General features: G+C 44.6%; 2 protein-coding genes across 2 annotated transcripts; both read right to left on the bottom strand.

Annotated features, from left to right (window-relative positions):
• Positions 1 to 5650: 5650 nt before the first annotated feature.
• LOC139434038 (E3 ubiquitin-protein ligase TRIM21-like) lies at positions 5651 to 10333 on the bottom strand. The gene is made up of 3 exons (XM_071203420.1): positions 10299 to 10333; positions 6994 to 7360; positions 5651 to 6837 (listed from the first exon to the last, which is right to left on the bottom strand). Exons 1-3 carry the CDS (start codon positions 10331 to 10333, stop codon positions 5707 to 5709), a joined length of 1533 nt encoding a protein of 510 aa, XP_071059521.1. The 3' UTR covers positions 5651 to 5706.
• A 13988-nt stretch (positions 10334 to 24321) lies between these two features.
• LOC117448373 (E3 ubiquitin-protein ligase TRIM21-like) lies at positions 24322 to 36743 on the bottom strand. Its single transcript, XM_034085659.2, has 2 exons — positions 36110 to 36743; positions 24322 to 25989 (listed from the first exon to the last, which is right to left on the bottom strand). Exons 1-2 carry the CDS (start codon positions 36704 to 36706, stop codon positions 24322 to 24324), a joined length of 2265 nt encoding a protein of 754 aa, XP_033941550.2. The 5' UTR covers positions 36707 to 36743.
• Between the last annotated feature and the right edge of the window lie 35346 nt (positions 36744 to 72089).

Here is a 72089-nt window from a genome sequence, read left to right as displayed (position 1 = left end):
TAGTGCGTAGTCATCTGATGGGTTAAAAGCAGCTGTGCAGTGACAATTCAATACAGGCCGCATAAGGGACATTAAAGAAGCGCACACAGGGGAAATGCTAGCAATTTTCTGAATTCCTGTTGTTGAGAAAACAGAAATCATGTTGAAATCTGGAAATGACCAACAATAAAGGTTGTCCTGCGATGATTGAATGAATTGGACAGCTTGATAGACTTTTCTGTCAGGAATAGTCAAAAACAATCCGTCTGGAGTGCAATGTATTGTTGCTTGTAATTTACAAAGCAAATCTCTGCCCATTAGATTAATAGGACTTCCATCTGAAATAATGAAAGAGTGTTGGACATGTGATCCTTCAATTGAAATATTAGTTCTCTCTGAAACGGGCTCTGACGTAGGAATGCCAGAAACTCCCATTGTTGTGACAAAATGATTGGTTGCTTCACACACTGCTGATAATGTTGCTCCGCTGTCAATCAAAATGTCTACCGTTTTTCCACTGAAATCAACGGGCATAATCGGATCTTCACGCGGGTTATTGGAAAGGCGAATTGTTGCTGCTTGAATGGGGAAATGCTGTGGATCTGACCCTATTTCTTCATGATGGCACCCCTATCTTCTGTTAAATTGACTTTGCTGACCGTTTTGCCCCTGCCTGTCGTAATGACTGTTAAGGGGGGGGGGAGGCAGTAATGCCGGGTGTTGGCGGGGGGGCTGGGGGAGAGCAGGCAAAGGTTGTGCGTCCTGCTGTGGTTGCCAGCGTCGCTCGCATTGTCCTGCCCAGTGATCCATTGCCCCACAGACGTGACACGGCGTCAACTTTCTGGGATTTTTATTCTGCTGCTGTCTGCCCTTGTCTTGGTAATTTTGTGATGTCCCTTGATTTTGATACTGCTGTGTGCGGTTTTGTCCCTGAAACTGCTGGGAGTTATCCGCACTCTGATAAGCCTGTGTATTTTGAGGCAACTTTTGCGCAATTCTGGGGGTTAGAAATATCTGATTTCTGTGCAACGCACGCATTATTGCGAGGGTTAATTTCCATGTTTTAATTTGCCAATCTGGGGTAGCCATCATATACGCCTGAGCTGTTTCAGGGATTAAATTATGCAACAAAGTCTGTATGGCGAACAAATCATTGCCCTCTCTTTTAATGCCCGCATTATTGTCCCACACTATCATGAACGCTGGAGAAATTCTGGGACAGTTTCTGTTGGGTTCTGTACGCAAGCCGTCACCAGCGAAAAATCTGTGTGAGTTTTGGCGCATGCTTTGATTGCAATAGCAGCTACAGTCTGGATCCACATATCACGCGTCTGTGTCGGAGGCCAGTAACCCGCAGCCGTACAGGCAGGGAATTTGAATTCCTCCCTACACGTGGGCCAATCTGCCTTGTATGTTAGGATTATCAGCTGTTTAACATCATGAACTAGACAGTTATAAACTGAGCAGACATTAGTCAACCACGACAGATACTCATCTGGGCTTTTAGTCGGACTGGGAGCGTGATTAGTGACATCCATGTCTTCAGCGGGTGTCCAAGGCTTATAAACTGGAATCTCTCCTATCAGTATTTTCGGTGCTGTCACAGCTTCAGCAGAATTATTATCCTGAGATGTTTGCAGTCTTGTGATAATTCTATGCGGGACATAGTTGTTAAAACTGGTGCCGTACGGCGTGTTTGGAGTGTGTAACATTTTCGTTGCGGAGCCAGAGGCCGGGGTGTGTAATGAGCTGCTATCTGGTATTTCGTCTCCACTGTCCGCTGCACTTTGTTCCTGCTGGTCACTTTCTCGTTGTCTATACTGTCCTGCCTGATATGTCAACCTATTTTTATTCATGATAGCTGCAGCTGACATTAATAAATCATCATCGGAGTTTCTTGCCCCGGAATTTGAGAGTCCTATCGCGGGAATTATTTGTGTGCAGAGAGATACAGCCTGCTTTTCCTCCAGCAGCCCAGCGTCTGTTAAAATGGAAATTAGCTGAGCTGTGCTGGGAGATGTGCCTTGTCTTTTCAGCCAATCGTACATAACTGATTTCGCAATGGCTGCGACGTCCTTTCCGTGTCTTTCTTTAATTCTGGACATGTTCTCTGATTTAACATCAAAAGCAGCCTCTAGGCTAAGCAAATGACAACTAGCTGCGCATTTAGAAACTCGATCAATCAGAGCTTTGAGTTCAATGGAGCCTCACTCGGTGTCAACTGAATTTTCATTTTTTCGCTCATCGTAACCTCTTTTTTCTGCAATAGTCATCCAAGCTTTAACGCAGTCCTTCATGTACGTTACATCCCAGGAGCAATTCGCCTCATGTTCAATTCATTTGAATGCCTGCCACAACACGGCCATGTCAAAAGTGCCCGTTAACGGCCAATCAAACAGAATCTGTCCTTTCTGACTATTCTGTTGTGAGTGCTCACAAAGTAACGATGTGAACGGCATAACTTTGGTCCAATCCAAGCTTCTTCCGACAATTCCTGACGGCATATTAGGGGAAAAAATTTGCGTGTAATGGCTGTCTGTAATAGGATTTTTTGTAAGTGTCTTGGTGCGTGAATCATTCTTCCTCTTACCAACGGACTCGTTTGCGGAGACAGTATTACCCATGTTTAACGATTAGTACAATAAAGCAAACACTGCAATTAGACAAACAAACATAAAAACTCTCAACAACTCAGCCTGACAAAAACTCTTCCAGCCTATTTGAATCCGAATTAGGGAGACTTTCAGAGGGGGTTTTAATTATGAGAGCCTTCTTTACTCATAATGTTGTGTTCAGCAAACACAACATTCATATAACATTCTCATACCACGCATTAACCACTTTCTTTAGTTCAAAAATGGTAATAGTCGCGGAAATAATGCCGTATGTTCCTCTCTCTGCATGCTGCTCTCCACAGGGGGCGGAGAATCAGCACCTCAGCAGAAATGCTGTTGATTTAGGCAATTTATCCTCTGAAAACTCCTAAATTCGGCGATTCGTTTAAATACAAATCTGCGACATTGCTTCTAATTCAGAAAATCCACTTTACTGGTGCTCCTTTTCAAAGTTTCTCCGAATATTTGCTGTGTGTAATTGCCTGGTGATTTAATTCCAAGAATCACACACAGAGGAAATCGATGAAATTCGATATTCCGAGGTTATTTATTAGCCCCAAATATTCTCATAGTTTTCACATGGGCCGTGCTTGCTCGTAGACACCTGTCCCAGCAACAATCACGGGGAAATTGGCCAGGACAACGTCCTCTTGACACCGATTCCCGAGGTTATGATTAGCCTCCAGATGTAAATGAGTAGAGAAACCCAAAAAAATTGCAGCAGCTCAGTTCTCTCAGGTAATTTTGTTACACCGTTGATCCCAAACGCTGGTAACACAATCTCAAAATAGAATTGTACTTACCAGCCTCTGAAGATCTTTTGGTATCCTGTTCGTGACGCCAATCTGTGAGAGAAACTTCTGCTCAGCAATGTTGATGGAAGAAATGGAAGCTGGAGTCCGCTTTATATCAAACACTGGGTTTATTGAGAGCCACGGCCGTGAGTGAGTACAAGGCATTTACACAACGTGCATTGAGAAATCCCGAGTCAACACTGAGAAATACACAGAAAACACAGGCCATTCTACCCAGAGAATCTAGGAGGAGCCTCTGTTCGCGCCCTTTCTAATCATAATTAAATAACACATGTTTCAGAGACAAAGAAAGTCTGTTAAAGTCATCTGCGCAGTTGGCCACACTTCCCCCACAGGAAGGCAGGACCTTTGACCTGTGCCCTGCTCTAAGTTACAAACAGGACACATAGGGAAAACACTAACATTTTCCCATGCACAGAATATTAATATTTCCTTCACACATATGCCTTTTTGCTGTAATATCATCTGTAGCTTGATGGTTCTTGTTAACATCACAATTGTGTACATGTGTAAGATCCTAAATACATTCAATAGAAAAGCATTAAATACACAATGTGTCCATCTCCATTACTGTCACATCATACATGTATTCATGTGATACAACTGCTACCATGCTGCTTATTTTGCTATTAGAGTCAAATTACATTTAAAGAAGGCTAAATGTTTTTAAATGCCACTTTAATATTCCTCTGTGTTGTGTTCAGGTGTCTTTCTGACACATTCAAAGACGTTGTCCTCGTGTGCACAGTATCTACAGTGTAGACATGGTAATGCAAAACTCAAGACCCAGGCTCCTCCCACAATGCAACATGAATATATATATAGAACATAAAACAATTAAATAAAATACAAATATTGAAAGAAATAACAGAATAGAAATTAAATAGTGCATACAACGGACTTTCATATTTTTCTGTATACTTTTATTGAGCATAGGAGTATCAATCAATCAATCAATCAATCAATCAATCAATCAATCAATCAATCAATCAATCAATCAATCAATGTTTATTTATATAGCCCAATATCACAAATGTTACATTTGTCTCAGTGGTCTTCACAGTGTGTACAGAATATCAGTATGACAATACGACACCCTCTGTCCTTAGACCCTCACATCGTACAAGGAAAAACTTCCAAAGAAAACCCAGTTTAAAGGGAAAAATGGGAGAAACCTCAGGGAGAGCAACAGAGGAGGGATCCCTCTCCCAGGACGGACAGACGTGCAATAGATGCCGTGTGTAAATTGAAAAGATAATACATTTGCAACATAGGTAGTCCAAATGTTTGGAAATGCATGTGTGTATAATAGGAAGACGAATCCACGAGGATATCCATCCAGGACCACAGCCACGACTCAAGATCCAGCGCTCGCGATCCAGGACACAGTAGTAGAGTAGGGGTTTAATTACATTCAAGATTATTTTCAACATGACACCAAACATGTACTTGCTCCAAAAATAATAAATGAACTAATACCAACAAGAAAGAAAATACATTCAAGAAAAGATCTTTGAAAAAACTAAAACAAATTAAATGTATCCTCAGATGTCCCTCATATCAAATCAAATCAGCTGTTCACACACACACACTCACACACACACACACACACACACACACACACACACACACACACACACACACACACACACACACACACACACACACACACACACACACTCACACACACACACACACACACACACACACACACACACACACACACACACACACACACACACACACACACACACACACACACACACACACACACACACACACACACACACACACACCCCAAAACCTTATAAACAACATTATGGCACACTTCCTATAAACTATCTCGACTGTGAAGAGGTATGTTCAGCTCATCGGAGAACAGCTCATGGTGTTCTTAATTATATTATTTGGTGCCTTTTTACTTTCTTTTCTTCTCATGTATCATTTCAATCTCAATTCTTCACTTTCTTCTTACACATTACAATTCAGCATAGTAATTCAGCATCAGCTTTTCAGCATAAAGCATTCCCACTTCTTCAGGAATTGCATTCTCTAGTTCAATATGTTTTTCTTCTATGATATTACAGTTTCAAAGGCAGGTAATAGAGTTTTTAGAATTCATCAGATTTGTTCAAACTGTGTAGTCAAATGGGTTTGCTGATGAAGCAGCAATGAAAACATTTACAGAAAATATGCATTGATCTCAATCTGATAATAAAGTGTATACAACGTGTATACAACACATTAATTTATAACATTACATGATACTGAACCTGATTTCAAATCAAAGGGTTGTTCTACTCGGTGTGATTGACAGGAGAGATGATCAGAGGGGCAGAGTTTTTACCACCATTGTTGTTACAAGGACTAAAATATGGGTAGAGTTTCTCTTTGAAGCAGCAGCCAGTGAAGGAGTAGATCAGAGCTGCAGCATCAACATCATAAAAGGAGACCAGACCCTCCTCATAATCCACAAACACCCCCACCTTCTCAGGCTGAGACTTCAGAGAGAGACGGACTGCAGGACCAGCACAAGCTTTGTACTTATTTTCATTCCTCAACACTACCACCCAGTAACCTTTCTGAGGAGACAGTGAGATGTTTCCCTTCCTGTTGATCGACTCTCTGGCCACTCCTAGATCCCAGTCAGTCTTCCCTTTAACCTGAACCTCGCAATAAAATCTTCCTGAAGAGAAACTCTGCTTTGCTAAAACATTGGGAGAAGAATTAAATCTCTCTGGATTGTCTGGGAGATTCTTCTTCACATCACCATCTTTCACTTGTTTTCCATCAACAGACAGGATGAGGTTGGAATGTGCTGTATCAGGATCAAGAGTCACCTCCACCTCAGACTGCTGGACCCTCTTCAGCTCGAGCAGCTTCTTCATCTGTTTCCTGAGCGTCTCCTCCAGCTGAGTCACAGCTCTCCTCACAGTCTCCTCATATGAAGGTGGACGGACCCTGACTTCTGTCCAGTTCTTGGTGGGGGGAGCAGCGTTCAGGGACGTGAAGCTTTGGAGGAGGTGGAGCTGGTCTTCAGAGCGTGAGAGCTGCTCCACCTCAGAGCTTCTCTTCTTCAGCTCAGATACTTCCTGTTCCAGCTCTTTGATTAAGCCTGCAGCCTGTTCCTCTGTCTCTCTCTGCTTCTCTTTGATGGTGTCCATGAGCTCGGCCTGGCTTCTCTCAACAGACTCCTTCAGAGCGGTGAAGACCTGAACACCATCTGCTATCTCTCTGTCTGCTCCTTCCTTACTGAGCTCCACTGAGCGATTCATCTCCTGGATCTTCAGTCGTCTCTTCTGGATCATCTGCTGAATTTTAGCGTCTGTCTTCCACAGCTCAGCCTTCTTTCCTTCACATCCTTCTTTCAGAGGAACAACATCATGTGTCTTGTGCTCTGAATAGGTGCAGAGCATGCAGACACACACCTGGTCGGTCTGACAGAACAGCTCCAGCAGTTTATTGTGCTTCACACACATCCTGCTTTCCAGGTTCTCCACAGGGTCGATCAGCTGATGTTTCTTCAGGCCTGCTCTTGTCAGGTGAGGCTCCAGGTGAGTCTCACAGTAGGACTCCAGACACACCAGGCAGGACTTCAGGGCCTTCAGTCTGGTTCCAGTGCAGGCGTCACAGGGAACTTCTCCTGGTTTGACAACGTGTTGCTCTGAGCTGCTGCTGCTGGCTTTCTGTTGAGCTGACTGTCTGAACTGAGCAGGCATCTCAGAGATGAACGTGTTGACCAGCAGTTCAGGTCTTGTGTGGAATAACTTTTTACAGTTAGGACACTGATAGGGGACTTTAGTGTCCCAGTGTTGAGAGATGCAGGCTTTACAGAAGTTGTGTCCACATGGTGTGCTGACTGGATCAGTGAACACATCCAGACAGATGGAGCACAGAAACTGATCTTCAGTCAGCAGACAGCTGGCAGCAGATATGTCTTCACTCTGAGGACTAAAAACATATATTTTTAATAATTTGTTTATTTGGAATCAAACTGAGTGAAAGTGAATTAGAGCCCAGATGTGCTGTGAAAGTAAGAGATACCATAGAGATCTTTTTCTCAACACTAATAAATGAATCAAATATGATATTAAATTGTTCAGACAAAATATTATTAGGAATAAATAACAAACATTAACTTACAAACATTAATTTGAGCCAACTAGAATATATAGTTAAAAAGCACACAGGACCATGACAGGGAGAGTAAAAAGGTGCATGTGTTCAGGTACTGTACTTGTGTACTGAGATATTTCCACTTTTCCATTTAAATCTTTATTTGTACTTTTCCACAAAAATATCAGCAGGACCTAATGCACTTTTCACTCCAATAAATGAATTGTTCACAGGTAGTTTGTTACTGCAGATAGTACAAAATAAATAGTGATTTAATAAAATTGCATCAATAATTATAAATCCAATAATATATTTGACTTTTAAAAAGGACATTATTTTTATTTATTTATGTTTTCAATTAATGATCGAGTACTTCCTACCCCGCTATAAATTGATGTACATGTATCCTCAATCATCATTATGATTATATATTTATATATATATCATTATTATTACAGCCAAACCACTTAATTTTTCGTTCTGTTAATAAAGTCAAAGGCCTATTTATTATTGGTATTGCTCCTAAACGACCTTGCATGTGGCTCCTGTAAATCCCTTCTGCACTCTGTCTGCAGCTGGTCTACCTGCCTGGGTCGCTGTCAGTGACACAGGAAGGTTAGAGGAGATAACATCAGAAGCACTTTAGACAGTCATGTAATGGATGCCTAAACGCCATTGTGTCAGACTCGTGACAAAGATGGTTAGTTATATTTGTTGTCTTTTCTTTGGCACTGACAACATGCTGCGTACATTTAACACTGCTTATTACACGGTTTCGTTGAATGCTTGATTCAGACAGGAAGTAAACACTAACAGGAACACTAACAGGAACACGGTATGGACCACAGACAGGAAGTGAACACTAACAGGAACACGGTACGGGCTACAGACAGGAAGTGAACACTAACAGGAACACGGTATGGACCACAGACAGGAAGTGAACACTAACAGGAACACGGTATGGACCACAGACAGGAAGTGAACACTAACAGGAACACGGTATGGACCACAGACAGGAAGTGAACACTAACAGGAACACTGTATGGACCACAGACAGGAAGTGAACACTAACAGGAACACGGTACGGGCTACAGACAGGAAGTAAACACTAACAGGAACACGGTACGGGCTACAGACAAGATGTAAACACTAACAGGAACACGGTATGGGCTACAGACAGGAAGTGAACACTAACAGGAACACGGTACGGGCTACGGACAGGAAGTGAACACTAACAGGAACACGGTATGGGCTACAGATAGGAAGTGCACACTAACAGGAACACGGTATGGACCACAGACAAGAAGTGAACACACTAACAGGAACACGGTAAGGGCTCTGTAGTAGGAGTGTAACGGTATTCGTCCCCTACCGTCACGGTTCGGCACACGCAGTCACACAACGAATACGCCTTTTGTTTACGAGTGGGAAAAAGGTCTGTCATTCAGGGAAGTATCCATTACACTATTTATAATCCAGGGGGCGTTATTGCGCCTAAAAGCTGTTTGCCAGCCGCCCTTAAACAACAAATGAAGAAGAAGAAGAAACACAACAACAAAACGAACAAAATACAAGAAGAAGAAAAGTTAGTATGGCGATTTCAGATAACACACAGGAGCTAGAACCCACCTGCTTCTTTTAAATCAGCTGTGTGGGAACATTTCGGGTTCCCTGTGGACTACAATAACGATGGAGTGCGAGTGGTGGATCGGACGAGGACGGTGTGTCGGCGTTGTTCGACAGCGGTGCGGTATGCTAATGGAACACACGCCAAACATGCTAAATCATATCAGAAGGCATCACCCAGATTTGCCAATCACCGGAGCCCGGCAAAAGACAACAGCAGTTCAACAGCTGATCCCCGCTGTTTTTAAGAAGCCAATAGACATGAAAGCCGTGAGACCAAAATAAATAACGGAAGCTTTTGGCATATATATTTCAACGGCTATGCGCTCTTGAAACACTTTCTTATTATTTATGATGTTGTGGTGACACGTTATTGGACATAATTCACCTCTCGTATTGTGTTGCCACACGGACCCTTTAGTGGGAACACCTGTAGCGTTAGCTTCCATTCCTGCTAGCTCGTCAAGCAGAGCAGTTCATGTGATAACCTCTGTTATTAATGGCTAATAAAGATTGGAACTCTGTTCTTAATACACCGCCTCCGACTCCCTTTTCCTGGCACTACACTGGTGACCTTGACTTTTCCGAGAAAGTTTCCGGGAAATTAACGAGCATGGCTGAACGCGATGTGTTCGTAAAGCTGCCGGAATTCCGGGAGCACGCCGCGGAGGCATGGTTTGCACATGTGGAGGCGCACTTCGCCTGCCGACAGGTCCGTGACGGGGACCTGAAATACTACCATGTGGTAGCAGCGCTGGGCAGCTCTGCGTCGTCCAGGTTGGTGGGATTCATCGCAGCCCCCCCACATCATGGCAAATATGAGGCGATTAAGGCCCTTCTCCTTAAGACATTTAGCTTATCTGCTAAGGAGAGGGCCCGCCAGATACTTGACATTCAAGGCCTAGGAGACAGCCAGCCATCCCAGCTAATGGAGAAAATGCTAAATCTGCTAGGGGGGGAAGATTCCCGGATTTTATTCACGGAGATTTTCCTGCGTCACTTGCCTCCCCGGGTCCAGACGGCGCTGGCCAACACGTCTGTCACGGAGCCCCGTGCTTTGGCTGAGGAAGCGGATCGTTTTTTCCTGGCTACACAACAGCCCGAGGCAGAGACGTTAGCCGCGACGCTCAGCGGCCCACCATTTTACCATGCACGTTTCGGGACAAGGGCGAAGAGATGCATCGCTCCGTGCAGCTACAAACCCCCGGGAAACAGAGGGGCCGGCGCTCAGTAGTGGCTCTGAGCGCTGGCGGCACGTGCAGCCTCCTCTTCATCAGCGACAGCATTTCGGGGAGCCTGTTTCTGTGTGACACGGGCGCTCAACGGAGCGTAGTTCCAGCGTCGAGTGAAGACGTCGCCCGTGGGGGGCACGGACCGCAATTGACGACGGCTAACGGCGGTCCCATTCGCACATACGGCCTGAGGCCTATGTGTTTGTGCATCGGAGGACAGCGTTTCATCTGGGATTTCGTGACAGCGGACATATCTTTTCCCCTCCTCGGAGCGGATTTTTTGTGCGCTCATGGACTCTTAATGGACGTTAAGAATAGGCGTTTGGTTGATGCCTTAACGTTTTCTTCCCTCGTGTGCACACTTGGCAGCGTAGCGTACGAAGGGCTGTCAGGCTCGCTGTCAGGGGCAGACACGTTTCTCAGACTGTTGGCCGAGTTTCCAGAGCTGTCGCTACCCACCTTCTCTGCGCTTACCACTAAGCATGGCGTGGAACACCACGTCACTACCGGGGGGCCTCCTGTCTACGCCAGGGCCCGGCGGTTGAACCCTTCTAAGCTGGCTGTAGCGAGGGCGGAGTTCGCAACCATGGAGCGCCTGGGCATTGTCCGCCGCTTCGACAGTCCTTGGGCTTCCCCCCTGCACGTCGTTCCCAAACCGAACGGCGGGTTCCGCCCGTGCGGGGAATACCGCCGACTCAACGGCGCCTGACCGCTATCCGGTGCAGCACATTCAGGACTTTTCGGCGCATCTGGCCGGTACGGGGGTGTTTTCCAAGGTGGACCTGGTGCGTGGATACCGCCAGGTGCCCATGCACCCCCTGGACATTCCCAAGACAGCAGTGATAACGCCTTTTGGACTTTTTGAGTTCCTGCGGATGCCTTTTGGACTCAAGAATGCCGCTCAGACGTTCCAGCGCCTGATGGATTCGGTGCTACAGGACCTTCCGTTTGTGTTTGTCTACCTCGACGACATACTCGTCGCCAGCGCTTCAGTGCAGGAGCACCTGTCCCGCCTCCGAGCCCTTTTCACACTGCTCAACGAACACGGATTAATCATCAATCCTGCAAAGTGCCAGTTCGGGGTGTCGGACATCGATTTCCTGGGGCACCGCGTCACCAAGGGCGGTGCGTCACCTCTGCCAGCGAAGGTGGAGGCTGTTGCGGCTTTTCCTCGCCCGCTCACAGCCCGGTCGCTTCGTGAGTTTCTGGGGATGGTGACTTTCTACCACCGTTTCATCGCCCGGGCCGCACACATCATGCGGCCGCTGTATGAAGCGTTGAAAGGCAAGACCCCCGTCCAGGAGATCGACTGGACAGCAGAGGCGGACGGCGCTTTTGCTGAGGTCAAGACCGCGTTGGCTCAGGCGGCTTTGCTGGCACACCCATCATCTACGTCTCCCATCACCACGGACGCGTCGGACTACGCGGTCGGCGCAGTGCACGAGTAGTGGGTGGAGGGCGCTTGGCAGCCGCTCGCCTTTTTCAGCCGCCAGCTGACGCCTAGAGAACGCAAATACAGTGCCTTTGACCGGGAGCTCCTCTGACTTTATTTGGCCGTGCGGCACTTCCGTTTAATGCTGGAAGGCCGTGAATTTACGGCGTTTGTCGACCACAAGCCGCTCACCTTCGCCATGTCAAAAGTGGCGGAGCCTTGGTCGGCACGTCAGCAGCGGCAGCTGTCCTACATATCGGAGTTCACTACGGACATTAAGCACGTGGCTGGCAAGTCGAACCTGGTTGCTGATTGCCTCTCCAGGGTCGTCATCGGTGCCGTCCAGTTGGGCCTGGACTATACTCGCATGGCGGCGTCCAGGCTCTGAAGGTGGCCACACGAAGGCCCCGTTGGAGCGTTTCCTGGTGCCTGAGAGGAGGTTTGATCACGTCAACATTGATTGGACCTGGTTGGTCCGTTGCCTTCCTCTCAGGGGTTTTCCTACCTCCTCACCATGGGGGACAGAACGACCCTTTGGCCGGAGGCGGTTCCACTCGTTTCGACATCAGCCGCAGACGTTGCCCGAGCCTTCATTGCAACGTGGGTTCGTCGTTTTGGCACCCCGTCAGACATTTCCTCAGACAGGGGCTCTCAGTTCACGTCCGAGCTCTGGAACGCTGTGGCAGGCGGTTTGGGGGTTAAGCTGCACAGGACTACCGCTTACCACTCTCATGCTAACGTCCTCTGTGAGCGGTACCATCGCTCCATGAAGGCGGTCCTCAAGGCCGGCCTTACGGACGGTAACTGGGTCGACAAGCTGCCCTGGGTGATGCTGGACCTGAGGACTGCACCTAAGGAAGATCTGCAGTGTTCTACAGCGGAGATGGTCTACGGTCAGCCGCTTAGAGTTCCGGGGGATTTCCTCCCAAATGCATCAGCTCCCTGGTCTGCCACGGCCCAGCGAGTTTTTCTGCGTGACGCGGCGGAGGCTTTCGCTCCAGTCCCGACTACTCAGCACGGTGCGCCAGGGTCTCAAGTTCCCGCGGAGCTACGCTCAGCTGGGCACGTCTTCATTCGTCACGACGCACACAGAGGCCCCCTGCAGCCCCCTTACGATGGACCTTTCCGGGTTTTGGAACACGGTGAAAGACACCTGGTGGTTGACATGGGCGGTAAGGTTGACCGGGTGAAGGCTGCTCACTTGGACGTGGACCGGCCGGTGGTGCTGGCTCGGCCGCACCTGTCAGGGAGTGTGGACCTGTTGTTCCGGTCCCTCCTCTGTCAGGGGCCGCACGGGTGGAGGTCGCTGTACCGACTCCGGTGCGCAGGTCTCGTGGGGGCAGGCGGATTGTTCCTCCTCGTCATACAGATTTTGTTTACATGTGATTTCTGGGTGTGGTGACACGTTATTGGACATAATTCACCTCTCGTATTGTGTTGCCACACGGACCCTTTAGTGGGAACACCTGTAGCGTTAGCTTCCATTCCTGCTAGCTCGTCAAGCAGAGCAGTTCATGTGATAACCTCTGTTATTAATGGCTAATAAAGATTGGAACTCTGTTCTTAATACACCGCCTCCGACTCCCTTTTCCTGGCACTACAATGTAATATTTTCAAGACATTCTTTTTAGTTTTACAGCTTGATGAAACCTTTTTGTTTGACATCAGCCATTATAGATAATCTGGCCATCTGAGTGTGTGTGGTACTGTTTATGGTTTGTTTTTAACTGTTTAATGCAGTTAATTATTCAAAATGTCAGAGTTCCTTATTTTTAAACTGAAACTTGCACTACTGTTCAAACATAAATAACAACAAACCTGGAATTACGCATTTGGGACTTTTTTTTGCTTTTTCTTGTTGTACCGAACCGTGACCCCCAAACCGAGGTACGAACCGAACCGTAACTTCTGTGAACCGTTACACCCCTACTCTGTAGTGTTTAAGGACTTGTTTGTGGAAACTGTGAACAGACTTGGACACAGTGGTTGCGTTTAGACTTTTTCGTTGTCCGTCATTTTGACGGACAGGATCGTAACATTTCCGTCATAATCCATTATTACCCGTCATTTTATTTTTCATGTTTTAATGATGAGATGAGACATATTTCATATTTATATTTGGGTACTGAGCAGCAAATGCTCATTCATTCTTTTTTTAACGACTCATCCAGAACCTTTAAGGGCATGGAGAAAAAAAAAGATGAACAGAGACACCGACCGTGTGGTCACTTTTCATGTCAACACGAACATGAATGATTTATTTGTTCCTGACAGACAGCAGAGGGGGCAGAGGCTGCTAACAACACCGCGATCATTGTGCCTAAACAGGCAAATATGAACAATGCCATTGTTTAAAATGAGACAATTACAATCAGAATATGAACAAAACATTTACAAGAACAACTCTATTGACCTGCTGTAGCCTGAACGCTGATTTCTGCATCGTCGTGCCCCCTCGGACAAATCCGTTACTCATCTTAGCTTTTCTACAGGTGTCGCAGAACATTTTGCCGTCTTCCCTCCTCAGCCACTAAACTCTTGCTCCCACTGAACCCGGTACTCCCGCTTGAACTCCTTGCCACTTGCTTGCCCCTCTGCCGCTGGCTGAACGCTGTCAGTTTGAGTCTTACTGGCTTGTCCTTCATCCTCCACCGCATCAATCCCTCTTTTCACCTCGTTTATCCACACCATCACAATCACTGGGCTTATTCAAAAAGCTTCGGACGATCAGCTGCCTTGACATTTTGCGATTGCTAAAGCCGGTTAAACAACGAGGTCAAAAACAAGACTATACAATAGCTACTTAATATGCACACACTCGCCACCAACTGGACAGGGGTGTGAATGACTAAATAATAGTTACAGACTACAGTAGAGTAGATCGCCCTCAGTCGACCTGGCCCCTAAGGATGTAATATAATGTGGGCCGCTGGTGGACATGTTGGCGCTGTTCCGAGTTGTGTTCTAATCCGTCAAAATGACGGACTGCTTTCAGATTTTTCCGTCATTGTTAGAAAAAATCCGTCATTGACGGAAAATATTCGGTTAACGCGACCTCTGCTTGGACATAAACAATGGATCAGAGCTGCCTTCATTTTAAATTCACTTGTCTGAGGTCCAGACGTTGGTGCTCCGTGGAGCGGAGTTTACTTTCTTAGAGGAAGCTATACAATAATTTTCAAGTCAATAAAATCAGTTCGATTAATATTGGGGTTTAGTCGGTAGTTTGTTTTTTACGTTGACGTCACTAACTCCAACTTCCATACTGAGTGTACCTTTCATTTGTAAATAACTTTAATCTAACTCAGTTTATTATTTCTCATTTGGTGTGCATCTCTTTTTCTGGGGCCAACAAACTGGTTGCCATCTCAGAGTATTTCCAAAGATTAGACTGTGTTTTCTAATAGTATAAAATTTAATGGAGATGTTTTAAGACTAAACAAGAGTAGTTTGATCACTCCTATCTCTGTAGTTTCACATCGTTCATTAAGGCTGTCTGGCTGATCCCTGTCTGCTGAAAGTCACTTTAAAAACTAACGTTTGTATTTCAGCTGCTTGTTGGTTATCAAACTAATAGTAACAACGCATTTAGGCTAAACTTAACTAATCATATGCCTTTTTGCTGTGATATCATCTGGAGCTTGATGGTTCTTGTTAACATCACAATTGTGTACGTGTGTAAGGTCCTAAATACATTCAATAGAAAACCATTAAAAACACATGTGTCCATCTCCATTACTGTCACATCATACATGTATTCATGTGATAAAACTGCTACCATGCTGCTTATTCTGCCATTAGAGTCAAATTACATTTAAAGAAGGCTAAATGTTTTTAAATGCCACTTTAATATTCCTGCTGCGGCCCTGTGTGGCACTTCCTGTCTGGGCAGAGCTGAGCCTTTGAGTTCATACAGCCAACAGGTCTGGAAATGAGCTTAAGCTAATGCTAGCTGTGACTGTGTTCTCTCTAACCCTCGCTAGCCGAGTTCAGTCCCTGTGTTTGGTTTTACCTCTGCTTTGTACTCGAGGCTCAATGGACACACGTTTACCTTAAATGTTACATTTCTATGGCCTAAAACTTGATATCTGATAAAAACAGATCTACAACCCTCAGATTCTGATGAAACCAAACCGTGTTCAAATATGCAGTGAGTCTCTGTAGTGCACTCACCAGTGTTGCAGAGGTTCTGCTGTGTGGTTGAGGAGAAGCTGCTGGATTCAGTAGTTTCTTCAGAGAAACAGAGACGCTGTCTGGACCGCAGCTCTGCTCTCACTAACTTTACCTTTCCATTTCTGTGAAGTTATAACTCTGCTGTTTCAGTGTTGCTCCACCTCTCAGTGGCCCGTCGCCAAGAGGGAGTGGAGGAGGGAATATTCAAATAACTTCATGAAGCTCAGCTCAAGTTCAAGCGGGAAGACTGGGAATGCATGAATTTACTCCACAGCTGCATGTAGTCAGATCATTATGGGCATCATCTTTGAACCAATTCATGTTAATGTTATAGCTAGTAAACATGGAGTAACCACACTAAGTCAATACCCTTATATGTTAGTATGTATACAGAACATGACTAAAAATTATTCTAAGATGTAACGTTAACCCTTCATACCTCAGTCTACTTTTAAGACACTAAAATAACGTATTACATTTTCTACTTTGTTTTCGCGCGTGGAATTATACCGGCTCTCATTTCAGTACACATAACAACAGAACTGACAGGCAACCCTCTGAATCAGACTCCGATTGGCTGTGACTGCATCCACTCAGAGTGTCCGATTCAGAAACGTGACTCTTACACTCTTTACGTCACAAACAAAGATGGTGGATGAGAATAGATCTATAAAACGATAAGCAATGCGCCAGAATCAAGGTGAGACTATCCGCATCCTTTAAAACTCTACGCACATTCGTTTCACCTTAATAAATAAACGACTATTTGAGTGAGTTAAGGCATTAGTTTGCTTCATTAAAGGGTGTTAATGAGTGTTCTCCAGTGCCTTTTGTCCGCTTTAAGGTGTTATTAAGGTAGGGTTAAAGTTGCTCTCAAAGTGCACCAGATTGATGCTTTCAACTTCAATATTTAAAAAAAAAAAATCTTCCCGGGGGAGCATGCCCCCGGACCCCCCGAGAGGAGGAGACGACCCCCCTAAAGGATGTTCGGTCCACCCCCCACTTATAAAAAATAGCACTGTATCCCTGCACCCCCCCCCCCCCCCAACCCAACGACTCCTGGGCTAAGCCCCGGATCCCCTACAATCCTAAATCCGCCTCTGGTCTAGACCCCGGGGGGTAGCCAAAGACTATTAACATTTCTATAATTTCTTTAACCCAAAAAAGACTTTCCTGATTGAACTGAAGTAGAAGATCTAATACCACACTGAACATATTTCAGGACAAGTCAAAGTTCGGCACTATTAGTAAAATACACTTCATCACATCTAAAAGTAATTTATCGTGCAGTAAAATGTTGAGTCAGTGCTTTGCTGTTATAATCTGAAGAGTAACTCAAGCTAGTGGAGTAGAAGTATAAGGTTGCATAGAAAATGAAAAAGCAAGGTACAAGTAACTCAAATGTATACTTGAATAGCAATTGAGAAACAGTTCTTAGTTTAAATATTTCAACCACTGAAAAATACTCAATTACAAGTGAAGGTTCTGCATTTAAACTGTCACTTGAATAAAACCACTAGGATTACTACAGGATTGTATTTTTGGATAATTATACCTGATGTTATAATATTTAAGCGGTACTTTAATGTTGTTGTTAGTCACTGTGGGGCTGCTTAGCAACGTTCCACTGTTGAAAATAATCTCTCTTCAGGTGTCTGTCTGCCAGTCCTCTGTGTTGTGTTCAGGTGTCTGTCTGCCAGTCCTCTGTGTTGTGTTCAGGTGTCTGTCTGAGTCCTCTGTGTTGTGTTCAGGTGTCTGTCTGCCAGTCCTCTGTGTTGTGTTCAGGTGTCTGTCTGCCAGTCCTCTGTGTTGTGTTCAGGTGTCTGTCTGAGTCCTCTGTGTTGTGTTCAGGTGTCTGTCTGCCAGTCCTCTGTGTTGTGTTCAGGTGTCTTTCTGAGTCCTCTGTGTTGTGTTCAGGTGTCTGTCTGCCAGTCCTCTGTGTTGTGTTCAGGTGTCTGTCTGCCAGTCCTCTGTGTTGTGTTCAGGTGTCTGTCTGCCAGTCCTCTGTGTTGTGTTCAGGTGTCTGTCTGCCAGTCCTCTGTGTTGTGTTCAGGTAGTAATAATAAATTGTATTTGTAAAGCACCTTTCATTGCTAAAAGCAATCCTAAACTGCTACAAGAGGCGTAAAAGAAAGAAACAAAAGTTTAATCAAAGTTTTTTTTTAAAGAAAGGTTTTTAGGCCTTTTCTTAAAGGCTTCAGTGGTCTGTGGAGTCCTCAGGTGGTCTGGGAGTCCTTAGGTGGTCTGTGGAGTCCTCAGGTGGTCTGGGGAGTCCTCAGGTGGTCTGTGGAGTCCTCAGGTGGTCTGGGAGCTACAGACAGGAACTAAACACTAACAGGAACACGGTACGGGCTACAGACAGGAACTAAACACGAACGGGAACACGGTATGGGCTACAGACAGGAAGTGAACACTAACAGGAACACGGTATGGGCTACGGACAGGAAGTGAACACTAACAGGAACACGGTACGGGCTACAGACAGGAAGTGAACACTAACAGGAACACGGTATGGGCTACAGACAGGAAGTGAACACTAACAGGAACAAGGTTAGGGCTCTGTAGTGTTTAAGGACTTGTTTGTGGAAACTGTGAACAGACGTGGACATAAAAAATGGATCAGGGCTGCCTTCATTTTAAATTCACTTGTCGGAGGTCCAGACGTTGGTGCTCCGTGGAGCGGAGTTTACTTTCTTAGAGGAAGCTATACAATAATTTTCAAGTCAATAAAATCAGTTCGATTAATATTGGGGTTTAGTCGTTAGTTTGTTTTTTACGTTGACGTCACTAACTCCAACTTCCATACTGAGTGTACCTTTCATTTGTAAATAACTTTAATCTAGCTCAGTTTATTATTTCTCATTTGGTGTGCATCTCTTTTTCTGGGGCCAACAAACTGGTTGTCACCATGGTAACCAGCATTTAAATGTATCGCCCTATAAAAACATGTGGCTGAACAAGTCCGACTGGTCTGCAGCGTGAGCTTGTTGAACACAGATTAAAACAGCGTTCAGTTTTAAAGTACATCTGAAAGCTTTTCATTTAGTTTAGCAAGAGTCAACGAGCTCTGGGTTTCCTGTCAACACCACCATTTCTGAGTATTTCCAAAGATTAGACTGTGTTTTTTATTAGTATAAAGTTTAATAGAGATGTTTTAAGACTAAACAAGAGTAGTTTGATCACTCCTCTCTCTGCAGTTTCACATCGTTCATTAAGGCTGTCTGGCTGATCCCTGTCTGCTGAAAGTCACTTTAAAAACTAACGTCTGTATTTCAGCTGCTTGTTGGTTATCAAACTAATAGTAACAACGCATTTAGGCTAAACTTAACTAATCCTATGCCTTTTGGCTGTGATATCATCTGGAGCTTGATGGTTCTTGTTAACATCACAATTGTGTACGTGTGTAAGGTCCTAAATACATTCAATAGAAAACCATTAAAAACACAATGTGTCCATCTCCATTACTGTCACATCATACATGTATTCATGTGATAACACAGCTTCCATGCTGCTTATTCTGCTATTAGAGTCAAATTACATTTGAAGAAGGCTAAATGTTTTTAAATGCCACTTTAATATTCCTCTGTGTTGTGTTCAGGTGTCTTTCTGACACATTCAAAGACGTTATCCTCGTGTGCACAGTAGCTACAGTGTAGACATGGTAATGCAAAACTCAAAACCCGGGCTTCTCCCACAATGCAACATGAATATATATAGAACATAAAACAATTAAATAAAATACAAATATTGAAAGAAATAACAGAATAGAAATAAAATAGTGCATACAACGGACTTTCATATTTTTCTGTATACTTTTATTGAGCATAGGAGTAGGGGTTTAATTACATTCAAGATTATTTTCAACATGACACCAAACATGTACTTGCTCCACAAATAATTAAATGAACTAATACCAACAAGAAAGAAAACACACACACACACACACACACCCAAAACCTTATAAACAACATTATGGCACACTTCCTTTAAACTCAACTGTGAAGAGGTATGTTCAGCTCATCGGAGAACAGCTCATGGTGTTCTTAATTATATTATTTGGTGCCTTTTTACTTTCTTTTCTTCTCATGTATCATTTCAATCTCAATTCTTCACTTTCTTCTTACACATTACATTTCAGCATAAAGCATTCCCACTTCTTCAGGAATTGCATTCTCTAGTTCAATATGTTTTTCTTCTATGATATTACAGTTTCAAAGGCAGGTAATGGAGTTTTTAGAAATCATCAGATTTGTTCAAACTGTGTAGTCGAATGACTTTCTGAAGAACCAGCACCTTACCGTGGTAGAGAGGTTTGTGTGCCCTGATGAACCTGGGGGCTGTGTTGTCTGGAACCTTGTGTTCCTGGTAGGGTCTCCCATGGCAAATTGGTCTCAGGCAAGGGGCCAGACTAAGATTGGTTCAAAAGACCTCATGAAAGAAACAAGAACAAGAAGTGAGGATACCCGGCCCGGAGGAAGCCCGGGGTCCCCTTCTGGAGCCAGGCCCAGAAGGAGGACTCGTCGGCGAGCGTCTGGTGGGGGCCCAGCCCGAAAAGGCAACGTGGGCAACACCTCCGCTTCTCCGTCCCGCGGGCCCACCACCTACGGGAAACAACGATGGGGTCGGGTGCGCTGCCAGAAGGGTGGCAGTGAAAGCGGAGGGTCTCGACGGACCAGACCCGGGCGACAGAAGCTGGCTTTGGGGACGTGGAACGTCACCTCTCTGGGGGGGAAGGAGCCGGAGCTTGTGCGGGAGGTGGAGCGGTACCAGTTGGATCTGGTTGGGCTCACCTCTACGCACAGCGTCGGCTCTGGAACCTTACTTCTGGATAGGGGTTGGACTCTATTCTTCTCCGGAGTTGCTCAAGGTGTGAGGCGCCGGGCGGGTGTGGGGATACTCACAAGTCCCCGGTTAGGTGCTTCGTTGTTGGAGTTTACCCCAGTGGACGAGAGGGTCGCCTCCCTACGCCTGCGGGTTATGGGGGGGAAAACTCTGACTGTTGTGTGTGCTTATGCACCCAACAGCAGTTCAGAGTATACGGTCATCTGGATGGATGACCTGACATGGATCATCTGCTGAATTTCAGCCTCTGTCTTCCCCAGCTCAGCCTTCTTTCCTTCATATCCTTCTGTCAGAGGAACAACATCATGTGTCTTGTGGTCTAAAACAGTGCAGAGCATGCAGACACACATCTGGTCGGTCTTACAGAACAGCTCCATCAGTTTATCGTGCTTCACACACATCCTGCCTTCCAGGTTCTCCTCAGGGTCGATCAGCTGATGTTTCTTCAGGCCTGCTCTTGTCAGGTGAGGCTCCAGGTGAGTCTCACAGTAGGACTCCAGACACACCAGGCAGGACTTCAGGGCCTTCAGTCTGGTTCCAGTGCAGGCGTCACAGGGAACTTCTCCTGGTTTGACAACGTGTTGCTCTGAGCTGCTGCTGCTGGCTTTCTGTTGAGCTGACTGTCTGAACTCAGCAGCCATCTCAGAGATGAACGTGTTGACCAGCAGTTCAGGCCTTGAGAAGAATAACTTTTTACAGTTAGCACACTGATAGGGGACTTTAGTGTCCCAGTGTTGAGAGATGCAGGCTTTACAGAAGTTGTGTCCACATGGTGTGCTGACTGGATCAGTGAACACATCCAGACAGATGGAGCACATAAACTGATCTTCAGTCAGCAGACAGCTGGCAGCAGACATGTCTTCACTCTGAGGACTAAAAACATATATTTTTAGTAATTTGTTTATTTGGAATCAAACTGAGTGAAAGTGAATTAGAGCCCAGATTTTTTATTTATTTATTTTTTCCGGAAGTGAGGGACCGCTGGCAAGTTGCTGCTGCGCCTCCTGTTGTCTGTCGATTGTTTCGTGCTGTTTCTGTTGAATGTTGTCTTGTGCAACTGGACTCCAAATCCATCAGCTACAAACCGTGGAGCGGAGTTTACTTTCTTAGAGGAAGCTATACAATAATTTTCAAGTCAATAAAATCAGTTTGATTAATATTGGGGTTTAGTCGGTAGTTTGTTTTTTACGTTGACGTCACTAATTCCAACTTCCATACTGAGTGTACCTTTTATTTGTAAATAACTTTAATCTAGCTCAGTTTATTATTTCTCATTTGGTGTGCATCTCTTTTTCTGGGTCCAACAAACCGGTTGTCACCATGGTAACCAGCATTTAAATGTATCGCCCTATAAAAACATGTGGCTGAACAAGTCCGACTGGTCTGCAGTGTGAGCTTGTTGAACACAGATAAAAACTGCGTTCAGTTTTAAAGTACATCTGAAAGCTTTTCATTTAGTTTAGCAAGAGTCAACGAGCTCTGGGTTTCCTGTCAACGCCACCATTTCTGAGTATTTCCAAAGATTAGACTGTGTTTTTTAATAGTATAAAGTTTAATAGAGATGTTTTAAGACTAAACAAGAGTAGTTTGATCACTTCTCTCTCTGTAGTTTCACATCGTTCATTAAGGCTGTCTGACTGATCCCTGTCTGCTGAAAGTCACTTTAAAAACTAACGTTTGTATTTCAGCTGCTTGTTGGTTATTAAACTAATAGTAACAACGCATTTAGGCTAAACTTAACTAATCATATTGTGAGAGAAACTTCTGCTCAGCAATGTTGATGGAAGAAATGGAAGCTGGAGTCCGCTTTATATCAAACACTGGGTTTTTGAGAGCCACGGCCGTGAGTGAGTACAAGGCATTTACACAACGTGCATTGAGAAATCCCGAGTCAACACTGAGAAATACACAGAAAACACAGGCCATTCTACCCAGAGAATCTAGGAGGAGCCTCTGTTCACGCCGTTTCTAATCATAATTAAATAACACATGTTTCAGAGACAAAGAAAGTCTGTTAAAGTCATCTGCGCAGTTGGCCACCCTTCCCCCACAGGAAGGCAGGACCTTTGACCTGTGCCCTGCTCTAAGTTACAAACAGGACACATAGGGAAAACACTAACATTTTCCCATGCACAGAATATTAATATTTCCTTCACACATATGCCTTTTTGCTGTAATATCATCTGGAGCTTGATGTTTCTTGTTAACATCACAATTGTGTACATGTGTAAGATCCTAAATACATTCAATAGAAAACCATTAAAAACACAATGTGTCCATCTCCATTACTGTCACATCATCCATGTATTCATGTGATAAAACTGCTACCATGCTGCTTATTTTGCTATTAGAGTCAAATTATATTTAAAGAAGGCTAAATGTTTTTAAATGCCACTTTAATATTCCTCTGTGTTGTGTTCAGGTGTCTTTCTGACACATTCAAAGACGTTATCCTCGTGTACACAGTAGCTACAGTGTAGACATGGTAATGCAAAACTCAAGACCCAGGCTCCTCCCACAATGCAACATGAATATATATAGAACATAAAACAATTAAATAAAATACAAATATTGAAAGAAATAACAGAATAGAAATTAAATAGTGCACACAACGGACTTTCATATTTTTCTGTATACTTTTATTGAGCATAGGAGTAGGGGTTTAATTACATTACATTCAAGATTATTTTCAACATGACACCAAACATGTACTTGCTCCAAAAAATTATTAAATTAACTAATACCAACAAGAAAGAAAATACATTCAAGAAAAGATCTATGAAAAAACTAAAACAAATTAAATGTATCCTCAGATGTCCCTCATATCAAATCAGCTGTTCACTCACACACACACACACACACACACACACACACACACACACACACACACACACACACACACACACACACACACACACACACACACACACACACACACACACACACACACACACACACACACACACACACACACACACACACACACACACACACACACACACACCCCCCCCCCCCCAAAACCTTATAAACAACATTATGGCACACTTCCTAGAAACTATCTCGACTGTGAAGAGGTATGTTCAGCTCATCGGAGAACAGCTCATGGTGTTCTTAATTATATTATTTGGTGCCTTTTTACTTTCTTTTCTTCTCATGTATCATTTCAATCTCAATTCTTCACTTTCTTCTTACACATTACATTTCAGCATAAAGCATTCCCACTTCTTCAGGAATTGCATTCTCTAGTTCAATATGTTTTTCTTCTATGATATTACAGTTTCAAAGGCAGGTAATAGAGTTTTTAGAATTCATCAGATTTGTTCAAACTATCTAGTCAAATGGGTTTGCTGATGAAGCAGCAATGAAAACATTTACAGAAGAATATGCATTGATCTCAATCTGATAATAAAGTGTAAACAACGCCCATCCCCTAACACATTAATTTATAACATTACATGATATTGAACCTGATTTCAAATCAAAGGGTTGTTCTACTCAGTGTGATTGACAGGAGAGATGATCAGAGGGGCAGAGTTTTTACCACCATTGTTGTTACAGGGACAAAATAATGGGTAGAGTTTCTCTTTGAAGCAGCAGCCAGTGAAGGAGTAGATCAGAGCTGCAGCATCAACATCATAAAAGGAGACCAGACCCTCCTCATAATCCACAAACACCCCCACCTTCTCAGGCTGAGACTTCAGAGAGAGACGGACTGCAGGACCAGCACAAGCTTTGTACTTATTTTCATTCCTCAACACTATCACCCAGTAACCTTTCTGAGGAGACAGTGAGATGTTTCCCTTCCTGTTGATCGACTCTCTGGCCACTCCTAGATCCCAGTCAGTCTTCCCTTTAACCTGAACCTCGCAATAAAATCTTCCTGAAGAGAAACTCTGCTTTGCTAAAACATTGGGAGAAGAATTAAATCTCTCTGGATTGTCTGGGAGATTCTTCTTCACATCACCATCTTTCACTTGTTTTCCTTCAGCAGACAGGATGAGGTTGGGATGTGCTGTATCAGGATCAAGAGTCACCTCCACCTCATACTGCTGGACCCTCTTCAGTTCGAGCAGCTTCTTCATCTGTTTCCTGAGCGTCTCCTCCAGCTGAGTCACAGCTCTCCTCACAGTCCCCTCATATGAAGGTGGACGGACCCTGACTTCTGTCCAGTTCTTGGTGGGTGGAGCAGCGTTCAGGGACGTGAAGCTTTGGAGGAGGTGGAGCTGGTCTTCAGAGCGTGAGAGCTGCTCCACCTCAGAGCTTCTCTTCTTCAGCTCAGAGACTTCCTGTTCCAGCTCTTTGATGAAGCCTGCAGCCTGTTCCTCTGTCTCTCTCTGCTTCTCTTTGATGGTGTCCATGAGCTCGGCCTGGCTTCTCTCAACAGACTCCTTCAGAGTGGTGAAGACCTGAACACCATCTGCCATCTCTCTGTCTGCTCCTTCCTTACTGAGCTCCACTGAGCGATTCATCTCCTGGATCTTCAGTCGTCTCTTCTGGATCATCTGCTGAATTTTAGCGTCTGTCTTCCCCAGCTCAGCCTTCTTTCCTTCATATCCTTCTTTCAGAGGAACAACATCATGTGTCTTGTGCTCTGAATAGGTGCAGAGCATGCAGACACACACCTGGTCGGTCTTACAGAACAGCTCCAGCAGTTTATCGTGCTTCACACACATCCTGCTTTCCAGGTTCTCCACAGGGTCGATCAGCTGATGTTTCTTCAGGCCTGCTCTTGTCAGGTGAGGCTCCAGGTGAGTCTCACAGTAGGACTCCAGACACACCAGGCAGGACTTCAGGGCCTTCAGTCTGGTTCCAGTGCAGGCGTCACAGGGAACTTCTCCTGGTTTGACAACGTGTTGCTCTGAGCTGCTGCTGCTGGCTTTCCGTTGAGCTGACTGTCTGAACTGAGCAGGCATCTCAGAGATGAACGTGTTGACCAGCAGTTCAGGTCTTGTGTGGAATAACTTTTTACAGTTGGGACACTGATAGGGGACTTTAGTGTCCCAGTGTTGAGAGATGCAGGCTTTACAGAAGTTGTGTCCACATGGTGTGCTGACTGGATCAGTGAACACATCCAGACAGATGGAGCACAGACACTGATCTTCAGTCAGCAGACAGCTGGCAGCAGATATGTCTTCACTCTGAGGACTAAAAACATATATTTTTAATAATTTGTTTATTTGGAATCAAACTGAGTGAAAGTGAATTAGAGCCCAGATGTGCTGTGAAAGTAAGAGATACCATAGAGATCTTTTTCTCAACACTAATAAATGAATCAAATATGATATTAAATTGTTCAGACAAAATATTATTAGGAATAAATAACAAACATTAACTTACAAACATTAATTTGAGCCAACTAGAATATATAGTTAAAAAGCACACAGGACCATGACAGGGAGAGTAAAAAGGTGCATGTGTTCAGGTACTGTACTTGTGTACTGAGATATTTCCACTTTTCCATTTAAATCTTTATTTGTACTTTTCCACAAAAATATCAGCAGGACCTAATGCACTTTTCACTCCAATAAATGAATTGTTCACAGGTAGTTTGTTACTGCAGATAGTACAAAATAAATAGTGATTTAATAAAATTGCATCAATAATTATAAATCCAATAATATATTTGACTTTTAAAAAGGACATTATTTTTATTTATTTATGTTTTCAATTAATGATCGAGTACTTCCTACCCCGCTATAAATTGATGTACATGTATCCTCAATCATCATTGTGTTTATTATTACAGCCAAACCACTTAATTTTTCGTTCTGTTAATAAAGTCAAAGGCCTATTTATTATTGGTATTGCTCCTAAACGACCTTGCATGTGGCTCCTGTAAATCCCTTCTGCACTCTGTCTGCAGCTGGTCTACCTGCCTGGGTCGCTGTCAGTGACACAGGAAGGTTAGAGGAGATAACATCAGAAGCACTTTAGACAGTCATGTAATGGATGCCTAAACGCCATTGTGTCAGACTCGTGACAAAGATGGTTAGTTATATTTGTTGTCTTTTCTTTGGCACTGACAACATGCTGCGTACATTTAACACTGCTTATTACACGGTTTCGTTGAATGCTTGATTCTGATTGGTCAATTGGGAAATTTCAGAGGTCAATATGACAGTAGTACAGACCGATGTTAAGCACTATAAAGACTAAAGAGGATCAAGAGAGAGAAAGAGGTTAAAAGATGGAGTGCTGGACGTCGGATACCAGAATCAAACAGACAGGAAGTAAACACTAACAGGAACACTAACAGGAACACGGTATGGACCACAGACAGGAAGTGAACACTAACAGGAACACGGTACGGGCTACAGACAGGAAGTGAACACTAACAGGAACACGGTATGGACCACAGACAGGAAGTGAACACTAACAGGAACACGGTATGGACCACAGACAGGAAGTGAACACTAACAGGAACACGGTATGGACCACAGACAGGAAGTGAACACTAACAGGAACACTGTATGGACCACAGACAGGAAGTGAACACTAACAGGAACACGGTACGGGCTACAGACAGGAAGTAAACACTAACAGGAACACGGTACGGGCTACAGAGAGGAACTAAACACTAACAGGAAAACGGTACGGGCTACAGACAAGATGTAAACACTAACAGGAACACGGTATGGGCTACAGACAGGAAGTGAACACTAACAGGAACACGGTACGGGCTACAGACAGGAAGTGCACACTAACAGGAACACGGTATGGGCTACAGATATGAAGTGCACACTAACAGGAACACGGTATGGACCACAGACAAGAAGTGAACACACTAACAGGAACACGGTAAGGGCTCTGTAGTAGGAGTGTAACGGTATTCGTCCCGTACCGTCACGGTTCGGCACACGCAGTCACACAACGAATACGCCTTTTGTTTACGAGTGGGAAAAAGGTCTGTCATTCAGGGAAGTATCCATTACACTATTTATAATCCAGGGGGCGTTATTGCGCCTAAAAGCTGTTTGCCAGCCGCCCTTAAACAACAAATGAAGAAGAAGAAGAAACACAACAACAAAACGAACAAAATACAAGAAGAAGAAAAGTTAGTATGGCGATTTCAGATAACACACAGGAGCTAGAACCCACCTGCTTCTTTTAAATCAGCTGTGTGGGAACATTTCGGGTTCCCTGTGGACTACAATAACGATGGAGTGCGAGTGGTGGATCGGACGAGGACGGTGTGTCGGCGTTGTTCGACAGCGGTGCGGTATGCTAATGGAACACACGCCAAACATGCTAAATCATATCAGAAGGCATCACCCAGATTTGCCAATTACCGGAGCCCGGCAAAAGACAACAGCAGTTCAACAGCTGATCCCCGCTGTTTTTAAGAAGCCAATAGACATGAAAGCCGTGAGACCAAAATAAATAACGGAAGCTTTTGGCATATATATTTCAACGGCTATGCGCTCTTGAAACACTTTCTTATTATTTATGATGTTGTGGTGACACGTTATTGGACATAATTCACCTCTCGTATTGTTTTGCCACACGGACCCTTTAGTGGGAACACCTGTAGCGTTAGCTTCCATTCCTGCTAGCTCGTCAAGCAGAGCAGTTCATGTGATAACCTCTGTTATTAATGGCTAATAAAGATTGGAACTCTGTTCTTAATACACCGCCTCCGACTCCCTTTTCCTGGCACTACACCGGTGACCTTGACTTTTCCGAGAAAGTTTCCGGGAAATTAACGAGCATGGCTGAACGCGATGTGTTCGTAAAGCTGCCGGAATTCCGGGAGCACGCCACGGAGGCATGGTTTGCACATGTGGAGGCGCACTTCGCCTGCCGACAGGTCCGTGACGGGGACCTGAAATACTACCATGTGGTAGCAGCGCTGGGCAGCTCTGCGTCGTCCAGGTTGGTGGGATTCATCGCAGCCCCCCCACATCATGGCAAATATGAGGCGATTAAGGCCCTTCTCCTTAAGACATTTAGCTTATCTGCTAAGGAGAGGGCCCGCCAGATACTTGACATTCAAGGCCTAGGAGACAGCAAGCCATCCCAGCTAATGGAGAAAATGCTAATTCTGCTAGGGGGGGAAGATTCCCGGATTTTATTCACGGAGATTTTCCTGCGTCACTTGCCTCCCCGGGTCCAGACGGCGCTGGCCAACACGTCTGTCACGGAGCCCCGTGCTTTGGCTGAGGAAGCGGATCGTTTTTTCCTGGCTACACAACAGCCCGAGGCAGAGACGTTAGCCGCGACGCTCAGCGGCCCACCATTTTACCATGCACGTTTCGGGACAAGGGCGAAGAGATGCATCGCTCCGTGCAGCTACAAACCCCCGGGAAACAGAGGGGCCGGCGCTCAGTAGTGGCTCTGAGCGCTGGCGGCACGTGCAGCCTCCTCTTCATCAGCGACAGCATTTCGGGGAGCCTGTTTCTGTGTGACACGGGCGCTCAACGGAGCGTAGTTCCAGCGTCGAGTGAAGACGTCGCCCGTGGGGGGCACGGACCGCAATTGACGACGGCTAACGGCGGTCCCATTCGCACATACGGCCTGAGGCCTATGTGTTTGTGCATCGGAGGACAGCGTTTCATCTGGGATTTCGTGACAGCGGACATTTCTTTTCCCCTCCTCGGAGCGGATTTTTTGTGCGCTCATGGACTCTTAGTGGACGTTAAGAATAGGCGTTTGGTTGATGCCTTAACGTTTTCTTCCCTCGTGTGCACACTTGGCAGCGTAGCGTACGAAGGGCTGTCAGGCTCGCTGTCAGGGGCAGACACGTTTCTCAGACTGTTGGCCGAGTTTCCAGAGCTGTCGCTACCCACCTTCTCTGCGCTTACCACTAAGCATGGCGTGGAACACCACGTCACTACCGGGGGGCCTCCTGTCTACGCCAGGGCCCGGCGGTTGAACCCTTCTAAGCTGGCTGTAGCGAGGGCGGAGTTCGCAACCATGGAGCGCCTGGGCATTGTCCGCCGCTTCGACAGTCCTTGGGCTTCCCCCCTGCACGTCGTTCCCAAACCGAACGGCGGGTTCCGCCCGTGCGGGGAATACCGCCGACTCAACGGCGCCTGACCGCTATCCGGTGCAGCACATTCAGGACTTTTCGGCGCATCTGGCCGGTACGGGGGTGTTTTCCAAGGTGGACCTGGTGCGTGGATACCGCCAGGTGCCCATGCACCCCCTGGACATTCCCAAGACAGCAGTGATAACGCCTTTTGGACTTTTTGAGTTCCTGCGGATGCCTTTTGGACTCAAGAATACCGCTCAGACGTTCCAGCGCCTGATGGATTCGGTGCTACAGGACCTTCCGTTTGTGTTTGTCTACCTCGACGACATACTCGTCGCCAGCGCTTCAGTGCAGGAGCACCTGTCCCGCCTCCGAGCCCTTTTCACACTGCTCAACGAACACGGATTAATCATCAATCCTGCAAAGTGCCAGTTCGGGGTGTCGGACATCGATTTCCTGGGGCACCGCGTCACCAAGGGCGGTGCGACACCTCTGCCAGCGAAGGTGGAGGCTGTTGCGGCTTTTCCTCGCCCGCTCACAGCCCGGTCGCTTCGTGAGTTTCTGGGGATGGTGACTTTCTACCACCGTTTCATCGCCCGGGCCGCACACATCATGCGGCCGCTGTATGAAGCGTTGAAAGGCAAGACCCCCGTCCAGGAGATCGACTGGACAGCAGAGGCGGACGGCGCTTTTGCTGAGGTCAAGACCGCGTTGGCTCAGGCGGCTTTGCTGGCACACCCATCATCTACGTCTCCCATCACCACGGACGCGTCGGACTACGCGGTCGGCGCAGTGCACGAGTAGTGGGTGGAGGGCGCTTGGCAGCCGCTCGCCTTTTTCAGCCGCCAGCTGACGCCTAGAGAACGCAAATACAGTGCCTTTGACCGGGAGCTCCTCTGACTTTATTTGGCCGTGCGGCACTTCCGTTTAATGCTGGAAGGCCGTGAATTTACGGCGTTTGTCGACCACAAGCCGCTCACCTTCGCCATGTCAAAAGTGGCGGAGCCTTGGTCGGCACGTCAGCAGCGGCAGCTGTCCTACATATCGGAGTTCACTACGGACATTAAGCACGTGGCTGGCAAGTCGAACCTGGTTGCTGATTGCCTCTCCAGGGTCGTCATCGGTGCCGTCCAGTTGGGCCTGGACTATACTCGCATGGCGGCGTCCAGGCTCTGAAGGTGGCCACACGAAGGCCCCGTTGGAGCGTTTCCTGGTGCCTGAGAGGAGGTTTGATCACGTCAACATTGATTGGACCTGGTTGGTCCGTTGCCTTCCTCTCAGGGGTTTTCCTACCTCCTCACCATGGGGGACAGAACGACCCTTTGGCCGGAGGCGGTTCCACTCGTTTCGACATCAGCCGCAGACGTTGCCCGAGCCTTCATTGCAACGTGGGTTCGTCGTTTTGGCACCCCGTCAGACATTTCCTCAGACAGGGGCTCTCAGTTCACGTCCGAGCTCTGGAACGCTGTGGCAGGCGGTTTGGGGGTTAAGCTGCACAGGACTACCGCTTACCACTCTCATGCTAACTTCCTCTGTGAGCGGTACCATCGCTCCATGAAGGCGGTCCTCAAGGCCGGCCTTACGGACGGTAACTGGGTCGACAAGCTGCCCTGGGTGATGCTGGACCTGAGGACTGCACCTAAGGAAGATCTGCAGTGTTCTACAGCGGAGATGGTCTACGGTCAGCCGCTTAGAGTTCCGGGGGATTTCCTCCCAAATGCATCAGCTCCCTGGTCTGCCACGGCCCAGCGAGTTTTTCTGCGTGACGCGGCGGAGGCTTTCGCTCCAGTCCCGACTACTCGGCACGGTGCGCCAGGGTCTCAAGTTCCCGCGGAGCTACGCTCAGCTGGGCACGTCTTCATTCGTCACGACGCACACAGAGGCCCCCTGCAGCCCCCTTACGATGGACCTTTCCGGGTTTTGGAACACGGTGAAAAACACCTGGTGGTTGACATGTGCGGTAAGGTTGACCGGGTGAAGGCTGCTCACTTGGACGTGGACCGGCCGGTGGTGCTGGCTCGGCCGCACCTGTCAGGGAGTGTGGACCTGTTGTTCCGGTCCCTCCTCTGTCAGGGGCCGCACGGGTGGAGGTCGCTGTACCGACTCCGGTGCGCAGGTCTCGTGGGGGCAGGCGGATTGTTCCTCCCCGTCATACAGATTTTGTTTACATGTGATTTCTGGGTGTGGTGACACGTTATTGGACATAATTCACCTCTCGTATTGTGTTGCCACACGGACCCTTTAGTGGGAACACCTGTAGCGTTAGCTTCCATTCCTGCTAGCTCGTCAAGCAGAGCAGTTCATGTGATAACCTCTGTTATTAATGGCTAATAAAGATTGGAACTCTGTTCTTAATACACCGCCTCCGACTCCTTTTTCCTGGCACTACAATGTAATATTTTCAAGACATTCTTTTTAGTTTTACAGCTTGATGAAACCTTTTTGTTTGACATCAGCCATTATAGATAATCTGGCCATCTGAGTGTGTGTGGTACTGTTTATGGTTTGTTTTTAACTGTTTAATGCAGTTAATTATTCAAAATGTCAGAGTTCCTTATTTTTAAACTGAAACTTGCACTACTGTTCAAACATAAATAACAACAAACCTGGAATTACGCATTTGGGACTTTTTTTTGCTTTTTCTTGTTGTACCGAACCGTGACCCCCAAACCGAGGTACGAACCGAACCGTAACTTCTGTGAACCGTTACACCCCTACTCTGTAGTGTTTAAGGACTTGTTTGTGGAAACTGTGAACAGACTTGGACACAGTGGTTGCGTTTAGACTTTTTCGTTGTCCGTCATTTTGACGGACAGGATCGTAACATTTCCGTCATAATCCATTATTACCCGTCATTTTATTTTTCATGTTTTAATGATGAGATGAGACATATTTCATATTTATATTTGGGTACTGAGCAGCAAATGCTCATTCATTCTTTTTTTTAACGACTCATCCAGAACCTTTAAGGGCATGGAGAAAAAAAAAGATGAACAGAGACACCGACCGTGTGGTCACTTTTCATGTCAACACGAACATGAATGATTTATTTGTTCCTGACAGACAGCAGAAGGGGCAGAGGCTGCTAACAACACCGCGATCATTGTGCCTAAACAGGCAAATATGAACAATGCCATTGTTTAAAATGAGACAATTACAATCAGAATATGAACAAAACATTTACAAGAACAACTCTATTGACCTGCTGTAGCCTGAACGCTGATTTCTGCATCGTCGTGCCCCCTCGGACAAATCCGTTACTCATCTTAGCTTTTCTACAGGTGTCGCAGAACATTTTGCCGTCTTCCCTCCTCAGCCACTAAACTCTTGCTCCCACTGAACCCGGTACTCCCGCTTGAACTCCTTGCCACTTGCTTGCCCCTCTGCCGCTGGCTGAACGCTGTCAGTTTGAGTCTTACTGGCTTGTCCTTCATCCTCCACCGCATCAATCCCTCTTTTCACCTCGTTTATCCACACCATCACAATCACTGGGCTTATTAAAAAAGCTTCGGACGATCAGCTGCCTTGACATTTTGCGATTGCTAAAGCCGGTTAAACAACGAGGTCAAAAACAAGACTATACAATAGCTACTTAATATGCACACACTCGCCACCAACTGGACAGGGGTGTGAATGACTAAATAATAGTTACAGACTACAGTAGAGTAGATCGCCCTCAGTCGACCTGGCCCCTAAGGATGTAATATAATGTGGGCCGCTGGTGGACATGTTGGCGCTGTTCCGAGTTGTGTTCTAATCCGTCAAAATGACGGACTGCTTTCAGATTTTTCCGTCATTGTTAGAAAAAATCCGTCATTGACGGAAAATATTCGGTTAACGCGACCTCTGCTTGGACATAAACAATGGATCAGAGCTGCCTTCATTTTAAATTCACTTGTCTGAGGTCCAGACGTTGGTGCTCCGTGGAGCGGAGTTTACTTTCTTAGAGGAAGCTATACAATAATTTTCAAGTCAATAAAATCAGTTCGATTAATATTGGGGTTTAGTCGTTAGTATGTTTTTTACGTTGACGTCACTAACTCCAACTTCCATACTGAGTGTACCTTTCATTTGTAAATAACTTTAATCTAACTCAGTTCATTATTTCTCATTTGGTGTGCATCTCTTTTTCTGGGGCCAACAAACTGGTTGTCACCATGGTAACCAGCATTTAAATGTATCGCCCTATAAAAACATGTGGCTGAACAAGTCCGACTGGTCTGCAGCGTGAGCTTGTTGAACACAGATTAAAACAGCGTTCAGTTTTAAAGTACATCTGAAAGCTTTTCATTTAGTTTAGCAAGAGTCAACGAGCTCTGGGTTTCCTGTCAACACCACCATTTCTGAGTATTTCCAAAGATTAGACTGTGTTTTTTATTAGTATAAAGTTTAATAGAGATGTTTTAAGACTAAACAAGAGTAGTTTGATCACTCCTCTCTCTGCAGTTTCACATCGTTCATTAAGGCTGTCTGGCTGATCCCTGTCTGCTGAAAGTCACTTTAAAAACTAACGTCTGTATTTCAGCTGCTTGTTGGTTATCAAACTAATAGTAACAACGCATTTAGGCTAAACTTAACTAATCCTATGCCTTTTGGCTGTGATATCATCTGGAGCTTGATGGTTCTTGTTAACATCACAATTGTGTATGTGTGTAAGGTCCTAAATACATTCAATAGAAAACCATTAAAAACACAATGTGTCCATCTCCATTACTGTCACATCATCCATGTATTCATGTGATAAAACTGCTACCATGCTGCTTATTTTGCTATTAGAGTCAAATTACATTTGAAGAAGGCTAAATGTTTTTAAATGCCACTTTAATATTCCTCTGTGTTGTGTTCAGGTGTCTTTCTGACACATTCAAAGACGTTATCCTCGTGTGCACAGTAGCTACAGTGTAGACATGGTAATGCAAAACTCAAAACCCGGGCTTCTCCCACAATGCAACATGAATATATATATAGAACATAAAACAATTAAATAAAATACAAATATTGAAAGAAATAACAGAATAGAAATAAAATAGTGCATACAACGGACTTTCATATTTTTCTGTATACTTTTATTGAGCATAGGAGTAGGGGTTTAATTACATTCAAGATTATTTTCAACATGACACCAAACATGTACTTGCTCCACAAATAATTAAATGAACTCATACCAACAAGAAAGAAAACACACACACACCCAAAACCTTATAAACAACATTATGGCACACTTCCTATAAACTATCTCGACTGTGAAGAGGTATGTTCAGCTCATCGGAGAACAGCTCATGGTGTTCTTAATTATATTATTTGGTGCCTTTTTACTTTCTTTTCTTCTCATGTATCATTTCAATCTCAATTCTTCACTTTCTTCTTACACATTACATTTCAGCATAAAGCATTCCCACTTCTTCAGGAATTGCATTCTCTAGTTCAATATGTTTTTCTTCTATGATATTACAGTTTCAAAGGCAGGTAATGGAGTTTTTAGAATTCATCAGATTTGTTCAAACTGTGTAGTCGAATGACTTTCTGAAGAACCAGCACCTTACCGTGGTAGAGAGGTTTGTGTGCCCTGATGAACCTGGGGGCTGTGTTGTCTGGAACCTTGTGTTCCTGGTAGGGTCTCCCATGGCAAATTGGTCTCAGGCAAGGGGCCAGACTAAGATTGGTTCAAAAGACCTCATGAAAGAAACAAGAACAAGAAGTGAGGATACCCGGCCCGGAGGAAGCCCGGGGTCCCCTTCTGGAGCCAGGCCCAGAAGGAGGACTCGTCGGCGAGCGTCTGGTGGGGGCCCAGCCCGAAAAGGCAACGTGGGCAACACCTCCGCTTCTCCGTCCCGCGGGCCCACCACCTACGGGAAACAACGATGGGGTCGGGTGCGCTGCCAGAAGGGTGGCAGTGAAAGCGGAGGGTCTCGACGGACCAGACCCGGGCGACAGAAGCTGGCTTTGGGGACGTGGAACGTCACCTCTCTGGGGGGGAAGGAGCCGGAGCTTGTGCGGGAGGTGGAGCGGTACCAGTTGGATCTGGTTGGGCTCACCTCTACGCACAGCGTCGGCTCTGGAACCTTACTTCTGGATAGGGGTTGGACTCTATTCTTCTCCGGAGTTGCTCAAGGTGTGAGGCGCCGGGCGGGTGTGGGGATACTCACAAGTCCCCGGTTAGGTGCTTCGTTGTTGGAGTTTACCCCAGTGGACGAGAGGGTCGCCTCCCTACGCCTGCGGGTTATGGGGGGGAAAACTCTGACTGTTGTGTGTGCTTATGCACCCAACAGCAGTTCAGAGTATACGGTCATCTGGATGGATGACCTGACATGGATCATCTGCTGAATTTCAGCCTCTGTCTTCCCCAGCTCAGCCTTCTTTCCTTCATATCCTTCTGTCAGAGGAACAACATCATGTGTCTTGTGGTCTAAAACAGTGCAGAGCATGCAGACACACATCTGGTCGGTCTTACAGAACAGCTCCATCAGTTTATCGTGCTTCACACACATCCTGCCTTCCAGGTTCTCCTCAGGGTCGATCAGCTGATGTTTCTTCAGGCCTGCTCTTGTCAGGTGAGGCTCCAGGTGAGTCTCACAGTAGGACTCCAGACACACCAGGCAGGACTTCAGGGCCTTCAGTCTGGTTCCAGTGCAGGCGTCACAGGGAACTTCTCCTGGTTTGACAACGTGTTGCTCTGAGCTGCTGCTGCTGGCTTTCTGTTGAGCTGACTGTCTGAACTCAGCAGCCATCTCAGAGATGAACGTGTTGACCAGCAGTTCAGGCCTTGAGAAGAATAACTTTTTACAGTTAGCACACTGATAGGGGACTTTAGTGTCCCAGTGTTGAGAGATGCAGGCTTTACAGAAGTTGTGTCCACATGGTGTGCTGACTGGATCAGTGAACACATCCAGACAGATGGAGCACATAAACTGATCTTCAGTCAGCAGACAGCTGGCAGCAGACATGTCTTCACTCTGAGGACTAAAAACATATATTTTTAGTAATTTGTTTATTTGGAATCAAACTGAGTGAAAGTGAATTAGAGCCCAGATTTTTTATTTATTTATTTTTTCCGGAAGTGAGGGACCGCTGGCAAGTTGCTGCTGCGCCTCCTGTTGTCTGTCGATTGTTTCGTGCTGTTTCTGTTGAATGTTGTCTTGTGCAACTGGACTCCAAATCCATCAGCTACAAACCCGTCTGTCCCATCTAAGATTGTGACGATTAATTTAGCCATTTAACAATCCGTACACGTGCTAATGCTACTGTGCTGTCACTCGGTAGCTTGAAGCTAGCCGTGCCGGTACACGGCTCACCGTACTGGACTACTTGGGCCGTGCTCTATTTCACCTGATGGCCTGATCTGGTGCGCCCTGCAAAGCACACCTGTTCGGATCTGTCCGCTGCCATTCTGCCAGCTCTCCTGGGTGCACATATCCCCCTGTGGATTGCTGCCAACACGAAGGCCGCCCCACACAGGTTAGCTACTACTGGCTAACCTGTCACTCGTCCCCAGCGCCATACATCTGGTTTCTCCGCCTCGAGAGAAAACCTGCGGCTACAACGAACACGAATACTCGCCCGCCTCAGCAGTGCAGGTTTGTCGCTTCACTTCAACCAATTGGATCATCAAACCGCTGGATTACATTGTTTTTGTTTTTAACTCATCATGTGGATTTTTAAACTGCTCATATGGAGCGCTCTGTGTCTCACGGTAACGAGCACGTCTCTTCTGCTGCGTTACTCTGCAACGGAGCTGCTACGTCTCCGGTCTTACTCCAGGACCCCTCCAGCTCTGCTTGCCCAACACTCTACTATTCTCAAACGACCAAGATACATTCACCGTGGATGTGGACGAAACTTTGAGTACAGAAAACACAGCAATAACAAAACAACCGCTCTTTCTGGTCCACTGAGCCTCGCCCCCCTCGCATTGCCCATGCTCTCAATCACAGTGTGTTATCCCCCCTGTCTAAAGCATCCACATACGCACAACTTACCTGTCTGAAACTATGTCTGTTTAACATAAGATCCCTCACCAATAAGGCCCAGCTGGTTTCTGACTTCATTATGGACAAAAAGCTTGATTTGTTATGCCTCACTGAGACCTGGCAACAGTGTGATGACTTCTCCCATCTTAATGCAGCTGTCCCTCCGGGTTATGCTTTTATTAGTAAACCCCGTGCCACTGGGAGGGGGGGGGGCTTGCTGTGTTGCACCGTGAACACTTTAAAGTCATTGCTGTCACTGTCCCCCATCACTCCTCTTGTGAATGCTTAGTTGTAAAACTCACTGGCCCCAAACCCATCATCATTATTTCCATCTACAGACCGCCGAAGCCCTCTGCTGTTTTTCTCACTGAATTTTCATCATTACTAACATCTGTATGTGCAATGTCCCCTACTGTTATCCTCTTAGGCGACTTTAACATCCACATTGACGACGCATCCAATGTTTTTGTAAATGATTTCATCTCACTCCTGGACTGCCTCGATATCACACAACATGTCAACCTCCCAACACATAACAAAGGTCACATACTGGACTTACTCTGCTGCACTGGCATCACTCCCATTAACCTTGCTGTCATTGAATTCCCAATTTCTGACCATAAAGCTGTAATTTTTTATATCCATGCCCCCCTTTCCAAAACCAAAGAACAACGGTCCATCACCTTCAGAAACATTAAACACATTAACCCCACAGATCTCACCACTCTGATTAATTCCTACCCCAATCCTCCAACATCCACCCACCCTGCTGACCTGGTGAATCACTATAATAACTGTCTCTCCTCTTCCCTCACTGCCCTGGCTCCCCTGAAAACTCGCAAAGTTTCATTCACCCACTCCGCAGACCTGGGTCACCTCTGCGCTACGTCAGCTCAAAACAACTGGCCGCCGACTGGAGCGGCTGTGCAAGAGCACCGGACTCTCAGTTCACACGCAAATGTACTCGGATCACCTTCACCTGTACAAGAACGCGCTTTCCAATGCCAAGTCCTCATATTACTCCAACCTCATCAGCACTGGTAACAGCAGAGTTCTTTTCTCCACAGTCAGTCACCTACTTCAGGCTCCTCAAACCCTCCCTCCAGATATCTCCATTGACCAATGTACTGACTTTCTGCAATTTTTTCACTCCAAAATTAACACCATTCACCTAGAGCTGGCCTCAGCATGCACCTCCCCAAGTGATCCACCCTGGATGTCTACCACTGGTCCATCACTCATCAGCTCCCTCTCCATCTTCACCCCAGCATCGGAATACACCATCTCAGAGCTCATCCGTAAAGCTAAAACCACCACCTGTCAGCTTGATCCTCTTCCCACCACCCTGGTCAAGGCTGGTCTACCAGCCATATCACCCATGATCACTGACATAATTAACTCCTCCCTCACCTCTGGAATTGTACCCACCTCCCTCAAACTGGCTGCAATCACTCCCATCCTCAAAAAACCCGGTACTGACCCAGCCGATCTAAACCACTACAGGCCCATCTCCAACCTACCCTTCATTTCCAAGACCCTTGAGAGGGTGGTTGCCGCACAGCTTCAGTCCCATCTTGACACAAACAACCTCCATGAACCCTTCCAATCTGGTTTCCACCAAAAACACAGTACTGAAACAGCCCTGGTTAAAATCACCAACGACCTCCTCCGTGCAGCTGACTCCGGACTTCTCACCATCCTCATCCTCCTTGACCTCAGCGCTGCATTCGATACCATCTCTCACCCACTACTCCTGGACCGCCTGGCTGGCATTGGGATCACTGGTGTTGCACTATCCTGGTTCTCATCATACCTCACTGACAGACAACAGTTTGTACAACTCGGTAATCACAAGTCACAAGAAAGTGCTATTTCACTGGGTGTCCCCCAGGGGTCAGTACTGGGTCCACTCCTATTCATCATATATCTCCTCCCCCTGGGCAAAATCCTCCGTCACCATGAGGTTAATTTTCACTGCTACGCCGATGACACACAGGTCTACATTTCCTCCAAACCCACCACTGCCCTCCCCCCAACCTCCCTCACCACCTGCCTTGAGGACATCAGGAGCTGGATGAGCAGGAACCTCCTGAAGCTTAACGGTAGCAAAACTGAGGCCCTGCTCATCGGCTCCAAATCCACCCTCACCAATTCACATATCACCCCAGCATCAAACATTATCATCGACGGCTTCCCCATACCATTCGCTGCCCAAGTGAAAAGCATCTGTGTCATTCTGGACGGCTCCCTCTCATTCGCACCACACATAAAAAACATCACCCGCACCGCCTTCTTTCATCTTCGGAACATCTCCAGACTCCGCTCATCTCTGTCCCAACCCAGCACTGAAATCCTGGTCCACTCATTCGTCACATCCCGGATTGATTACTGCAATGCACTTCTGACTGGCCTTCCCATCAAGCTCCTCAATAGACTGCAAATAATCCAGAACTCTGCTGCCCGGATCATCACCCGCACCAACTCATCCGACCACATCACCCCCATTCTCACTCAGCTACACTGGCTTCCTGTACGCTACCGTATTGACTACAGACACATTCTACTCATATACAAAGCTGTCCATAACCTTGCCCCCATCTACATCTCTGACCTCCTTCAGGAGTACACCCCCTCCCGCACCCTCCGCTCTTCGTCCGTAGGACTTCTCACCGTCCCAAGCTATCGCCTCAAAACCATGGGTGCTCGAACTTTCAGCTGCTAGGCTGCCAGACTCTGGAGCTCCCTGCCACGACACATCCGACAGTCTGATTCCATAACACCATTCAAAACCCACCTGTTCAAACTGGCATTTTCTCTATAATCTGTACCCTGTGTCCTTTTGTAGTCAATTTCCTGTTGTTTGTCTTGTCTTACCACGGCTGATACTTCACTAAATCCATTGTTTTAATTTGTAAGGTAAAATTGTAAATGTAAACTGTAAATCTGTAACCCTGTAAGGTGTCCTTGGGTGTTATGAAAGGCGCCCCCCAAAATAAATGTATTATTATTATTATTATTATTATTAGATGTGCTGAGAAAGTAAGAGATACCATAGAGATCTTTTTCTCAACACTAATAAATGAATCAAATATGATATTAAATTGTTCAGACTAAATCTTATTAGGAATAAATAACAAACATTAACTTACAAACATTAATTTGAGCCAACTAGAATATATAGTTAAAAAGCACACAGGACCATGACAGGGAGAGTAAAAAGGTGCATGTGTTCAGGTACTGTACTTGTGTACTGAGATATTTCCACTTTTCCATTTAAATCTTTATTTGTACTTTTCCACAAAAATATCAGCAGGACCTAATGCACTTTTCACTCCAATAAATGAATTGTTCACAGGTAGTTTGTTACTGCAGATAGTACAAAATAAATTAATCAACTAAATAGTGATTTAATAAAATTGCATCAATAATTATAAATCCAATAATATATTTGACTTTTAAAAAGGACATTATTCTTATTTATTTATGTTTTCAATTAATGATCGAGTACTTCCTACCCCGCTTAATTTTTCGTTCTGTTAATAAAGTCAAAGGCCTATTTATTATTGTTATTGCTCCTAAACGACCTTGCATGTGGCTCCTGTAAATCCCTTCTGCACTCTGTCTGCAGCTGGTCTACCTGCCTGGGTCGCTGTCAGTGACACAGGAAGGTTAGAGGAGATAACATCAGTATGAGTGAAGCACTTCAGACAGTCATGTAATGGATGCCAAAACGCCATTGTGTCAGACTCGTGACAAAGATGGTTAGTTATATTTGTTGTCTTTTCTTTGGCACTGACAACATGCTGCGTACATTTAACACTGCTTATTACACGGTTTCGTTGAATGCTTGATTCTGATTGGTCAATTGGGACATTTCAGAGGTCAATATGACAGTAGTACAGACCGATGTTAAGCACTATAAAGACTAAAGAGGATCAAGAGAGAGAAAGAGGTTAAAAGATGGAGTGCTGGACGTCGGATACCAGAATCAAACAGACAGGAAGTAAACACTAACAGGAACACTAACAGGAACACGGTATGGACCACAGACAGGAAGTGAACACTAACAGGAACACGGTACGGGCTACAGACAGGAAGTGAACACTAACAGGAACACGGTATGGACCACAGACAGGAAGTGAACACTAACAGGAACACGGTATGGACCACAGACAGGAAGTGAACACTAACAGGAACACGGTATGGACCACAGACAGGAAGTGAACACTAACAGGAACACTGTATGGACCACAGACAGGAAGTGAACACTAACAGGAACACGGTACGGGCTACAGACAGGAAGTAAACACTAACAGGAACACGGTACGGGCTACAGAGAGGAACTAAACACTAACAGGAAAACGGTACGGGCTACAGACAAGATGTAAACACTAACAGGAACACGGTATGGGCTACAGACAGGAAGTGAACACTAACAGGAACACGGTACGGGCTACAGACAGGAAGTGCACACTAACAGGAACATGGTACGGGCTACAGACAGGAAGTGCACACTAACAGGAACACGGTATGGACCACAGACAAGAAGTGAACACACTAACAGGAACACGGTAAGGGCTCTGTAGTAGGAGTGTAACGGTATTCGTCCCGTACCGTCACGATTCGGACGTCATGGTTCGGCACACGCAGTCACACAACGAATACGCCTTTTGTTTACGAGTGGGAAAAAGGTCTGTCATTCAGGGAAGTATCCATTACACTATTTATAATCCAGGGGGCGGTATTGCGCCTAAAAGCTGTTTGCCAGCCGCCCTTAAACAATAAATGAAGAAGAAGAAGAAACACAACAACAAAACGAACAAAATACAAGAAGAAGAAAAGTTAGTATGGCGATTTCAGATAACACACAGGCGCTAGAACCCACCTGCTTCTTTTAAATCAGCTGTGTGGGAACATTTCGGGTTCCCTGTAGACTGCAATAACGATGGAGTGCGAGTGGTGGATCGGACGAGGACGGTGTGTCGGCGTTGTTTGACAGCGGTGCGGTATGCTAATAGAACACACGCCAAACATGCTAAATCATATCAGAAGGCATCACCCAGATTTGCCAATCACCGGAGCCCGGCAAAAGACAACAGCAGTTCAACAGCTGATCCCCGCTGTTTTTAAGAAGCCAATAGAGATGAAGTGCTGCATTTGATACTATCGACCATGATATCCTATTGCAAAGACTAGAGCACTTAGTTGGCATACAGGGAACTGCTTTAGGCTGGTTTAGGTCCTATCTATCTGAACGCTCTCAGTTTGTACGTGTTAACGATGAATCTTCCACGCAAACCAAAGTTAGCCATGGAGTGCCACAGGGCTCAGTGCTCGGACCTATTTTGTTCACATTATATATGCTTCCGTTAGGCAATATTATAAGGAATCATTCTGTAAACTTTCATTGTTATGCGGATGATACTCAACTATATTTATCAATCAAGCCTGATGAAATTAATCATCTAAATAAAATTCAAGACTGCCTTAAGGACTTAAAAACGTGGATGACCTTAAACTTTTTGATGTTAAACACGACCAAAACTGAAGTTATTGTACTTGGCCCGAAGAATCTACGAAACAAATTATCTAAAGACATACTAACTATGGATGGCATTAATTTGGCCTCCAGTGAGACTGTAAGGAATCTTGGTGTTATATTTGATCAGGATTTATCCTTTAACGCCCACATAAAATCAATTTCAAGGACCGCCTACTTCCATCTACGTAACATTGCAAAAATCAGGCATATCTTGCCTCAAAACGATGCAGAGAAACTAGTCCATGCATTTGTTACTTCTAGGCTGGATTATTGTAACTCTTTATTATCAGGGAGTACCAAGAAGTCAATCAAGTCGCTTCAGCTGATTCAAAATGCTGCGGCTCGTGTACTAACCAGAGTTAGGAAAAGGGACCACATTACTCCTGTTCTGGCTGCCTTACACTGGCTCCCTATAGAACACAGGATAGAATTTAAAATTCTTCTTCTCGCCTACAAAGCCCTTAATGGGCAGGCGCCATCTTACCTTAAAGAACTCATTATACCCTACTGTCCTACTAGGGCATTGCGTTCCAAGAATGCAGGGTTGTTGGTTGTTCCTAGAATCTTTAAAAGTACAATGGGAGCCAGAGCCTTTTCTTATCAAGCTCCACATTTGTGGAATCAGCTTCCAGTTTGTGTTCGGGCGGCAGACACCCTATCCGTTTTTAAGAGTGCGCTTAAGACCTTCCTTTTTGATAAAGCTTATAGTTAGGGCTGATTAGATTCAGCCCCTAGTTTTGCTGATATAGGCTCAGTTTGTCGGGGGACATCTTACTTCTTCCTTCTCTCTGTCTATACCCGTGTACACTCATGTTCCGATTAACCCAGCCTCCCCAAATGTCTTTCTTTTTGGTGTCTATATACGCTGGGATCCGGAGTCATGGATGATCCTGCGGTCCTGTGTCCTGGATCGCGAGCGCTGGATCTTGAGTCGTGGCTGTGGTCCTGGATCATAGGTCCTGGATGGATATCCTCGTGGATTCATCTTCCTATTATACACACATGCATTTCCAAACATTTGGACTACCTATGTTGCAAATGTATTATCTTTTCAATTTACACACGGCATCTATTGCACGTCTGTCCGTCTTGGGAGAGGGATCCCTCCTCTGTTGCTCTCCCTGAGGTTTCTCCCATTTTTCCCTTTAAACTGGGTTTTCTTTGGAAGTTTTTCCTTGTACGATGTGAGGGTCTAAGGACAGAGGGTGTCGTATTGTCATACTGATATTCTGTACACACTGTGAAGACCACTGAGACAAATGTATCATTTGTGATATTGGGCTATATAAATAAACATTGATTGATTGATTGATTGAAAGCCGTGAGACCAAAATAAATAACGGAAGCTTTTGGCATATATATTTCAACGGCTATGCGCTCTTGAAACACTTTCTTATTATTTATGATGTTGTGGCGACACGTTATTGGACATAATTCACCTCTCGTATTGTGTTGCCACACGGACCCTTTAGTGGGAACACCTGTAGCGTTAGCTTCCATTCCTGCTAGCTCGTCAAGCAGAGCAAATCATGCGATAACCTCTCTGTTATTAATGGCTAATAAAGATTGGAACTCTGTTCTTAATACACCGCCTCCGACTCCCTTTTCCTGGCACTACAATGTAATATTTTCAAGACATTCTTTTTAGTTTTACAGCTTGATGAAACCTATTTGTTTGACATCAGCCATTATAGATAATCTGGCCATCTGAGTGTGTGTGGTACTGTTTGTGATTTGTTTTTAACTGTTGAATACAGTTAATTATTCAAAATGTCAGAGTTCCTTATTTTTAAACTGAAACTCGCACTACTGTTCAAACATAAATAACAACAAACCTGGAATTACGCATTTGGGACTTTTTTTTGCTTTTTCTTGTTGTACCGAACCTGTACCGAACCGTGACCCCCAAACCGAGGTACGAACCGAACCGTAACTTCTGTGAACCGTTACACCCCTACTCTGTAGTGTTTAAGGACTTGTTTGTGGAAACTGTGGTTGCGTTAGACTTTTTCGTTGTCCGTCATTTTGACGGACAGGATCGTAACATTTCCGTCATAATCCATTATTACCCGTCATTTTATTTTTCATGTTTTAATGATGAGATGAGACATATTTCATATTTATGTTTGGGTACTGAGCAGTAAATGCTCATTCATTCTTTTTTTTTAATGATTGATCCAGAATCTTTAAGGGCATGGAGAAACAAAAAGATGAACAGAGACACCGACCGTGTGGTCACTTTTCATGTCAACATGAACATGAATGATTTATTTGTTCCTGACAGACAGCAGAGCAGAGGGGGCAGAGGCCGCTAAAAACACTGCGACCATTGTGCCTAAACAGGCAAATATGAACAATGCCATTGTTTTAAATGAGACAATTACAATCAGAATATGAACAAAACATTTACAAGAACAACTGAATTGACCTGCTGTAGCCTGAACGCTGATTTCTGCATCGTCGTGCACCCTCGGACAAATCCGTTACTCATCTTAGCTTTTCTACAGGTGTCGCAGAACATTTTGCCGTCTTCCCTCCTCTGCTACTAAACTCTTGCTCCCACTGAACCCGGTACTCCCGCTTGAACTCCTTGCCACTTGCTTGCCCCTCTGCCGCTGGCTGAACGCTGTCAGTTTGAGTCTTACTGGCTTGTCCTTCATCCTCCACCGCATCAATCCCTCTTTTCACCTCGTTTATCCGTCAAAATGACGGATTGCTTTCAGATTTTTCCGTCATTGTTAGAAAAAATCCGTCATTGACGGAAAATATTCGGTTAACACGACCTCTGCTTGGACATAAAAAATGTATCAGAGCTGCCTTCATTTTAAATTCACTTGTCGGAGGTCCAGACGTTGGTGCTCCGTGGAGCGGAGTTTACTTTCTTAGAGGAAGCTATACAATCATTCTCAAGTCAATAAAATCAGTTCGATTAATATTGGGGTTTAGTCGGTAGTTTGTTTTTTACGTTTGACGTCACTAATTCCAACTTCCATACTGAGTGTACCTTTTATTTGTAAATAACTTTAATCCAGCTCAGTTTATTATTTCTCATTTGGTGTGCATCTCTTTTTCTGGGCCAAGAAACCGGTTGTAACCATGATAACCAGCATTTAAATGTATCGCCCTATAAAAACATGTGGCTGAACAAGTCCGACTGGTCTGCAGTGTGAGCTTGTTGAACACAGATTAAAACAGCGTTCAGTTTTAAAGTACATCTGAAAGCTTTTCATTTAGTTTAGCAAGAGTCAACGAGCTCTGGGTTTCCTGTCAACGCCACCATTTCTGAGTATTTCCAAAGATTAGACTGTGTTTTTTAATAGTTTAATAGAGATGTTTTAAGACTAAACAAGAGTAGTTTGATCACTCCTCTCTCTGCAGTTTCACATCGTTCATTAAGGCTGTCTGGCTGATCCCTGTCTGCTGAAAGTCACTTTAAAAACTAACGTTTGTATTTCAGCTGCTTGTTGGTTATTAAACTAATAGTAACAACGCATTTAGGCTAAACTTAACTAATCATATTGTGAGAGAAACTTCTGCTCAGCAATGTTGATGGAAGAAATGGAAGCTGGAGTCCGCTTTATATCAAACACTGGGTTTATTGAGAGCCACGGCCGTGAGTGAGTACAAGGCATTTACACAACGTGCATTGAGAAATCCCGAGTCAACACTGAGAAATACACAGAAAACACAGGCCATTCTACCCAGGGAATCTAGGAGGAGCCTCTGTTCGCGCCCTTTCTAATCATAATTAAATAACACATGTTTCAGAGACAAAGAAAGTCTGTTAAAGTCATCTGCGCAGTTGGCCACACTTCCCCCACAGGAAGGCAGGACCTTTGACCTGTGCCCTGCTCTAAGTTACAAACAGGACACATAGGGAAAACACTAACATTTTCCCATGCACAGAATATTAATATTTCCTTCACAGATCCACCCTTTTATCAATTTATTGATAACCAATTAACATTAGTTTAAAAATATTTCAGTCACTACTTAAATCAAATAAAACGTCCTCAGAGTTGTGTGGATTTCTCATTACATTAATTACATCAAAAGCAGAATAAGATTGAAACAGTCAATCACAATAGAAAAATCATCTCTCTTCAGTGTTTGATTTATTTTGTCAAAAAGGCACAATAATAACACATGCAGTACAAAAATATAATAGTAAAATATATGTTTCAAAAACAAGATCTTTTATCATTTATCACTCAGTTAATCTCATTCATCAAACACAAATTCAAAATCAGCTTACATCTTAAAGATTTACTTCAAGGCAATTACTTATTAAAACACAATTAGAATGTAGGATTATAAGAAATCCAATTGAGGTATACAATCAGAATCATTAGGGATCCAGTTAAGATTCACAGTTAAGGTATAAATTCACAGTGATTAATCGATCAATCTGTAATCTGTAAAGGTACAGTCTCCTCAATCTTTAACATTACTTTACGTTTACTTCAATACGCTTAATTCAAGAGTAAGGCACTTTACTACATACATTTTATTCAAATAAATGTGTTCAAAATCTGAAAAGGAGAAGTCAGACATTTTATTGTAAACAACCTGAGGAAGGAAAAGTCAAAAACCATTTATTCTAAACAACCTGAGGAAGGAAAAGTCAAAAAACATTTATTCTTTATTCTGAGTGTCAACTTTAATCAATTGATCAATCGCTGAAAGGAGGTACCCAAGGTACAGGAACTGCCATGGAGACCCATGGGTCTGGAAGCTCGGCGTCGTACATCGACATTGTGTCATCTACAGTAGAGTACCCCACTAGCCTCTGTGGGGCCTGGAGGGTAGTCTTGGCAACCCTGCGTATGGCTAATTCAACTACAGTGATCAAACAGGTTACTAGGATTAGCACAACCAAGATAAACACTGCAACAGTAACAACAAATGTAACCAACCCCGCTCCCCAGGATCCAAGGGTTCCACTTAAATCCCCAAATGTAAACCCATGAGTTTCATGCAATTCTTTTAAACCATTAGCCGTATCGTGAACCATATCCATAACTTACGGTGTGGCATCAGAGACAAAGGAACAGCACTCCGCACCAATTACTTTACAAGCGCCCCCTGGGCAGCTAAGAGGAGGTCCAGCACCATGCGATTCTGTAGTGCTACCGTCCTAACTTCCTGCAATTCTTTATGTTCCGCTAACATCGCGATATTTGATACATTTAGATGATTTTCCACTACTTTGGATAATGTCATGATCTCCTGCTGACTAACATAAATGCCGTACCAGGGCAAAAATAGGCTCGCTACCTGTTGTCCTTTTGTAATGGACCTGCTGTTCCTGTGTAGAGAGGGAAGTATAGCTGCAATCTCATTTACCTCTACTTTACGGATTAAAGGAATTAGGTAGGCTAGATAACAGGTGCCATACAAAACGTCATATGGAAAGCAGCCATAAGCCCGGTCGCCACAAACTAAGTAAACTCTCTGTGGGAGGGGAATTCTGGCTAATTTTACCCTCACTATGGTATTACAGTCGCTGTGTCCCACATCCGGAGAGGTGTGAGATCCTGCTTCATTCTGGAGACAGATGGACACATTCTTCCATTCGTGTACTACACTTGGGGGAACATATATTGAACAGTCCCGTGTAGGGGGATTGCCTAGGGGTATTGGTTTCGTGCAATCATGTATTTTAACCTCAACGGAGTCCACTATTCTGGAGCCAAACCAGGGCACAACTGTTACCAAAGCTTCAACCAGCAAAGATGCCATGTGTGGTTGTTTTGTGCATGTTGGACTTGTGGAATTAACCGAACAATTAGTTTGTACCAGAGCTAACTGGAATCTGTATTCAAAAGCTAGGCTAATGTATTTCTTCACATATATTAGTTTTAAAAACATCAATCGTTTGAAACCGTTAGGCAGATAATTTGTATTTACTGTCTCAACAATGAGAGAGACCAGACCCTTGTACTGTAACGGTTTATCAGAGTCTGTTGGGTATGAAGGAGTGTAGCAGTCCTCAGCCTCATCGCTAATCCTAGAGTAAATGTCGTTCCAACTAATTAATTTATAATCCACTTTTGCAAAAGGAATTGGGCTAAACATAGGAGAATGCATGGATTCTGGCATATTTTGGCACAGCCAACAGTTGCCAATATTACGTTCATGTGCGTAGTCTAACATTAAACTTACTGCAGAATTAGTTTTAGTTCGTTTAAAAGGAGTGATTAAGGCCTTTTTCGAAGAATCTACATCACCTCCTGAGTGTTTAAGTGGAGTGGATAGAACATTTGTTTTTCTATCTGGTCCAGACAGTATGCATACAGCAGCACCTGGATCGGGAACCTGGTAATCTGGTTTCCTCACTCTACATGTTACTCTATCCCTTATCATTGCCTTAAACTGTTCTCTAGTGCTACACCACAGTTCTGGGGGCATGTCTTCAATGGTGTCGAGTGCCATTCTCACCCCTCCCGACGCCACTCCGTCCGCACGGTACCGGTCCATTGGATATATCTCCCATGTTGAGTAAACTAAGGACACATAAAATACAATAATACAGTTAGATGGATCACATATTGAAGCTGGACAGTTAAAAGAAACAGTCTCTGATTTGTGATCAGGGAGGGAGACAATCCTCCTGATTCTTCCTCCTTTGCTTTCTCGTTGTGTCTCTCGCACCATACTGAATGTCTGTGTGGTGATTGGATACAACCTGTCCTTGTCGCTAGGCACTGATTTGCCCGTTGGTGTCGTTTTGCCCTCAGGGTCTGGGCCCTGAGTGGTCAAGTCGTCTGCGCTCGTAGATAAGAGCACCTTATTTTCTTCCTCAGACGGGCGAGATCCCTCACCACCTGTCGTTGGGATTTCCACAGCTCCATCTAGCAGGGCGACCTTGGCCAGGTACAGAAGACCCAGCATGACGATGATGATGACTGCCTTCACACGCCAGCATCCGGTAGAGGGGAGAGACGACATCTTGTAGCGTGAATCCACTCCGGTCTCCGGTCTCCCTTGTACTCTCAGTGCTGTTCTGGTCACTATTAACACCTGGAAAGGACCTTTCCACCTGGGAGACAGAGCATCTTTTTCAAGAGATTTGATTAGTACATTATCACCAATCTGAAAGGGGTGGGTGGGCTCCTCTCCTGTCAGCCACCTGCCTGTGAAACTTTTTCAACATGTCAGTTAGATATTTGACATAGTTAGTCATGTAATCCTCTGTCCACAAAAGAGTGAGTTTGTGGGGTGTTACTGGGGGGCTAGATCCTGCGAACATTACCCTTCCCATCAATACCTCGTGTGGGCTAAGCCCTGTCGTTGCATTTGGTGAACTTCTGATGGAGCACAGCACTAGCGGCAGCGCGTCTACCCATTTTAGTCCTGTGGTCAACATTGTTTTAGTGGGTTTCTCCTTTATAGTCAAGTTCATTCTCTCAACCTGGCCTGAGCTCTGTGGGTGATAGGGAACATGCAATTTGAACCCTAACACTGTAGCTAGACTCTGGGTTATCTTAGAAATGAATGCTGGACCTCTGTCACTGTTAATCCCTGTGGGCACACCAAATCTAGGAATAACATCTTTGAGAAGACACTTTACAACTGTTCTAGCGTCTTCTTTTCTGGTAGGGTAGGCCTCTACCCATTTGGAGAACTGGCACACTATTACCAAAAGATATTTGAATCCTTGGCATGGTGGCATATGTGAAAAGTCACTTTGCATATTTACAAAGGGCCCCGAGGGGGGCGGTAAGTGTTCATGCTGAATTTGACCACTTCTTCTTCTTGTCTGCTGGCATATCATGCATCTATCTACCATGGTCTGTGTAGCTAGTGTAATGCCTGGAGCAAACCATTGGGACTTTATAATCCCATTCAACCCTCCTTTTCCTACATGTGATTTGCCATGTGCAACATGTGCCAAAACATGGAGGAACGAACGTGGACAGACCATCCGTCCGTCTGGGTGGAGCCACAAGCTGGATTCAGCGTCAAGTGTACAACCTCGTCTTAGCCATACATCTTTCTCCCTAACATCAGCGCGGGCTTGCATGTCCGCAACATCATTAAAGGAAGGCAAAGAAATGGGTTCTGCGGGTTGTGTCAAGGGGCATTGGAGCACCATAGAAGAGCAGGAAACTGCTGCTTGTTTAGCCGCGGTGTCGGCTAACGCATTTCCACGTGAAATAGGATCATCAGAATTTGTGTGAGCAGCGCACTTAACCACTGCTAGCTGTGTAGGGAGCATGATAGCGTCTAATAGCTGAGCTACTAACGCATGATGTTGAATAGGCTTACCGGCCGATGTTAAGAAACCGCGCATTTTCCACAAGACACCAAAATCATGGCACACACCAAATGCATACCTGGAGTCTGTGAAAATGGTTGCAACTCTATCTTTAGCCAAAATACACGCCCTCAGCAGAGCATACAACTCTGCGGCCTGAGCCGACGTGCCATTTGGCAAGGCCCGGCTTTCTAAAACTTCCCAGTCATTTACAACAGCATAGCCTGCTAAGTGTACTGTGTCAGACGGCCTGCTCGCAGACCCGTCTGTGTATAGAATCATATCTGAATTAGGGATAGGAGTTTGCAACATATCAGTTCTGGGGGAAGAAGACATGTCAATCGTTGTGACACAGTCATGTGTTATCTCAAAATCTGGAATCGGTACCAGCGTAGCTGGGTTTAGAGGGGGAGAGCGTTTAAGTGTGATGTGTGGGCTTGAAAGAATTATTGCTTCATAACCAGAGCGCCTTGCTGCTGTCATATGCTGAGTAGCAGAGGTGTTCAGAATATGCAAAACTGCATGTGGGACATGTACTACACAGTCACTGGCCAGTACAATGGGAGAGGATTGTTTGATAACAATTGCAACTGCGGCCACTGCCCGCAGACATGAAGGCATACCAAGTACCACAGGGGAGAGTCGAGATGAGTAGTATGCAACAGGCCGGAAATTAGAGCCATGCTTCTGTACCAAGATGCCCGTCGCAAAGCCCCCCTTCTCATGGACGTGCAGGTGAAACGGCTGATGGTAATCAGGGAGCCCCAGGGCCGGAGCTGATGTCAGGGCTCGCTTTAAGTCCTGAAAGGCTGTGTGCATGTCCTCAGACCATTGAACAATGTTAGGAGCAGCCTGCAGAGTGGCAGCACGCAGGACAGAGTCCATAGCAGCGTACTCGTATATCCAGTGTCTGCAATAGTTAGCCATGCCCAAAAAAGACAGCATGTCTTTCTTTGTGCGGGGTGGTGCCACTTTGTTCAAAAGGCAAATCCTTGCTGGCGAGAGGAGTCGGTGTCCATCCCTCAGAATGTGACCCAGGTATGTGACCTCAGTCTGGCAGTACTGCAACTTAGCCAGGGATGCTCTGTGTCCGCATTCAGAAAGTCTTTTCATGAGCAGAATGGAGTTGATGCGACATGCGTCCATGTTGGGAGAAGCTAACAACAGGTCATCTGCGTACTGAAGCAAGGTACTACCTCCTGTAAGGACCAAAGTGTCCAGATCTCTCTTAACAGCTGCTGCGTACACAGTAGGCGACTCGACGTACCCCTGTGGGAGGCGCGTGTATGTGATTTGTTTACCTTTAAAAGTAAATGCAAACAGATACTGGCTGTCTGGATCGATTACTGTGTAACATTTCGAATCTGACGGTAATGATGCAAGAATTGAATTAGTGTCAGGCACTATAGGAGCTGTTGGAATGACAATAGCGTTAATAGCTTGCAAATCTTGGACAAAACTCCACTCATCAGGGCGATTGTGTTTAGGTATGGGAAGAATGGGCGTGTTACATGGACTTGTTGTGTATCTTAACACGCCCTGACCGAGCAGAGATTGGATGACTCCTTAAATTCCCAAAATGGCTCTATGGGGTACATTGTACTGTCTGATAGCTGGCAATCTGGCATTGGCTTTGAGTGTGACTCTGTGTGGAGGGGCTGAACAAACACACCCCACATGATTCTTGTGTTTAGCCCATAATGTGGCCGGAACCTCAGAACAATCTGAAGGGGGTCCATATTGTGTGAGTGCAGGTGGCTGTAAATGAAGAAATGTGCTTTGAGGGAGAGAAAGTTGCTCAGAGAGACACAGCATGTAATGTTGTTCTCCGAGGTTAATTAGATCGTGTGTGTGTGTGTGTGTGTGTGTGTGTGTGTGTGTGTGTGTGTGTGAGAAGCCTTTGCAGCCCTCAGCAGAGCATGGCAGTGGGCTGCCATGGCCCCCACTTCTTCAGGGTCACTTCCTGAAGTGACCGCTATTGTGAGGTAAGGAATCGTGTCTGCAGCATACAGAGCTTGTTGTGTGGTTTTGAGCCTCAGGGGCAATGCGCACCCCTGGGGTCCTAAAAATAGAAACTGTTCACATTCCAACTGATCTGAGCTGTTGCAAAAACCTCTTACTGATAGCGCATAGTCATCTGATGGGTTAAAAGCAGCTGTGCAGTGACAATTCAATACAGGCCGCATAAGGGACATTAAAGAAGCGCACACACGGGAAATGCTAGCAATGTTCTGAATTCCTGTTGTTGAGAAAACAGAAATCATGTTGAAATCTGGAAATGACCAACAATAAAGGTTGTCCTGAGATGATTGAATGAATTGGACAGCTTGATAGACTTTGCTGTCAGGAATAGTCAAAAACAATCCGTCTGGAGTGCAATGTATTGTTGCTTGTAATTTACAAAGCAAATCTCTGCCCATTAGATTAATAGGACTTCCATCTGAAATAATGAAAGAGTGTTGGACATGTGATCCTTCAATTTAAATATTAGTTCTCTCTGAAACGGGCTCTGACATAGGAATGCCAGAAACTCCCATTGTTGTGACGAAATTATTGGTTGCTTCACACACTTTTTCCTTCGTGCGCACTGCTGATAATGTTGCTCCGCTGTCAATCAAAATGTCTACCGTTTTTCCACTGAAATCAACGGGCATAATCGGATCTTCACGCGGGTTATTGGAAAGGCGAATTGTTGCTGCTTGAATGGGGAAATGCTGTGGATCTGACCCTATTTCTTCATGATGGCACCCCTATCTTCTGTTAAATTGACTTTGCTGACCGTTTTGCCCCTGCCTGTCGTATTGACTGTTAAGGGGGGGGGGAGGCAGTAATGCCGGGTGTTGGCGGGGGGGCTGGGGGAGAGCAGGCAAAGGTTGTGCGTCCTGCTGTGGTTGCCAGCGTCGCTCGCATTGTCCTGCCCAGTAATCCATTGCCCCACAGACGTGACACGGCGTCAACTTTCTGGGATTTTTATTCTGCTGCTGTCTGCCCTTGTCTTGGTAATTTTGTGATGTCCCCTGATTTTGATACTGCTGTGTGCGGTTTTGTCCCTGAAACTGCTGGGAGTTATCCGCACTCTGATAAGCCTGTGTATTTTGAGGCAACTTTTGCGCAATTCTGGGGGTCAGAAATATCTCATTTCTGTGCAACGCGCGCATTATTGCGAGGGTTAATTTCCATGTTTTAATTTGCCAATCTGGGGTAGTCATCATATACGCCTGAGCTGTTTCAGGGATTAAATTATGCAACAAAGTCTGTATGGCGAACAAATCATTGCCCTCTCTTTTAATGCCCGCATTATTGTCCCACACTATCATGACACGCTGGAGAAATTCTGGGACAGTTTCTGTTGGGTTCTGTACGCAAGCCGTCACCAGCGAAAAATCTGTGTGAGTTTTGGCGCATGCTTTGATTGCAATAGCAGCTACAGTCTGGATCCACATATCACGCGTCTGTGTTGGAGGCCAGTCACCTGCAGCCGTACAGGCAGGGAATTTGAATTCCTCCCTACACGTGGGCCAATCTGCCTTGTATGTTAGGATTATCAGCTGTTTAACATCATGAACTAGACAGTTATAAACTGAGCAGACATTAGTCAACTACGACAGATACTCATCTGGGCTTTTAGTCGGACGGGGAGCGTGATTAGTGACATCCATGACTTCAGCGGGTGTCCAAGGCTTATAAACTGGAATCTCTCCTATCAGTATTTTCGGTGCTGTCACAGCTTCAGCAGAATTATTATCCTGAGATGTTTGCAGTCTTGTGATAATTCTATGCGGGACATAGTTGTTAAAACTGGTGCCGTACGGCGTGTTTGGAGTGTGTAACATTTTCGTTGCGGAGCCAGAGGCCGGGGTGTGTAATGAGCTGCTATCTGGTATTTCGTCTCCACTGTCCGCTGCACTTTGTTCCTGCTGGTCACTTTCTCGTTGTCTATACTGTCCTGCCTGATATGTCAACCTATTTTTATTCATGATAGCTGCAGCTGACATTAATAAATCATCATCGGAGTTTCTTGCCCTGGAATTTGAGAGTCCTATCGCGGGAATTATTTGTGTGCAGAGAGATACAGCCTGCTTTTCCTCCAGCAGCCCAGCGTCTGTTAAAATGGAAATTAGCTGAGCTGTGCTGGGATATTTGCCTTGTCTTTTCAGCCAATCGTACATAACTGATTTCGCAATGGCTGCGACGTCCTTTCCGTGTCTTTCTTTAATTCTGGACATGTTCTCTGATTTAACATCAAAAGCAGCCTCTAGGCTAAGCAAATGACAACTAGCTGCGCATTTAGAAACTCGATCAATCAGAGCTTTGAGCACAATGGAGCCTCGCTCGGTGCCAACTGACTTTTCATTTTTTCGCTCATCGTAACCTCTTTTTTCTGTAATAGTCATCCAAGCTTTAACGCAGTCCTTCATGTACGTTACATCCCAGGAGCAATTCGCCTCCTGTTCAATTAATTTGAATGCCTCCCACAACACGGCCATGTCAAAAGTGCCCGTTAACGGCCAATCAAACAGAATCTGTCCTTTCTGACTATTCTGTTGTGAGTGCTCACAAAGTAACGATGTGAACGGCATAACTTTAGTCCAATCCAAGCTTCTTCCGACAATTCCTGACGGCATATTAGGGGAAAAAATGTGCGTGTAATGGCTGTCTGTAATAGGATATTTTGTAAGTGTCTTGGTGCGTGAATCATTCTTCCTCTTACCAACGGACTCGTTTGCGGAGACAGTATTACCCATGTTTAACGGTTAGTACAATAAAACAAACACTGCAATTAGACAAACAAACATAAAAACTCTCAACAACTCAGCCTGACAAAAACTCTTCCAGCCTATTTGAATCCGAATTAGGGAGACTTTCAGAGGGGGTTTTAATTACGAGAGCCTTCTTTACTCATAATGTTGTGTTCAGCAAACACAGCTAAATTCAGCAATTCATATAACATTCTCATACCACGCATTAACCACTTTCTTTAGTTCAAAAATGGTAATAGTCGCGGAAATAATGCCGTATGTTCCTCTCTCTGCATGCTGCTCTCCACAGGGGGCGGAGAATCAGCACCTCAGCAGAAATGCTGTTGATTTAGGCAATTTATCCTCTGAAAACTCCTAAATTCGGCGATTCGTTTAAATACAAATCTGCGACATTGCTTCTAATTCAGAAAATCCACTTTACTGGTGCTCCTTTTCAAAGTTTCTCCGAATATTTGCTGTGTGTAATTGCCTGGTGATTTAATTCCAAGAATCACACACAGAGGAAATCGATGAAATTCGATATTCCGAGGTTATTTATAAGCCCCAAATATTCTCATAGTTTTCACATGGGCCGTGCTTGCTCGTAGACACCTTTCCTAGCAACAATCACGGGGAACTTGGCCAGGACAACGTCCTCTTGACACCGATTCCCGAGGTTATGATTAGCCTCCAGATGTAAATGAGTAGAGAAACCCTAAAAAATTGCAGCAGCTCAGTTCTCTCAGGTAATTTTGTTACCCCGTTTATCCCAAACGCTGGTAAGACAATCTCAAAATAGAATTGTACTTACCAGCCTCTGAAGATCCTTTGGTATCCTGTTCGTGATGCCAATCTGTCGGATACCAGAAGCAAACAGACAGGAAGTAAACACTAACAGGAACACGGTATGGGCTACAGACAGGAAGTGAACACTAACAGGAACACGGTACGGGCTACAGACAGGAAGTAAACACTAACAGGAACACGGTACGGGCTACAGACAGGAAGTAAACACTAACAGGAACACAGTATGGGCTACGGACAGGAAGTGAACACTAACAGGAACACGGTACGGGCTACAGACAGGAAGTGAACACTAACAGGAACACGGTACGGGCTACAGACAGGAAGTGAACACTATCAGGAACACGGTATGGGCTACAAACAGGAAGTGAACACTAACAGGAACACGGTATGGGCTACAGACAGGAAGTGAACACTAACAGGAACACGGTACGGGCTACAGACAGGAAGTGAACACTAACAGGAACACGGTATGGGCTACAGACGGGAAGTGAACACTAACAGGAACACGGTACGGGCTACAGACAGGAAGTGAACACTAACAGGTACACGGTATGGGTTACAGACAGGAAGTAAACATTAACAGGAACACGGTACGGGCTACAGACAGGAAGTAAACACTAACAGGAACACGGTACGGGTTACAGACAGGAAGTAAACACTAACAGGAACACGGTATGGGCTACAGACGGGAAGTGAACACTAACAGGAACACGGTACGGGTTACAGACAGGAAGTAAACACTAACAGGAACACGGTACGGGCTACAGACAGGAAGTGAACACTAACAGGAACACGGTACGGACCACAGACAGGAAGTGAACACTAACAGGAACACGGTACGGGCTACAGACAGGAAGTAAACACTAACAGGAACACGGTACGGGCTACAGACAGGAAGTAAACACTAACAGGAACACGGTATGGGCTACGGACAGGAAGTGAACACTAACAGGAACACGGTACGGGCTACAGACAGGAAGTGAACACTAACAGGAACACGGTACGGGCTACAGACAGGAAGTGAACACTAACAGGAACACGGTACGGGCTACAGACAGGAAGTGAACACTAACAGGAACACGGTATGGGCTACAGACGGGAAGTGAACACTAACAGGAACACGGTACGGGCTACAGACAGGAAGTGAACACTAACAGGAACATGGTACGGGTTACAGACAGGAAGTAAACACTAACAGGAACACGGTACGGGCTACAGACAGGAAGTAAACACTAACAGGAACACGGTACGGGTTACAGACAGGAAGTAAACACTAACAGGAACACGGTATGGGCTACAGACGGGAAGTGAACACTAACAGGAACACGGTACGGGTTACAGACAGGAAGTAAACACTAACAGGAACATTGTACGGGCTACAGACAGGAAGTAAACACTAACAGGAACACGGTACGGGCTACAGACAGGAAGTGAACACTAACAGGAACACGGTACGGACCACAGACAGGAAGTGAACACTAACAGGAACACGGTACGGGCTACAGACAGGAAGTAAACACTAACAGGAACACGGTACGGGCTACAGACAGGAAGTAAACACTAACAGGAACACGGTACGGGCTACAGACAGGAAGTGAACACTAACAGAAACACGGTACGGACCACAGACAGGAAGTGAACACTAACAGGAACACGGTACGGGCTACAGACAGGAAGTAAACACTAACAGGAACACGGTACGGGCTACAGACAGGAAGTAAACACTAACAAGAAGTGCACACTAACAGGAACACGGTACGGGCTACAGACAGGAACTAAACACTAACAGTGCACCAGGGTCTCAAGTTCCCGCGGAGCTACGCTTGGCTGGGCACGTCTTCATTCGTCACGACGCGCACGGAGGCCCCCTGCAGCCCCCTTACGATGGACCTTGCCGGGTTTTGGAACACGGTGAAAAACACCTGGTGGTTGACATGGGCGGTAAGGCTGAGCACGTCTCGGTTGACCGGGTGAAGGCTGCTCACTTGGACGTGGACCGGCCGGTGGTGCTAGCTCGGCCGCACCTGTCAGGGAGTGTGGACCTGTTGTTCCGGTCCCTCCTCTGTCAGGGGCCGCACGGGCGGAGGTCGCTGTACCGACTCCGGTGCGCAGGTCCCGTGGGGGCAGGCGGATTGTTCCTCCCCGCCAATACGGATTTTGTTTACACGTGAATTCTGGGGGGGCTTGTGTGGTGACACGTTATTGGACATAAATCACCTCTCGTATTGTGTTGCCACACGGACCCTTTAGTGGGAACACCTGTAGCGTTAGCTTCTATTCCTGCTAGCTCGTCAAGCAGAGCAAATCATGCGATAACCTCTCTGTTATTAATGGCTAATAAAGATTGGAACTCTGTTCTTAATACACCGCCTCCGACTCCCTTTTCCTGGCACTACAATGTAATATTTTCAAGACATTCTTTTTTTAGTTTTACAGCTTGATGAAACCTTTTTGTTTGACATCAGCCATTATAGATAATCTGGCCATCTGAGTGTGTGTGGTACTGTTTGTGGTTTGTTTTTAACTGTTTAATACAGTTAATTATTCAAAATGTCAGAGTTCCTTATTTTTAAACTGAAACTTGAACTACTGTTCAAACATAAATAACAGCAAACCTGGAATTACGCATTTGGGACTTTTTTTTGCTTTTTCTTGTTGTACCGAACCGTGACCCCCAAACCGAGGTATGAACCGAACCGTGACTTCTGTGAACCGTTACACCCCTACTCTGTAGTGTTTAAGGACTTGTTTGTGGAAACTGTGAACAGACGTGGACACAGTGGTTGCGTTAGACTTTTTCGTTGTCCGTCATTTTGACGGACAGGATCGTAACATTTCCGTCATAATCCATTATTACCCGTCATTTTATTGTTCATGTTTTAATGATGAGATGAGACATATTTCATATTTATATTTGGGTACTGAGCAGCAAATGCTCATTCATTCTTTTTTTTAACGATTCATCGAGAACCTTTAAGGGCATGGAGAAACAAAAAGATGAACAGAGACACCGACCGTGTGGTCACTTTTCATGTCAACACGAACATGAATGATTTATTTGTTCCTGACAGACAGCAGAGGGGGCAGAGGCCGCTAAAAACACCGCGACCATTGAGCCTAAACAGGCAAATATGAACAATGCCATTGTTTTAAATGAGACAATTACAATCAGAATATGAACAAAACATTTACAAGAACAACTCAATTGACCTGCTGTAGCCTGAACGCTGATTTCGGCATCGTCGTGCACCCTCGGACAAATCCGTTACTCATCTTAGCTTTTCTACAGGTGTCGCAGAACATTTTGCCGTCTTCCCTCCTCAGCCACTAAACTCTTGCTCCCACTGAACCCAGTACTCCCGCTTGAACTCCTTGCCACTTGCTTGCCCCTCTGCCGCTGGCTGAACGCTGTCAGTTTTAGTCTGACTGGCTTGTCCTTCATCCTCCACCGCATCAATCCCTCTTTTCACCTCGCTTATCCACACCATCACAATCACTGGGCTTATTAAAAAAGCTTCGGACGATCAGCTGCCGTGACATTTTGCGATTGCTAAAGCCGGTTAATCAACGAGGTCAAAAACAAGACTATACAATAGCTACTTAATATGCACACACTCGCCACCAACTGGACAGGGTGTGAATGACTAAATAATAGTTACAGACTACAGTAGAGTAGATCGCCCTCAGTCGACCTGGCCCCTAAGGATGTAATATAATGTGGGCCGCTGGTGGACATGTTGGCGCTGTTCCGAGTTGTGTTCTAATCCGTCAAAATGATGGACTGCTTTCAGATTTTTCCGTCATTGTTAGAAAAAATCCGTCATTGACGGAAAATATTCGGTTAACGCGACCTCTGCTTGGACATAAACAATGGATCAGAGCTGCCTTCATTTTAAATTCACTTGTCGGAGGTCCAGACGTTGGTGCTCCGTGGAGCGGAGTTTACTTTCTTAGAGGAAGCTATACAATCATTTTCAAGTCAATAAAATCAGTTTGATTAATATTGGGGTTTAGTCGGTAGTTTGTTTTTTACGTTGACGTCACTAATTCCAACTTCCATACTGAGTGTACCTTTCATTTGTGAATAACTTTAATCTAGCTCAGTTTATTATTTCTCATTTGGTGTGCATCTCTTTTTCTGGGGCCAACAAACCGGTTGTAACCATGGTAACCAGCATTTAAATGTATCGCCCTATAAAAACATGTGGCTGAACAAGTCCGACTGGTCTGCAGCGTGAGCTTGTTGAACACAGATAAAAACAGCGTTCAGTTTTAAAGTACATCTGAAAGCTTTTCATTTAGTTTAGCAAGAGTCAACGAGCTCTGGGTTTCCTGTCAACGCCACCATTTCTGAGTATTTCCAAAGATTAGACTGTTTTTTTTTTTTGAAATTCTCTTTTTATTCAGCTTTTCACATGTTTACAGTCATAGATAATACAATATTCTCTGTAAGCCTTCTGTATTTAACAGTAAAATCACAAATCAAACATATTTGGGGATAATACAGATGCAGGCCTCACTGACCGTCAAACATGCTATAACATATAGAAAGAACATAAACACGAACAGGGTTATGGGGTGTACCTGCAACTTATTCAAACAAGGGGGGCATAGAAATAAAAAATGCTAAAAACAAAAATATATAAAAGTCCCTTCTAGACAAATGATGGTCGTATTGGTGTAACATATATTATCCATTTTTCCCATCTTGACAAAAACATTCCCTGTTGCAGTCTCAAAGCAAGGGTTATCCTTTCCATCTTAAAAATATCATACACAATGTCAATCCACTCATCCAAAGTAGGTTTTCCTGGTTTTAACCACATTCTGGTGATGGCCTTCTTGCAAGCAGCACTCAGGATTCGAAACAGATATCTATCTTCAGAGGAAAACACTTCTGGTGGTAATGCACCCAAATATAATGATTCAAATTTAAATGGAATGTCTACCTGAAAAACTTTTTGTAAAACTCCATGAACCTGCTGCCAGAAAGGATTCAATGATGTGCAAGACCAGAATATATGAAAATGGTTTGCCATAAGGCAGGGCTATTCAATTACACATTCAATTGGGCCAGATTTGATAACTACAAAATTCAGCTGGGCCAAAAAGCAGATAATGAAACATTTTAAACCAACACATATTACTGCGATGAAAAACATGCAATTTTTATTCATTGTTCATCTAACAAAGGTACATCAAATAGTGCATAAAAACACAACAAATTAGCATTAATTTAACAGAGTCTGAAAAAAAGTGCACAGTTGTAGCATTACATTAGTTCGCTTTAGAAGTCAAATATTCAGGTTTTTTTTTTTAACCAGGCACATCACAAAGTGCATTTAACTGAATACAATAATAGCAGTCTTAATAAATGTCCTCACATACAAAATAAAATTGGATACATATGACACATGCACATCAAAAAGTGCATTAACAAACAGTTAAAGAGCTCCAATGTAACAAAAAGAGGTAGTACTATAATTTTTTCACTTTTCAAGTAATAACAAAAAAAATCATACGTTTTGGTCACAATTGACCCAAACACAGGGGCGGACTGGGGGGAAAAAGTGGCCCGGGGATTAATTGACAGACAGGCCCACTTAATGCGCGGCATGTATCGGCCGGCCGGCAACGAAAGTATGTTACTTAACAAAAAACCCTATGCCTTTAATGTTATTTTGGACAATTATTCATATAGTAATCACATTACCTGAGCCCTTGAGTTGCCTAGACCAAAAATAGTTACGGCATATATTTAGTGATTTTAATGTTAACAGATCTTTGATGCAATAACATTTTGACCCAATTTGCCTGACTTGACACATGGAATAAAACATGGGCGAAGTACGAAGCATCCTCAATGTGGGTGAGACAATTTAACAGGGGGTGTGGGCAGGTGATGAACCTCACCTCCTCTAGGGGGGTCCGGGGGCAAGGTCCCCCGGGAAGATTTTTTTTTAAATGTCGAAGTTAAATGCATCAATCTGGTCCATTTTGAGAGCAAAATTAGGGACTAAATCTATGGCAGTCAGTAGGGGCTTGGACTGTGGGCTTGGACCTGTAGGGTCGCCGGTTCAAGTCCCCGACCAGACCTATTTGGAGTGTGGACTTCTACTTGGAGAGGTCCCAGTTCACCTCCTGCCCTGCCGTGGTGCCCTTGAGCAAGAAACCAGACAAGGCTGTACCTTTTAGTAATGAATATTACATGTTGTGAGGAAATCTTTCCACCAATAATTCCAATAAGTAATCCAAAATGTATTCACTTCAGGTTTACGAACGTAACTGTAATCAGATTACTCGTTTTTCAAATGTAACACGAGCTGAATACAGTTACTTGATTTTTGTATTCTGATTACGTAACGCCGTGACATGTATTCCGTTACAACCCAACCCTGGCCACACCCCACTGGGCTGGGCTGGGCCGGAACACTTACAAATGTGGGCCGGTAGGATTTAGGCAAACAATTTTTTTTGAATGAATACTACACTACACGTCTACTATAGTAAACTAGGTGCTTACTATCACCTCATTTGTGATTTGTCATCGCTGACTTTTTTTTTTTTAACAAGAGCAGTGATTTTTGGCTCATAGGATGTCAATGCAATCCTAAGACAGTGGTGAAGAGTGCTGTCAGTCAGGGAGCAGCGAGTGCTACTTTTTATTGAGTTCATGTGTGAAAAGCTTGATTCACATTTGTATGTTGATCCAAACATACTGAGCACACAGATCGCTACTTTCTGAATGTTAGGGAACTGCTGTTTTTTGACATCACTCCAAAACTTTGCTGGCCCGTTAGTGCGCTGCTCTTGTGCCATGGTTACGGATGAATGCATGGGACCACTTCCTTTGCTCTGGTTGATATGTCCCCCTCCATTGCAACAGTGAAGGGGTCTCTGACAAAGCCCATCACCTCTGTGGGCAGAGCAAGTCCATCCAATCAACCGGCAAAGTTCTCTTTCAACCTCGCAATGAAATCTGTTATCACATCCGTGATTTGTGCCGGGGATGTGATGTGTTTGTGGAGCGTCGGAAAATGCAGCATCCAACCCGTACTCAAGTCGGTCGCGAAAAGGTCCAGCTTGACTTGGGCAATGACTCGCGCATCTGCTCCACAAGATCAATGATCGATTTGTCTCTGTTTACGCTTCAGAGTTCCGAGAGACATGTTGTAGAGTTGCTATCATATGACCACCGTTACTAGCACCACTAGATACACTTTCAAAAAACGTGCTGCGTTGTGGTTTAATGGTTTCTATGCAACGCGGAGTGTTGCATTCATGGTCTGTACTAGTGTAGGAATTTGGCTACGGGAGGCTGGGCCACTCGGGAGTTGGTTCTGGGCCGCATCTGGCCCACGGGCCGCCATTTGAATAGGCCTGCCATAAGGCATCCACACTGTCGCCAGCATGCAGAGGAATTAGTGTAATGTCTCTTCTGGGCTGGAGTAATGAAAAACCGTATGAGGTTTTTCCAACAAAACTCTCGCCATGAGGTTGAACTTGACGTTTTCCATTGTATCTCACATAAGTGCTCCCAATCTTCTTCCTTCAGAACTACATTTCCTTCCCTTTCCCATTTTTGTTTTACATACAGCGAGTTACCTTTTGTTTGTTGTAAACTCCTATAGATTTTTGAGACAACTTTCTTGTTTGAGCCCTCAAGATAGGCATCTTTAAAAACTTTTAACAAGGTGTTATCCCAGTGCACTTGTGTACTCTCCCTCTGTATTTGATCGATGTAATGACGAACTTGAAGGAACCTGTAAAAATCATCACGTTTCAAGTCAAACTGCCCCTTCAGATTCTGAAAGCTGTTCATAGACCCCTTGTGAAGAAATGTGCAGTAGGCTGTCAGGCCTTTTGAAGACCAACACTTAAATCTTGCGTCCCATCTGCCAGGTAGAAATTCTAGATCATACACACACCATCTTAAACACTTTACAGCCCCCCTCAAGTGATTTTGAGTTACCAGTCTGTTCCACACCTTAAGCGACAGACAGATCCATGGGTTTCTCAGTTCATTTAGTTTATTCATCAAGACCTTATCCCCAATTGCAGCTTGAATTGGAAATTCTTCCGATATAGCACTCTCAATCTCCTTCCATCTAGCAGCATACTTTGGATTGCACCAGCATATTAATGGTCTCAATTGAGCCGCAGTATAGTAATCCTTTAAACATGGGAGTGCGACACCACCCTTGTTCTTAGCCAATTGTAAATTCTGATATTTAAATCTTGGCCTTCGTCCCTGCCAAATGTACCTTGAGATATGTTTATCCCATTCCTGAAATTGTTGGTCAGATAGTTCTAGTGGAAGGGACTGGAAGAGATACAGCAGTCTCGGCAAAATAACCATTTTGACCGAGTCAATGCGTGAACTAAAACTGAGAACAGGAACCAGGTCCCATCTCCTTATGTCTTCCCTAATCTTTTGGTTCAAAGGTAGGTAGTTAAGTGAAAACAGTTTTGTCGAATCTATTGGAATATTTACTCCCAAGTACTTCATGGATTCAGCATCCCACCTCAATGTATAGTTTTTGTTCATATAGACTGTGTTTTTTAATAGTATAAAGTTTAATAGAGATGTTTTAAGACTAAACAAGAGTAGTTTGATCACTCCTCTCTGCAGATTCACATCGTTCATTGAGGCTGTCTGACTGATCCCTGTCTGCTGAAAGTCACTTTAAAAACTAATGTTTGTATTTCAGCTGCTTGTTGGTTATTAAACTAATAGTAACAACGCATTTAGGCTAAACTTAACTAATCATATGCCTTTTTGCTGTAATATCATCTGGAGCTTGATGGTTCTTGTTAACATCACAATTGTGTACGTGTGTAAGGTCCTAAATACATTCAATAGAAAACCATTAAAAACACATGTGTCCATCTCCATTACTGTCACATCATACATGTATTCATGTGATACAACTGCTACCATGCTGCTTATTTTGCTATTAGAGTCAAATTACATTTAAAGAAGGCTAAATGTTTTTAAATGCCACTTTAATATTCCTGCTGTGGCCCTGTGTGGCACTTCCTGTCTGGGCAGAGCTGAGGCTTTGAGTTCATACAGCCAACAGGTCTGGAAATGAGCTTAAGCTAATGCTAGCTGTGACTGTGTTCTCTCTAACCCTCGCTAGCCGAGTTCAGTCCCTGTGTTTGGTTTTACCTCTGCTTTGTACTCGAGGCTCAATGGACACACGTTTACCTTAAATGTTACATTTCTATGGCCTAAAACTTGATATCTGATAAAAACAGATCTACAACCCTCAGATTCTGATGAAACCAAACCGTGTTCAAATATGTAGTGAGTCTCTGTAGTGCACTCACCAGTGTTGCAGAGGTTCTGCTGTGCTGTTGAGGAGAAGCTGCTGGATTCAGTTGTTTCTTCAGAGAAACAGAGACGCTGTCTGGACTGCAGCTCTGCTCACACTAACTTTACCTTTCCATTTCTGTGAAGTTATAACTCTGCTGTTTCAGTGTTGCTCAAGTTCAAGCGGGAAGACTGGGAATGCATGAATTTACTCCACAGCTGCATGTAGTCAGATCATTATGGGCATCATCTTTGAACCAATTACATTTCACCTCAATCTCCAGCAGCCAATCATCATGCTGCAGTCAAACTTTAAAATGGTTCTCCTGCAGTCAGCTGTGGTTTCAGGCATTTATACTGCGGCCCACCTTCACCCCATCCACCTCCAGGGCCCGGAGAGCTAATCCAAAAACCACATCTCCTCCAATCCAGATCTTCAGCATCCTCTTCATCCCTCCTCCTCCTCATCACACTTCCTCTTCATCATACCTCCCCAAATCCAGATCTTGAGCATCCTCTTCATCCCTCCTCCTCTTCAAATCCAGATCTTCAACATCCCCACCAGTGTCTAGACCCCGGGGGGTAGCCAAAGACTATTAACATTTCTATCATTTCTTTAACCCAAAAAAGACTTTCCTGATTGAACTGAAGTAGAAGATCTAATACCACACTGAAAATATTCCAAGACAAGTCAAAGTTAGTAAAATACACTTCATCACATCTAAAAGTAATTTATCGTGCAGTAAAATGTTGAGTCAGTGCTTTGCTGTTATAATCTGAAGAGTAACTCAAGCTAGTGGAGTAGAAGTATAAGGTTGCATAGAAAATGAAAAAGCAAGGTTCAAGTAACTCAAATGTATACTTGAATAGCAATTGAGAAACAGTTCTTAGTTTAAATATTTCAACCACTGAAAAATACTCAATTACAAGTGAAAGTTCTGCATTTAAACTGTCACTTGAATAAAACCACTAGGATTACTACAGGATTGTATTTTTGGATAATTATACCTGATGTAATAATATTTAAGCGGTACTTTAATGTTGTTGTTGTTGTTGTTGGTCACTGTGGGGCTTGAAGGAGTAGATAGCACTTCTCCGCGCCGTTCCTATGAGTTTGCTTTAAAAGAAGGAACACTCAAAACAACCAGGACGAGGGTTAAACAAAAATCTGTTTTAATCATAAAAGGTAATAATGCAATACAATATAATACACTACCATACCATATAAAGCCATATCATATCATATCCGTAATATAAAGAGTAGGCCTACTCCTGCCCTGATTCACGTGCTGCAAGACCCTCCGGTCTGAGCAGCGCGTGGAGAGAGAAAGAACAACAAGCTGAACAACCTCCTTCATAGCAACACCAACAGGAAGGGGTGGAGTTTCATTTGGGAGATACCAAAAACGCTGTCTCACAGGGAATCAGCACGGGCCAGCAGAGAACCAAACAGTTTCAGTTTGAAGCAAAACACATTCTTATTATGTAGCTTATCACACAAGAGTCCGTATGTTTTCCCTCTATGAAAGCCACACGTGTTGGGAAGGCCTGCAGGATGCGCATCATTATATCTGGGGGAAATGTCCCTCAAAATTTGCAAAGCCTATCAATGGTTTAACCAAGAAAAACACTCAAAGGGGTAATCTTTTCACTCAAAACAGAACTCACAAGTAATTCTGCATCTTCCCTCTTCAAAAATAGCCTAAAAACACCCTTTTGATAAACGGGTAAAAGTCAAAGAAAAAGACTATTGCGCTAATCTACTTTTAAGAAAAAGGGAACATTGTTTCAGGAATATATAAAAAAACCTCTCTATATTTAAGAGGAAAAATGTACTTTTTGTTCCTTCAACTATTAACACACAGGAATGTATAAATCCACACATATATTAGGGATAACATGATGCAATACACCTCCTATATATGGGTGACATTAAAATGAATATACCAAAAATATGCTGCCTCACTTCTTCTGTACAATACCTTACATCAATTTTCCACAATTCCCCCTTTTGCACTCTTTTAAAAGAGAGCAACTTACACAAGGCACTTGAAACATAACTATTGTCATTCCTCTCCACTGTGTTCATCTCTCAACATTATATTTAGAGCCCTTTAAACATTTGGAAACAGCCCTTCATAGCAATTTCTTATGGCAGAAGGAGAGGGAGACCAAAACATGTCAAAAAACTGCGTCCTTGTCTGCTGAGTCTCCATACTCGTCCTCTCCCTCCGAGACATAGGCCAACAGTGGCATTTGATACGGAGGGGGAGAAGCAGCTTTTCCCTCAATGGTGGAACTGATTAGTCTGACACATAATGAGCGGATGCACGGCACACAACAACACCCACATGTTATTAAAATGGCCAAAAAAGTACCTACAGAAATAAAAAGAGACATTATTAAACCCTTCCATTGACCAAACATGTTAGTAAACCACTCTTCAAGGGTCGGTAAAAAACGTCTATGCCAACGTATGGTATAAAAACCCAAGTTATCAAGAATGCTGTGGACCAAGGGGTCATTCAACCTTGACTTTTTTAAGGGTTACAATGTACATACAGTAGGGCGGACAAATAGACTACTATTCCCAATAGTAGTAGCGACCAACCGGTTATCAGGAAATTCAGGGCTCCTTCAAACCTTTTTTATTCTCTGAAATGTTCTGGTCTCTGTGTCAGCCCTACATGAGGTCATCAAAACGTAAAAAATCCCTTAAATATGAGTTAATAAAAGGTCCCTCAAAAAATGGGATATTGAAACAAAAGTTCCTCAAAAAATGGGATATGAGAACAAACTCCACACCGGCTATATCCACCAAAAATGGGATACAAGAACAAACTCCACCCCGGCTATATCCACCTGTTTCAGCGGAGAGTGGAGTCCCCTGTGCCGTCCTGGCTTGCCGTGTCTTTGTCCCCCCGATCCGCTGACGGCGGCTTCTGGGCTGCCTGCTAGAGAGATGTCTTCCTTCTCCTCCGGCTCGCTGATGGCGGCTTCCGAGTCGATGCTGAATAGATGTCTTCCCGATTTTCCTTCTCCGGTCCGATGATGATGCTTCCCGGGACGACTGCTGGATGGATGTCATCCCGATCCTCCTTCCCCGGTCCGATGATGATGCCTCCTGTCGTCTAGGGTCCTCGCAGGTGTTTTCCCGACTGCACACTGGCTCCAGTGGTACCAGTTGTCCCCCTTTCCTTCTAGGCGGACGGCATGGGATGTCCTCTGGGTCACTCGGTAGGGGCCGGAAAACCTGGGGTTGAGCCACTTTGTCCTGATGACCGTCAGCCTCCTGCGTCTCGGGTCCCCCTTTTGGCGTCAGCAACCTGTGTGGAGAAATCTGATACAAATCCCTCAAGCCTACGCTCCGGGGCCCTCGGCTGTTTGACCCACCACTGCGTGGGCCACTTGGAGCCTGTTGGTGGGGTGTCTTAAAACAACAGACGTCTGTGAACAGGTTTTCTAAATTAATTGTGCAGCTTCAGAATCTTAATACTTGGACTGTGTCAACTAAATAAGAACCCCAACATCTTTAGGTAAACTAAATCACATATTTCAATAGCTCTGAATTTCTGACAAGCATCTGTGTTTTTTTTAAATGAAATCCTTGAGATCCCATTAAAAATCTAAATATGATTTGAACTGTTAATGTTTCTGGTAAAGAAACACACTAATGTTATGGATTCAAAAACAACCAAAATCACAATACTAACAAAGTGAATGGCTTCCTGGTGATACTGCTTCTACCCGTCAGTGCTTAGATATTATCCCGCTGAAAAAATGAATACAGAATTCCAACAAACTGTCATCAAATGTCTTTCTATTATAAATGTAGATGAAATGTATATCCCCATAATGACCTAAACAATAAAGTCTATGGCTTTTACTTCTTTACCAGGCTAGTTACATGATGTTGTCTAAATTACATTTTGTCTCATTACATTACTATGTTTTAGCTGAACTGTAAATATGTTCTTTCTACATTTCAAACCTCAGTTACTTTAATACCTGTTGAAACATTAGTTGAAACATTACTCACAGGTCAACTTCTTCAGTATTCCATTCTGGACTTACATCTCTCTGGTAGCCCCTTGGCCACTGATTCTTTATCTGTGTTACCTGCTATAACTTAATCAATATTAGAGACATGTCAACATTCATCAAACAGTATCTTATCCCCAGATATGGAGCAGGTCAATTCTAAAACTGTCAATCAATGGTCAGATTGAACAATCGAGTTGGGGCAGCAGGTTCCTTTCAGTCCCTAAATGAAAAATGTACATTGTGAAGTTTACACTCCCCCTTTTTACACATTAATTCATGTGTAACCAACATCCTGTATGGGAAGAAAACCTTCAGGTAATAATGGATTATAAGAAAATACCAAACATTTTTCCCAAATGTACATCCATCATTTCCACAGTAAACACTTCAGTAAAATGAAGTGTTTCTCTCCATCTTTCAGTCCTAAAAGAAACAGAATCTTCAAATGTCCTAGTTGAGTTTCACATTCTGCAAACCGCCACCTCCTGTGGGAGTGAAATATCAAGTAGATTAGAAACGGGTCACATGTGCGGTTTCCCATTTTGTGGAATGTTAGGAAACCTCTCATTTCACACAGAGCCCCAAAAAGAATGTGTTAGTCCAACAACATGCTTGATTAGTCATTGTTTTAAATCATGTAGTTGCACTGATCAGATGCAGACATACACTCACTCACACTCACACTGTCAGGTTGTAAAGTCAGGTTTGGTCAGGTACACCCCAGAGTCAGTCATTGACAGTGCCTTCTCAAGTTACCCTGTTGGTCAGGGTCAAAGGTCAGTTGGTCTCAGTCTTTTTGGCCATGTGTCGTGCTCTGCAGAGACTTTGATGTTCCAGCACAGGCCAGCATCCTCCGTCTATAAAAATGTGTATATATGGAGCGCCATCATTTATTAATTCACAATTACAACTATAATGTTCAAGATATCTCCAACCCCTCATTGGAACAGCTGTTTCCCACATTCCCTGAAAAGTGTCTAGCCAAAAAATGTCACTTCCCCATTGTACACCACTGCAGTTCATCCACATATAATCCACATCAAAATGTCCAATAGATCTATTTCAGAAACTTGTGCACACAATTATTATCTTGAGTCAAACCTCTACTACGACCTGTGTAGCTCTTCATCGGTCACTATACCCATGTATCTTCAATTCTGGTATACCTAAAAAACAATGTTAACGTCTTTAACCGTGCGTGGAACCCTGGGTGTCCGAACATGTAACAATCACTCCTTCCTTTATCAAGGACCTAAAAACAGAAGTAATTTCATCAATGGTTTGTAGCTGAACTTAGGAATTATCCCTCATGATAGGTATGTTTTTACTTTTTAACATCTCTAAATGTCAGTTAATTACTAACTAAATGAATGTCCATTAGGAGGTGGTGCCGCTAGTCCTCTAAACTCATAATCTGGTGCCGTGCGCTTCCTGTGAAGCTGCAAGTAAGATTTTAAAACCCACTGCAGGGTGGGTCGAGTGACCCCTCCTCCCTATTGGTCGTCAATAATATGCACCCTTACTGGGTGATTGAAGGCCCCACATTATTTCCCATTTCAGCATCAGCCTTCTTTACTCTAAAATTACTTTTTAAATAGGAATATGTAGAAATG

The sequence above is a fragment of the Pseudochaenichthys georgianus genome, chromosome 6, assembly GCF_902827115.2.
Source record: "Pseudochaenichthys georgianus chromosome 6, fPseGeo1.2, whole genome shotgun sequence".
Taxonomy (NCBI): Eukaryota; Metazoa; Chordata; class Actinopteri; order Perciformes; family Channichthyidae; genus Pseudochaenichthys; species Pseudochaenichthys georgianus.
This window is presented reverse-complemented; position numbering and strand designations above follow the sequence as displayed.

Bases quoted from the DNA above. Each gene is read 5' to 3' on its own strand.
- LOC117448373 (XM_034085659.2), bottom strand. From the start codon at position 36,706: ATGTGCTCCATCTGTCTGGATGTGTTCACTGATCCAGTCAGCACACCA. The intron at 25,990-36,109 runs GTCAGGTCATCC...AAATTATTAAAA, and splicing joins AAATTCAGCAGATGATCCAT to ATATATGTTTTTAGTCCTCA.
- LOC139434038 (XM_071203420.1), bottom strand. From the start codon at position 10,333: ATGCATCTCTTCGCCCTTGTCCCGAAACGTGCATG. The intron at 7,361-10,298 runs GTAAAATGGTGG...ATATGTTTTTAG, and splicing joins CTTGTCCCGAAACGTGCATG to TCCTCAGAGTGAAGACATAT. The intron at 6,838-6,993 runs GTGTGTCTGGAG...CAGACCGACCAG, and splicing joins AGGCCCTGAAGTCCTGCCTG to GTGTGTGTCTGCATGCTCTG.